This window comes from Dermacentor silvarum, chromosome 10 (assembly GCF_013339745.2).
Source record: "Dermacentor silvarum isolate Dsil-2018 chromosome 10, BIME_Dsil_1.4, whole genome shotgun sequence".
NCBI classification, from domain to species: domain Eukaryota; kingdom Metazoa; phylum Arthropoda; class Arachnida; order Ixodida; family Ixodidae; genus Dermacentor; species Dermacentor silvarum.
In genome coordinates this window covers 32,447,215-32,519,303 of record NC_051163.1, presented here as the reverse complement: position 1 = coordinate 32,519,303, position 72,089 = coordinate 32,447,215, and the positions used below count along the sequence as shown (strand labels likewise).

Below are 72,089 nucleotides of genomic sequence, written 5' to 3'. Positions count from 1 at the left end.
AAAGCCGTTGGTCACTCCCGCGTTCCTCAAGGAAACGCCATGGCGTTTCCTTGAGTGAAAGCAGCCGAGTTCGACATCGGCCCCGCGCAGCATCACTGCTCCTTTGGCATCGGAGCTGGTGTGCCACAACAGAGACCCCGTGTACATTGCATTGTGCATTGTTTTTGCATTCAATTCAAAATTGACTCTGAAGATAATGACTACGTAAAATACTCATCCGGGATGTAAAGTCACGTGCATACTTTAAATCGTCGAGAAGTCGGCGACGGCGACACGTAAGAATACGACCCTTCCTGACTTTCATGAGCGTATATATAACTGCTGGGTGCTGCCACTGTCTTGCCGAATAACTCGTACATGAAAAAGTTCGGCGGAGATTTAGCGGTAAATGCGAACGAAACCCGTTAGCATTACGCCGCGCCTCTTCGAGTTCGTCCCGGATCTGTGAGTTAAACCGCGTTGACGACATTGCAAAAGGGTTGTTCGGGAGCTCACTCGACACACGTCCGGCCTCTTTGTTCGAGGAGCGAAGTGCAATTGACGGTGGTCCCGGAGCAGACCACCGCCAATTATATATCTATATACGCGCTCTTCAAAGCTCTCCCATTCCCTCCATACCACGTGACCGACTTCACGCACATACTTTTTCCCTCAACTTTGACACTCTTAATGCTAGCGCATTAATATATTGTTAGCTCCTTATGATATTGCCACGTGTCTAGCGCGGCGATGACGACGACTTAAGACACATCGGCGCTTATGAAAAAACATAGCAAGGAGAAGAAGAAGCAGTGACTAGCGCGCGGTATTTTAAAACCGTCCGTTCTATTTGTTACTGCCTCTGCCGACAAGTGCGGTTCGTTTGTCCCTCGAGCTTTCGCCGTCGTGACAATATGACTAATGAGAAGCGAACCCCTCGGTTTGATTTCTTCTCGTTGAGATATGTATTGAATTATACGTGCCCGATGAAGGGTTCGAACCTCGGTGCCCCAGCACTGCAGCCCCCAGGAGCTCTAACCACAGATTTTCGCCGCATGTGTCACATTGCGTGGCGTGACTGCGCGAGAGCGCATGCGCTCGCATCCGAGCAGATGCGAAGGGGCTGCGTTGGGACAGCGTGTAATGTAGACGATGGCTTTTTTTAATTTATTTACAAATGCAGTCGAAGCCGGATATATCGAACTCGAAGGGGATCGCGAAATAGTTCAATATATCAATAATTCGATGTATAAAGCAAACATTTTATACAAAAAAATTTTAGGGGATTTTGCAGCTGTTCGTTATACACGATAATTCGTTATATCCGGGTTCGACTGTTCTGCGAGTCATATCTCTGGCCCAAGCAGGAGGGATATATATACAACACAGGAGGAGGTTTGTCTAACATCATGGCAACAGAACACGTTAATAGAGCATCTTAATCCGAACAAGTCAAACGTATGAAGTCTGAATCGCGAAAGCATCAAAGTATACCGTACATGGTAATCAAGCAAATTCATCAACATGTGCAAGCAAGTCGAGCGTAACAGGCAGCAAGCGATGGCCTTCGGTATGACCTTGCACTGACATTGCAATAACACTGAAACCAGTCCAGGTTTCAGCACTGTTCTATGCATTTAAACAAATCTTCGATGTGTGTAGATGCCAACAAGGTGCGTTGGATCTGCCGCATTTCTTCCTCCCGCGTTATGGTTACGGCCAATAATTATCTCGTACATGTACGGTGCGCGCCGGTAGTTCAAAACTGTTTTTACGAAAAAATTTCGACGTGACTGACTGTACACGAAGTCGAAATTTATATTCTTTCTGTACGGGGACTCACTAGAAAATACAGAAAGAATCTTCCTTCTATCTTTTTTTTTTTTTTTTTGGGGGGGGGGGGGGGTGGAGTGTACGTGCAGCACCTTGTAATATAAAATTATGTCACGGTCACATTTATTGAAAGTTCATCGTAATTCGTAATGGCAGTAGTTATACGCTTTGAGAGATGATTGGCCAAAAATGACTGCAGGCCGGCCAACACCTTTTTTTTTTTTTTTTTTTTTTTTGGGGGGGGGGGGGTATATATTGTCATTCACAGCCTCAACCATATGAACCATGTACTCAAGGCTCTGTTTCCTTTTTTTATGTATGCACAATTTGCGCTCAAATCGGCCCACACTATGTGTTACTGTTCAGCTTGCTCCGTACCGTACGTTGCTGTCCAATTCTATCAGTGCTGCATCCGTCGCGAGTTAGTTAAAGACGAAAGAAAAGGAAATAAGAAAGGACCTGCTCTTAACTTTTAAAAGGAATCGTCAGTCGACGAGTGACATGATGCGGCAAGAGTCACCCGCGTGACTTTCTCCTTGCCGGAACGCTATTCTCGAAACTGCCGAGTTCCGGCACGTTGTCACATTCCGCCATCTTGGAGTCTTGAGCCAATCAGAGAGGGTGAGCCAGAGATGACGGCTTCCAGAAGAGCGCTCCCTGGATTTTGTTGGATTGGCTTTCGGCTTCCGCCGTCTACTGCACGCAACTGGCAGAGCCGCAGCCAGGTCTCACATCTGTTTATTCTTCGTCGCAAGTGATTTTCCGTTTTCGCGTACGCATATATGTAAACGAGACTAGACGAGACGGGACCTCCTTGGACGGGACCAGACCCGACCCGACCAGACGGCGTGTCTGAGAACGAGGAGAGGGCGAAAGAAACACGCTTGGCAAGACGTCTTGTTTTTTTTTTTTTTTTTTTTTTCCAGCTGCCACTACCGCAACATTACGTTTTCTTTGTACTCTTTCTCTACCGATGCTGCGCGATGGATGTGGTCGGGTATGTCGCGTCAAGGCCCGCGTCCAAGGCAGCCGGCGTTTGCCGAGTCCTTGAACTCGCTGCATGCTTGTGGTGGATGTATAAGCGACTGTGTGTACGGTGGCTGTTGGGCATCACATGCTGGTGGGCGCTCGAGCAGCAAACACGGGTTCGCCGAGGCTGGTAGAAACTGATATGAGCAAGATACAGACTGACAGAGAGGTGAACAGACAGACAGAGACAGACATACAGGCAGACTGACACAGGCAGACAGACATAATGCATGCACACACACACACGCACGCACACGCACGCACACGCACGCACGCGCACACACACGCGCGCGCGCGCACACACACACATACACACACATACGTACACACACATACACATACATACACATACGTACACATCAGTGGCGCACCGACGGGGGGGGGGGGATTCGGGGGTTGTAACCCCCCCCCCCCCCTGAGGCCGACTTAACCCCCCATTTTGTTTAACCCTTTTCTTTCCTTACGCGTCTTACATCTTAGTAAGACGCGCAATCATCTGCACACTCGCAAAAAGCGCATTTTTTTGACAATTTCCCGTGAAGAAATCGAAATTAGTGCTGTTAAGATGGTATTGGCAAACTGTCAACCCCCCCCCCCCTGGCAGAGATCCTGGGTGCGCTACTGGTACACATACGTACACATACGTACGCATGCATGCATACATGCATACATACATACATACATACATACATACATACATACATACATACATACATACATACATACATACATACATGCATGCATGCATGCATGCATACATGCATACATGCATGCATGCATACATACATACATACATACATGCATACATGCATACATGCATACATGCATACATGCATACATGCATACATGCATACATGCATACATGCATACATGCATACATACATACATACATACATACATGCATACGGACGGACGGACGGACAGTTCCTCGTAATGGGTGATCGCAATTACTTGAGGGAAGAGTGGACAAGCGAAAATAAAATGGTTGTCTTCAGTGTGGGGGAATTCTTGCTGCCACAGTAAATGATTTCTGTGCCGAAGAAATCGCTGGCCTGACTGTTTGTCTCATTTTTGCACGCGCGCTTTGTTCAGCGCTAGCGCATCTACTGCTGTTCCTAATCATCTTAACGACTTGGAAGCATAAACATATAATGATATGCATCTTGAACGAGAAATAACTTCGAAAAATGTTTCCAACTGTTTTTTATTGTGCCTTTTTTCTTTGTGCAGGGTGTACATGGTCAGCGCCAAGCGGGCTCCCGTAGTCGTCTTCTCGGCACTCTCCTACAACCGACGGAGTCTGCGCAGCAGCGCAAAGTACGTCACATGCCCGCGCGCATGCGCTCATGGTTCTCACAGCCGCCATGTTATATGGATCGACTGCGTGTCCGTTTCCCAGCCTGGAAGATGTCCACAACTGAGTGACGCCTCAACGATAGGGTCGATACATGCATATATACCATGTGTGTTCTTTAGTTGGAGCAGACTTTTTTTTTTTTTTTTTTTTTTTTTTTTTGTGGAGTCGCATGGATCATACAGTCATTCGGCCTGTTCGGGTGGATTACCTGAAGAGGCGGGCATTGCTTGCACGGCAAATCGCAATGCCCACGTAGGCTTTTATTTATTTTATATATTTAGAACGTACTGCCAATCCCATAAGGGATCATTGCAGGAAGGGCACAAGGTTGAGCAATAAACATAATGAAGTCATAGTGAAAATGTAAAAAAATACTAAATACAAATACCGAGTCTAAATAACAAACATAAGTAGCAACATCAAAGTGAGAAATATAAAGAGGGGTTAAGTATGTTATATCTATGCATTATAGCTGTGTTTACAAAAACGTTGCAAAGAAGGTTAGCAATTCACTGCAAGAGTTTAAACCGGTTGACTAATTAACTTACAAATATTCGCTTTAGGACGCATTTTTAAATTGCGAATATAAAGCCGAGCATTAGTGAATTCGCGTCTGCGAAGCGGAATTCCTAAGACTTCAATCGCTTTCGAGATTTAGGTGCATAGAATGTGCTACGAAAGACATTGGGTGTTCCAGTTGAAAGTTGTCGCAGGTTTTGGGGACTGATATCTCTAAAATAATGCTATAATCATATAGGGTCCCTGTCAAAAAGCCCATCTAATAGACCCATTTGATGCCTGCGCACAGCTAGGTTATAAAAATACTTTCGGTTTTGCCCTATGGGACAACTCGCTTATTTTTGTGGGTGACGTAGTTAATAAATGTTGCAATAGGCCTCGAAATATATAGGACCCTCAAGCGGGCACAAGTTTTACTGTGGTGTCGAAACGTTGCTTCATACGTTACATTTACTCCCACAATACACGAGAAAGTTATCACACGTGAGCGCTCGACACACGACGCGTTTTCTTACATTTGGACGCATTGATAACGCACTCGTGAGCAAAAGTATAGAGACCACATAACCGCCTTCAAAACTGAATTTATTGGTACTAACACGCACGAACTGAAATTGACGAGCTGCACTGAAAAAGTTCGTAATGTCGCGTTTTGACTACATTATTCAATTTCAAGTAACGTGCGTATCGTATACAGGCAGCGACGAAAAATCGGTTTATCGCGAAATCCCTGGTCCGTATACAAAGAAAAGCGAGAAAGTGTCTTTCCGAGCGTGAAAGGAGCCCCCGAATACACGCAAAGTGCCTCAAGCGGCGGCCATGTCGCGCGTCAGTTTTTCGTGTATTCGCGGGCTTCTTTCACGCTCGGTAGAACACTTCTATGTAGCACGTATATTGAGCAACAGAAAGCTGTATCGGGAGTTTTTCATGTTGCTCTAAAAATTTTCTCGTCGACACTTATCATCTAATTATAATATTTGATAAGTTGATGAATTAATCGGGGCTAATTATCGAATTAGGCGAAATGCAAAAAAAAATAGTCTGAGTACTCCAAGCGATGGCAAACGTTACCTTGGTTCTGTCCAGGTACGTTACATCTGCATATATTTAACGTTTGGCTCAAGGTTCAAGCTAAATGCTTCGCGGAAGAAGTCATCTGCATGTTTTCGCCGCAAGCCTGCAGATTTTCCTCGGAGCGAGTTTTGTTTTCAGCGTCCAGACGGCGCCAGTGTCTTTGCGTGCCTTTTTTTGTAAGCCGGTGTGAAAACATCCTGCACCGACGAGGCCGCACCTAGCATATATAATGTGTCTCTGAGAACAGAGGAAGCGCCTTGGTATGTTGTTTTCGGCTGACCAGCTTCCTCCGCGATATCGTTTGCAGAGATAAACAGCCGCGAACACGATGCCGTCTTGTTTTCCTAGTCGGCGCCAAACCCGGCCCTTTTCTCGGTGGTGGCGGTTGCGCTTTTTTTTTTTTTTTGGTATTGCCCCTTTTCGCGGCGATCCCGTGTGGTGCTGCCATGATTGATCACGTGGTAACGCGTCCATTGATTGCCTCAACTGCCTCCGTCGCCTCCGTGTTTGCAATGGATGTGTATGACGCCGGTGCGACTTAGCAAGCCTCTGTTTCGGGAGATACCGTAGACGGTGATTGGGTGGGCGACACGAAGCTTAATTTGGCGGCAGTTTCAGAGAACATGCGAAATCGCTTTCGGAGCTGATTAAGCTATGTCCAAACGGCGCGAGCAGCGTATATGGTGCTTGCTCTAAAAGCGGGGCTAAATATGTATTCGAAGCTATCCAAACTTTCCGCTCATGAATTGAATCAGGATTATGGTGTTTTGGTGTTTTGGTCTTCGTTGTTTATTTCGCAAATATTTTGAAGCAGCGGCTTGTCACGTTTCTGACTCAGTAAGGTTCCTCAGTGCGGTAACTATCTGATCATTATCTGCGTAATCGCTCGTGGGAGTGCTCAGTTCCGTCATATTTGTTCTTGCTGCGTACAAGGCTTGAAACAGTAGCTGTTCTGCACATTGTAATACCTTGTAACAAATGCGTATCATCGCTAGTAACTCGCTTACTCTTGTGGACCGTCACGAAACATTCAGCTTCGACCATTCGTGCGCTATCGGTGGAGTACCGTCACTTATTGTGCGTATATAGTGCGCATATATTCAAGTGTGCGCCCGTTCACTTATTCTTGACACGTTGGCAAAGAGTGGGTGTAAGTTTCCGTGCTGGTTGGGGTAGATGTGTGTAGATACTGTGCGCGAAACCTACTATGACAGGAAGGTGCGCTACTCCCGTTTTAATTGTTTAACGAGCGGTACTCACTCTTGCCGAAGTGCCGGGGCTGAAGCCCTTTCTTTGAATGTTAGCAATACAACGCTGGCGGATGAGCGAATTTGTGTATCCTCGAGGAAAGCCGTACATCTCGAAGTGCCGGAAACATGTACGGACAGTTGCAGCAGTGGTCCGCGAACTTGGCCCCACATATTCATTACATTCCTTAACATGCCAGTCACTATTTTGCAGCCACACGTCTTCAACCCACATGACTCAAACCAGCATGAATGGAGCACAGTGCGTTAGCGAAAACTCAATTGCATTACGACAGCTGATCGCACAGAAGCAAGGTAGAAGCGGTAATGGTTTCGTATTCGTGCGCGGTCGCTGAGGAGAGCTATGGCGCGCCGCCGTAAGCGCCATCTCGCTTCTCTAGAACAAACTGCTCCGCGAAAAGGGTCAATAGGTGGTCAGAATTATTGCGCAGTTTTTCCAGAAATAACTTGTGAAATTGCGTTGTGAAAAAGAAAAAGATACTTGATCAATCTAGACTAAATGTTGCTATTGAATGTCCTTTCGACTTATCTATTTATTCATGTATTTTTTTATTTATTTAACGGCGAATCCTTTACATATATGTCTCTATACTTGCACTCAGCTCTACCTATACAGACGGAATGGCACACAACAGATGTTACGTCGTGCGACACCATAGCGATCAGCTCATCCATGTATGCGTGGAACGTTCGCGTTTCTTCGATTCTCGATGTTTGCTTCTGTCGTTCTTTTTTTCGATTAACTGCACACGCGCCCTAACCCAACATCACTTTACTAAACGCTTCTAACCTCCTTTTCTTCATATCTGTCTTTTCTTTCGTCTGTCGTCTCTGTGCCATTGTTAATCTCTGTCAGGCCCTCGCGTAATGCATCTTTTATCAGCAGTATTCGCTCTTTTTCTTGTTTTTTTACGTGTCTATGACGAAATCGAAATTGCCGCCAGCTGGCGAAGGCGTCGCGGTGCTACATCATTACGTCCAGATTGATAGATGCGTTCATCACCCCCCCCCCCCCCTCCCTCTCCACTATTCCGCTTTCTAGGGTAACGCCAAGCCAAGAAGAAAGTCGTCGGGACGAGGAGTGAGCAGATTAGATCGGCGAGCGATTAATGCGTCGATTACGGGTCCGCTCGCGCCTTAGGGTGTGACGTAATTGCGTACGCCATTAAGGGGGAGACACCGAAGGCGGCTGACGAAAAAAAAATAATAATAAGCGGGTACCATAAGGCGGGGCGGGGTCGCTGGCTGCTTCTTTCTCCAAAAGGGGAAAAGAACGAGATGCGAATAGTGTTAACTAGTTAACTGGTGCGTTCATCCGTGGCCCATTGACGCTGCATTGTCGCATCTCGTGGCAGGCCTGTGCTGGGGAGCAAAATTTTGATTCTAATGCTACGCATTATAGTCGCCATACGTCAAGGACAACGTGATTCTGTCTCTCAGAGTGTATATATATAAAGTTTATTAGGTTCATAATACAAAACATCGTGCAAATGAATGTACAGAAGGAAGTCCGAAAGCAGGAGGCTGTAGGGGGAGCTCGTAATGAAGGATGTGAATTATAAAAGCAATTACGGGATCCAAACTCGAACGAAATTTTATTTTGGCTCAATTGGTTATAAACGAGTTACTAGTATGTGTACTACTGAACCAACCTTATAACAAAGCTGCCTTGCTGATAATTGTCCCTTTTACAGTTTTTTAAACAACAGCCTCGGAGGTCATGCTGAAGAGCCGCACGTCACGTTCGGTCGTCGTCAAGGCGTGCGATGTGAAGGTGAACAAAATCGAACGTGGTGTCTCTTTTTTTTTTCTTTTTTTTTATGGCGAAGATATGTATATGTCTAGGTTCTGGCGGATCGTGTCCGCGGACAAAACGACGCGTAGAACAACAATGAGAATAAAGTGGGCCGATCCTGGCGATAGTGCAGAAAGGGTCCAAGCGCAATGGCACAAACATTTGTAGGCTGCGGGACCTGTAACGCGCCCTCGAAGTATACCCTTGTCACACGTAGGACCCAAAGAGCCAAAAACAATGCGCCGGAGCGATGGAAGCTGTTGCCCAAACGCTAGTCTATGACGGTGCGCGTCGAAACGTCAGTGATAAAACGCAATAGTCTACCAGCTAACCGGCAGCTGTGTCTCATTCTCTCTTGACATTTCCCTAGCGACGTCGTCAGTTGCCTCCTTGGACTCGGTGTGGGTATAAGACCCGTGTCGCTCGCTCCGAAGAGTCTTCGAAGAGCGCGCCTTCAAGGAGCGCCGGCGCGCTCAACAGTATGAATGGATGCGAAAGCGACGAGAAGCCAAACGCGCAGCGGCCCGACGTGCTGCGGCCGATGGTGCAAGGCGGTGTGAATCTAGTCGCCTAAACTCGCTCTCACTCGCACATACAGCATATGGCGCGCGGTGACGCAACGAAGTTATGTGTTCTGTCTTTTCAACCATTTAACATAACCATATATATATATATATATATATATATATATATATATATATATATATATATATGGTGGTTATGTTAAACGGTCGGTTTCGAAGGTCGGTGGACGACCTTTGAAACCGACCGAAACTGTTGGTTAAATAAACCTAAGATAACCGCGAAGTTGTGCTTCTGATTTTTCTAAATACGCTTGGCCCATTGAAAAATCCAGTTACTACTACTATATATATATATATATATATATATATATATATATATATATATATATATATATATATATACAGGGTGTCCCAGCTATCACGCAGCACGATTTAAAAAAAAGAGGAACAGCGTTACGCGAAGCAAACCTAGTGCGTATTGTTTCCAGTACATGCAGTGGAGTAGCCGCCAGTATTTTTTTTCGTTACTGAGATTTCATTAATTAATGGTAATTAATTATCTAACTCGAGAAGTACTGTCCTAATTATCAAAGTTTCAATGAGAAAGTTGTAGAGCAACATGAAAAACACCCGATACAGCTTTCTGTTGCTCAATACGTGCTACATAAGAGTGTTTTTCTGAGCATGAAAGAAGCCCGCAAAGAGACGCAAAATGCCTCGAGCGGCCAGTCGCGCGGCAATTCTGCGTGTATTCGCGGGCTTCTTTCACACTCGGAAAAACACATTTATGTAGCACGTATTGAGCAACAGAAAGCTGTATCGGGTGTTTTTCATGTTGCTCTACAACTTTCTCATTGAAACTTTGATAATTAGGACAGTACTTCTCGAGTTAGATAATTACCATTAATTAATGAAATCTCAGTAACGAAAAAAAAAATACTGGCGGCTACTCCACTGTACTGGAAACAATACGCACTGGGTTTTCTTCGCGTAACGCCTTTCCTCTTTTTTTAAATCGTGCTGCGTGATAGCTGGGACACCCTGTATATATATATATATAATTTAACAAAACCAACAGCTTCGCTGGCCACATAGTGGAAGGACTCTGTTTTTTTTTTGTTTTTTTTTTTTCACTTTTGCGCGGGTTTTATTGCGCGCTAAACTTATGACTACGTAAAAAAACACAGAAAAAAGTGCCATAGTTGCTCTTTCATAACCGTGGCGAATTCAGCGCGACCTGAGGCGAGGCTTCAACTCGGGCCCACCTCATTAACATACGCGTTACACGCGGAAATTATCTCGGCAGGCGAGCAAACAGAGCGTTCATTTCATCGGGACAGGGAGGGATTTGCTTCATTTAAGGGTAAAATTCACCCCCTTAAGATATTGACCACTAATTGCAGAGCTAAGGAACTGTGTATTTTTTTCTTTGAGAAAAAAGAAACAAAAGAAACCAGCAGCCGGGAGCCCGCGCTTAAGCATGGTGTTCCGGAAATTAAGGTCATCTCATTATGTACTAAATCCTCGAGACGTAGGATTAACTTACTTGCGCAATCTAATTGCGGAGCCCTGCATCCGTGCGGGGATTAACGACCGTCCGTTGGAAAGTGAGCTACGTTTCCTATCCTTCGATTAAGCCTTTTAAGTCCATTACGAGCGTACGGAGCTGGTTTATTAATGACGCAGCACTTTTTGCTGTATCGTTGTTTTCTTACTGATAGTCTCGTTCGCACAAATGCCTTTGGAGTTCCGTGCGTTTGGGAGCACGTATTTCGACGTTTCGACGTTGTTATCGAACGACTGCTATTATGAGAGTCGTTAATTGCACGTCGAATCGGTTGGCGCATTTACCAGTTATGCATACTCACCGGCATTATTATTAGCGGTCCTCGTGTTCTTCGCAGAGAGACAGGAAACGTGAGCAAGTTGGTAAAACTCAATTCGCGGTTTGCAAGGTTAGGCGTAATAATAAGGGATGCGGACTCGAGAGAACTGAAAGAAAAATTCACAAACTGTCCTTTTCGTTCCTCTTGCGGCTATGTATTTTTCTGTAGCCTATAGCCTCCTATATATATATATATATATATATATATATATATATATATATATATATATATATATATATATATATATATATATATATCCTTTCAGTTACGTTATCCCGTAGCTTATAGTTCCGTTATCCCGGCCTCTTTCCGTTACCCCTATCCACTAGAGCTTTCGCAGCTCTGGATTCGCGATTTCTTCGCTGTCATGTGACCATGACACTGCGTTCTTGAATTCCAGGTATAGTGGCGAAGATACGACAAAAAATTACTTAATTTCAATGGGATAGCGTTAAGGGCCGTGTCGCAGAAAATCCGGTATCAGCGTCGGCGTCGGCGGAGTTTCCGTGAGCGAAGATTCCCGGATATATTTAGGTATATGTATATGCCACGCCTTGCTATATGACATGCGGTATATGCGGGTTATATTGCCACACCATTCTATCACTAAAGTTTCCCGTACCTTGTCTTACATTCTTGACAAAGTTATTCCTCGGGAATTTTTGAGAATGACGGCCCACAAACAAATGTCACGAAACAGAACACCCACAGCGCATCCCTTTTATGTTAAATCTTCTCATACCGAAATACTAAAAGTGCGAAACGATAACGGAAACCTGAAAGTGACGTAATTTTATTTGGCGCGGTTGTGCACTATCTCCGGGATCGGCCCACGCAAGAGGCCACGTTTCTACCAGAATGCTCGCCTTCGTGCATATAGCGTTCGCCGCCAACATTTCCCGGTAAACATTACGATCCTGTAAGCTGTAGTTGCTGAAAAGCGTGAGAAGCTGTCGGGGATCTTTGAATGCTATCGCGTTCAACTCTGCCCAGTTCCGGACACTTATGCAACCGGCCGTACCTCAATAAAAAAATGTAATAAAATAAGAACCACCGGCGAATTAAGAGACAATCAGCACCGAATTGCATTCGATGCAGATATCTACCTCAAGTTCTTTTTTTTTTTTTTTTGGTTCTTGGTGCCTTGTGTCGGGGGAATCGATTAGCAGGCACATACCAACACAGAAGTGTTTTGTTCAACTTCTGCAACTACGTGCTTCTCGTGTAATACGCTGTCGAAATAGTTTGATGGCAGCCGAAGAGCGAGCTCGAGCAATTATATGCATGTTGTGTTCGTATGCTCATGAATGATGAGGCAACAATTCCGCGTCTTATGGCGAGTTCCTGTTTAAAAAGGATTGATTAATTCACGCTAGCTGTGACGAGGACATCAGACGCGCCGTATAGCGAAGCAATTTACTTTTCTGTCTTTCATGGCCTTTGGTTTGTGTAGTAAAAGAAAAATGCAGTTTTTCTTTCATTTTCCTTCTTTTTTTTCTTTTTTTACTTTCCGGAGCTTCGCGCACTAGTGCTCTCGAAGTTTCCCGTTAATTTGATGAAATCGGTTCCGCTGATAGCGAAAATCGATAACGCCGCAGATATTGTATTGCAGCATGTGTCGGCCCCGTTGTTAAGCGAGACGGCATTAAGGGCTTGCTTTGAGCGCCCGTTATCAACGCTGAGAGCAAGCGATTGCGTTAAGCGAAGCCCACTGCCTGCTTGACGACAGCGCGCCGGGCTTGAAATCGATTCGATGGAAACCCTGGTTCTCTCGCTCTCTCTCTTCGTGCCCGGGAAGCGCAGCTTCGCCTCGCGCACGTGCGCTCGGCGGAGAAGCCTGATTTACAGAGCGGACGAATTGGATGCCGAGGTCCGGGGGGTAGCTGTTTCCGGCGATCGGTATACAAGGGTGGTTTGTTTTTTCCCGAGCTCTCTGCGATATTCTGCGTTCGCTCGTTAGGCTTAGACATTTCCGGCCGCACTTAAAGGGAGCGCGTAACTAGTGGCAATGATAATCTAGTTGACAGTAATCACTGTGATTAAAGTAGTACCGTCCTTTGTTACGTGCGGAATATTTGTATACGGGGTGTACTTTTTCATTTTCACTAGCCGAACGTGCAAGCAACGTTGCAAAGTTTTATGTTCAGCTTGTTTTGGTCCAACTATGAGCTGACTGTGTTGGTTATTTTGGGCCTGTTTCGAGACGGCAATCCGCTTGTGTGGGTTTAACTGGTCAGTCTGGTTTGAAAGAAAGGAAACCTCTTTTTTTAGCTTAAGGTTTTATTTTGTGTTTTCCCTAATAAAAGGGGAGGTCAGTGTGATGCAATCAAAGAAATAAAGAATAACAGCCGTCGCAAGACGATACACTTAAGCGCTCCGTGCAGCATTAACAAGAAAAGAGGAAATGGATAAATAATTATGCGTCACTTTTGTTTGGTAAGATACTGCGCGTCACTTTGAAGGAACCTTCTCGTAAAACCGTTGTATCCTCTGTTTGAGTCTTCGATACTTGTCGCCTCAGTGGCGTCAGGACGTTCGCTGGGGAGCATAACTACCTTTTTTTTTCTTTTTTTTTTCAGATGCGCTTAACGAGTTTCTCTCAGTGATGAAAACGCGTTTACGGTATGATTCTAGCAAGAGACAAGAGGACAGGTGTTGCTGTACGTGATTGGCCGCGAGTATCGTGTTTATCTCATCTACATTGCAAGGCCTGATTCGGATAGTTTGACATGACGCCATGTGATACCGTTTTCAACGCCGATATGTGGCAGCCATAGCGTTTGCAACGATGATACGCGACAGCGGCATAACACGTTTGCATGACAATTTGCGATAACCATGGCGTTTGCAATGGCGATCTGTGACAACGATGGCGTTAGCAGTGGCGACCTGTGACAACGATAGCTTTCGCAAAGACAAATATGTGGCAACGATAGCATTTGCAACGTCGATTTGTGACAACGATAACGTTTGCAACGACAAATATGTTACAGCAGTAGCGTTTCCAATGACTAAAGGAAAAAAAAAATGTCCGTGCGTTTGCAGAGAGCTGAAATTATATCCGTCTGCTCATTTCAAGGGTTTCGCGGCAGTCGCATTGCAGTCTTGCGCAATTGCACGTTCTTTTGAAGCTTCTCTGTGTTTTTTTCGACACGGCCCTTCCATTTCGGCGTGTCAGATACTGAAATATAGCGTACTCGTGCGCGTTTTTATTTGTTACATATTCCTGTTTGAACAACGTGCGCGCTCCAATTATCGATCCGGCGCTCGACTCTCGCCTTGCCTTTTCCGGTTTTCTGCATTTCTGTTTAATTTCCCTTTGCTTACACAAACCTTCTTGTGTCAACTGCTTGAGGCCGGTGGTTGCTGCGCGCCCCTTCCGAAGGCGGTTGCCGGCCTGTTTTAATAAAAACAACAACAATAATAATAATAATTAATAATAATAATAATAATAATAATTATTATTATTATTATTATTATTATTATTATTATTATTATTATTATTATTATTATTATTATTATTATTATTATTATTATTATTATTATTATTATAGAGCTTTCGCAAGGGATACCTGTCGCGCGTGAGTATTCCTAGAACCTAGTTAACGAATTTAAAAGCGCGAGAGCCGATTATATTTATCTTTGAACTCGTCACTGCGCGTCTCTGAGCTAGTGACGCAAAACTATCGATAGCGCCATCGCTAGCGCACTATTATTCATAACGATCCATAGTTCCCACGATGGTGCAATATCGATATAATGTAAGATCGCGTGGCAAATACCGCCGCGTATAGACCTTGCAACACAAACTTCGCGACGCTTTCCTTGTTCCCAAATGCATGATCGATCTGAATATTAATGACGCTCAGTTATCGCTAGATTTCTAGTAATGTCACTGCTCGATATGAAACTGCAGCGCACACGCAAGAAACGAGGACATAATGAATAGCCACCAACTCGCCCAACTTTCAGTACTTTTACAAATCACCACTCAAGAATTGCAAAGCTATCGAATACCGCTTGCCGACAGCGATCATATCATAATGATATCGATAGTACTACTATTCATAGTTTTTGTTACACTATCGATAGTTTCATAGCGAAATATCGTGATGCTGCCCACAGTAATGCCGTCGATCGCTTTTTTTTTCTTCTTTTTTTTTACATTATTGATGCTCCGAAAAGAAAAATTTCGATACTATCGATAGTCAATTTACCGATAGTTTTGCACCACTAGGAGTCTGAACGCTTTAACTGTGGCTTAGTTTACCCGCCGCGGTCGTTGCACTATTGAGGACGAGGTCGCGTGCTCAACTCCCGCAGCTCGCGGTCCCATTCCACTGGGGGCGGAACGCAAATGCTTGATTCGGGCACTCGACAAAGGAGCCGACGTGGTCAGTCAAACAAATCCGGAACCTCCTATTACTATACGGCGTCTTTAGTATAGTTCGGGCGCGTTGCTTTGAGCCGCTGTATAAACGGCTTCGAAAGGTCAGGCGTGGGTTAATCGAAGTATCACCCGCCGAGGCCGGCGGCTCAGTGAGTGTGCGTGGCGTTCTGCCACTCGAGCACGACGTCGTGGGTTCGTTGGTGAAAACTACTATACGGTGTCTGTTATAGCCCCTGTGTAGCCTTAGGAGCAGCCAATCAATCAATCAATCAATCAATCAATCAATCAATCCTTAATGAACCCCATGCAGGTGGTCATAATTATTCCGGAGTGTGGGGCTACAGCGTGCCTCATAATCATATCGTGGCTTTTGGCACATAAAACCCCAGAATCTTTTTATCAATCAATCAGCATATAAATCAATAAGGACGGCCTCGTTGCTGCAGTAGAGAGTGCTGCCGTCTCGTTCGTGCGCGCCCCATCACATGTTTTTCGTCATTCGCGAATGCACGTGTGTGTGCGGAAGTGCAGAATATACATGCAACCTCATTCTTTTAGGCTTACACACAACCTATACAGACATGATAGCATCGGATTGTAATTCGAATATGCGAGAAAACGTAATTCTCTTACGCGGGAAACTTCTTAAACACAAACCCCCTTTCCAGCTGCCGGTTTTCGGGTGAGCACACCACGACAAATCCCCACCAACTAGAGGCTAGCGGCTTCGCTGTAAAACTCGCCGTACCATATACACGCAGGTTGTGTATGCCATGCGTAGCGCACGTGGCAAACACGCAGTTGATGACCCGCCAAGCAAGCGGCTCATCTTGGGGGCAGCGACCATTCTCCTTCTCTTCACAGACACGCGCGCTTGCGCTGACAACTGCCGTCAGCGCTGTCACATCCTTTTTGTGGCCGCTTCACAACGCAACAAAACGCGATGCGTCGCGCGCGATGCCGCAGCCCACGATGTTCTACAACCCTGTCGAAAGCAACCCGTGCGCAACCCCCCCCCCCCCTCCTTCCCCGATAACGTCGTCATCCTGTAATCCGACGATACGAATGTATGGCAGACCCATTGTGGTTACGTGGTGTCAGTGAATATTGGGCGCGTACGTGTGTGCGCGCGCATGCGCGCATGGTTGTGTACTACCGACCAAGAAAGTTTACGGACCACGGGATTTCAGAAAACGCTAAATATCCGAGCAGCCTTTAAAATTAGCCAGCAAAACCGCACATCACAATGTTGTTCACATATACCAGTAGAGGCTGGAAATGGGAATACCAGGCTGCATTTTGAGGCTGTGGAGGTATTCAGCTTTTTGTAAGATCCCTTGGTCAGTAAACTTTCTTGGTCGATATATAGTACATGCACTGCCTTGCATATTTTTATTCTTATCATAAGAAGTTACCTAGTTCGCACTCTGATTAGGCACGATGGCCTTACTCTGTATGAATGCACTCAAGTGGACTCCTTGTATCATGGCCTTAATGCAACACCACACAAATTGTCTTATGGGATTCGCTGAAGGAACAAGTCATAGAAAACAGTTCAGGAGACCCTGAGTCAACTGGAGTCGCAAATGCAAGACACCTTCACGACTACTCCACCAGAGTTTCTATGGAAACAGTCAGATTTTTTCACCCACTGTTTGTGTTGTTGCACAAACTTTTGGACAACTCGGAAGCATGTGTGGAATCTCAAGATGCCGAGGAATCCTGATCGTTTGTTCTTCACTCGGTTACACAGTTGTGAAATGCCGTATGCAAGAGATATGCCAGGTGATGCCTTCTTGTTACTGGGCGTGCGCTGCATGGCGTGATGTTCCACGTGCGTTGCGGCACCGTCTGCCGGCAGAGGACGCGGGAGGGAGTCCTGATTGTTTGTTTTTTGTTTCAAATCCCCACCACCCGCAGGCCCGAGACAAAGGCAGACTCCTCGCGTCGACGTCACACGTCCGGAAACCGCCAGCTGCTGCCCCTCAACGATGGAAGCGACGCGATGGACATGCTGTCGCTGCTTGGCATTCATCGACCGGAAGAAGGACAGGTAATGCAGCTGTGTCTATAAGTAAGCATCGCGTTTGCAAACATTCATGTTGCAGACATTGTACAGGCAGATGGAGTGGGGTCATATCAACACTTTGATCATTTGGAACTGTGACCAGCTCTGGTATATTGTGATGATCTAAAAGTTGATTGCTTTAGCTCACACTTGTTTTGTTAACGCTCGTATATTGCCCAGAGGTTGTATTCGCTACCCTGTCTGTTGTGATGGCACAAATGCAGTTGGCATCAAAAGGTTATGAACTATGGATTTAAAAAAAAAAAAACCTGACTATTTTGGCAGCTTGGTATTTGTACTTCTTGCCTGTACTAGTATTGGTAGTGGTACTAGTATTAGTACTATTAGTACTAATACCGCAGCTTGTACTAGTAGCCTGTAGCAGTATATTGCTGTATGGTTTTACTGGCTACGGTCACAAAAGGCTAAGGTTCGACGTTTTCTCGGATTCTGCAGTCCATAAACTTTTATGCTGAGTGTACTCTGGTAGAGAAGGGAGCGTATTCTGTGAGTGTCCACCTAGTGGACATGTCCATTTCGTCTGCTGCAGAAGTGCCGATTGGCTAAGGATGCCCGTCTGCATCTGACGTGTACTCCAGCACAGCCAATAAGTTAAATAAGTCTTTAATAGTGCTAAATAAGTCTTTAAAAAGACTGATTTAACATTCTCTGAGTGAACATGCAGGTCACAGTGTTGTGTACTATGTATATGCAGTACTTGTACATTTATAGGGAGGACGTATGTAGATACTATAAGAAAAATAGTGCTTAGGCAGTGACATCAAACCATTATGTAATGCTCGGTGTTATGTGCATAGTAACCTAAAGCAATAGCTGGACTCTGTACGATTAGGCTATCATTATAGAATAAGCTTTGTGCATATTAAAGTAGACTACCTACCTTTGCTAAGCAATTGATATGCGAAGGTGAAGCGCACGTCATACAGTTGCAACTTCAGAGTTATAAGACATAAAGCCAGTTAGTGTTGCAGAAAATATTGTAAGAATTTGTGTCGTGTAACTGAGGGATTCAGTGGACTACTAACTACCATGATGGATATTTTTTTTCAATCTAAGAACTTGATAGTCATGCTCAGCCACAGGCTCATCCAGTTGTTTCAGAGCACATGCAGTTGTGGTTAGCTACCTGGTTGATGATGGTGGCCAGCATGGTAATGGCAGTGATAGTAGTCCATCAGTTGCGTGTCCACATAACGACAGTTTAAAAAATAGGTTTGTTGGTTCATTGCGTGGTGCTTATGCAGTGGTGTATCTCTCTTCTTGAACGTCTTCAGTATCTGTCCTTCGGTCCCTACCTGGTGTCTTCACGCCAAAACCACATGTCGGCTGTTCAGTTTCGTTGGTCGAAATCTCATGACCCCGACGTCGGCCATCACGGCCACTCTCAGGTGAGCCTTCTTTTCTTGTACAAGTGACGTGTTGCCCAGGAATCCCTTAGTACGAGTGTTACTTCAAATAAGATAATTTAGTGTAAGAAAATCACACATTCTGTACCTTAAATTCGAAATTTGACCATGATTTTCACTGGAGAAAGGAAAATGATGCACTTTTAAGATTTCTCATCTTAGTAGCGTTATTGGACAGGTTTGGACAGTGTCCTTGAAGATGCTGCAACGTTTTAAAACTTTGTTCCCAGTATGCAACAGATAGAACTCGAATTGGTTCAGCAGTTGCTTAATAAGAACATTCATGCATTTCACATTTATTTGGATGGAGATATCAAACCTGAACCCAAGCTGAAGTTTCATTTACATGCATTTGATTGTACCAGTTTAGTGTATGTGCTCATAGAACCATATTTAGTCAATTATAATGTGCCCTCATATGTAACGTGTGCCACATTTTCAGAGCGATAAATGAAGAATACATTGCCCTCTATTGTAACACGAACCCTAATTTTTATATTTCAAGAATTTATAACTTTGATGGCCTTGATTTCTCACTCACAAATTTTTCATGGCAAGAGAGAGAGAGTAATTGTGATTTGTTCTAAATTGCGAAAAAAATTTATTTTATCTGAGCTGCAGTGGAGCAGGCATCACACATCATCACTATCACAACATCTATCAACACCATTTCACCTTTGATGCCATCTATGGCATTTGAAATACCGTATTTCTCAAATGCCTTGCAGATCGTGACAGGCTAATGTACTTGCAGAATGGGCACAAAATTATTAGTCTCAAAGGTGAAGCGACGTGGGGAGTGGATTGGATTACAGAAATTCCTTATGCTAATGATGACAGCTCATTTCTGTAGTTTTTGTTTCGTGCTAGAATCTAATGTGCATGCCATTTCTAAGAGCATCTTTCTGCCAAAAAAGTGTGTGTTACAATCGACTAAATATGGTATTCATATACCATATACCCTTGAGTTAACTGCCATAATTCGTAGCGTTTTTCTTTTTCTTTACACGAACTGACTGTCTAGCCACTCTGTTGGTCAACTAATGGTCAACGTATACTAATGGCACATCACAGATACCTACATATTCAATTCACTTGCTTTACATATGATGTATGTCTGCAGGGTTCATGTTGTCTCTGAGTATATAATGAAGGACCCAGATAACCCCTTCAGAAGCCAATTAATTATATGTACTGAAAATTTTGTTTCCCCTTATTAGATGTGCTTCTTCAGAATCGTGAGAAACGTATATCTGCAGAGCACGTTAGGAATTTGTCACCGAGTTTTGTCAAGTTTCCTGAGTGTAGATTCCATGCATTAACTCTCTACAGGAACATCAGATATGAGAACACCAACTAGTTCATGTCTAGCATACTTTGAAAGCATCTATGCACCCACTGCCTGATTGCCTGGTGCAAAACATTGCGAAAAAACAATTAACAAAGTGAACCCACTGCATGACGACATACTAACATCGAGAGTAAACATGTTCTACATCAGGCCTGATTGCATTATGTTAAACATTTACATCGGACAATCATGCCTGATGTGAAACATTGTGAAAAACAGTTAAACAAGTGAGCCCACTGCATGGCTACATACTGGCACCCAAGCCGTCTGCATTCCAACTCATTTTTCTAAAACATGGTGCGTTTCGCGTTTTCAAACATTTTCAATCTTGCAGCACAACTCCAATCAGAAGTGTTCCAATGTATATGTGGCACATTTTAAATATCAATATTTTCATCAGTGCAAATTGCTTTTGATGAGCTCTTTTGAAATGAAATTATGGGGTTTTACGTGCCAAAACCACGATCTGATTATGAGGCACGCCGTAGTGGGGGACTCCGGAAATTTGGACCACCTGGGGTTCTTTAACGTGCACCTAAATCTAAGTACACGGGTGTTTTTCGCATTTCGCCCCCATCGAAATGCGGCCGCCGTGGCCGGGATTCGATCCCGCGACCTCGTGCTCAGCAGCCCAACACCATAGCCACTGAGCAACCACGGCGGGGATGAGCTCTTTTGGCATGCACGATTGTGCACAGCACCTAAAGGGATACAGATACCATATTTGTCACCCTTTAGGTGCTGTGCACAATCGTGCATGGATGAGCTCTTTTGGCATGCACGATTGTGCACAGCACCTAAAGGGTGACAAATATGGTATCTGTATCCCTGACTCCAAAATTAAATTCGTTGTCACTCAGTTGTTGTTACTACTTTGTGTCTGTTCCTTTTGATGCAGTACGTGACTCGCTGCATTTCTCATGATACGGGGACGTCGGCCACCACGCCTCCCAGTGCCAGCAGCTTGGATAAAAGTGAGCATTTGTTGATTCCATTCGGTTTGCAGCATTTAGGGCCAGCTGCAGTGAACTTTTGGATCGTGTGAAAAGCCTAGTTTCAGTTAAACTTCAATATAGAATGAACATGGATATTGAAAATTATCTACTTGAGTGAAGTAATAACTTTAGAATTTGGTTGGCCATGCTTTATTTCAGCGAGTATTCTACTTCTATAACAAAACCAAAATTACAAGCTCCAAGAAATATCCGTTACCGTGAAGTGAATACCTGTTTGCTTGCAGCTCAATACATGTATTTCGGTTGCAAAAATTTCGAATACTCGGCAAAAGTAACTTGGAACGGCACTTTCTGGGTGCACATGTGTTTTGGCTAACGGCTTGGCTTGTCTTGGCTGGCCTAGCGCCACCAAGCCAACGTGCCAATCTCGTGATTACACCAGTCACGCGGTTGCATGTTAATGACGTTGCAAAGTGCGTTTTTAATCTCAGACTCGTCTTTTCTGACGGTGCAGGTTTTGAGTGGAACACCAAAGATGACGTGAGCCTTCTTCCGTGTTGTGGTACACCTGTGCCATACAGCCCAGACCTCCTGGACAACCCGGAGCTGATTGCGGGGAAGCACAGTACCATGCTCACCTTCCCTTCGTACATTGTGAGTTGGCTGGTATTATATATGCTTCTTTCAGTACAACAACCTTTTTGTGTGCCTCTGTACCAAATGTTGCTTAAATGGGAGAGCCAGGTACACGTGACTCTTTTTGCTCAATCACTTGCTCATTCACGCTCAAATTTTGCACAGATGTGGTGCATTGTGGTGGATGCCTCTTAATACCAAGTTTTGGTGACTTACTCGCCTGTGTCATCTAGAGCAGATGCGGGGCAGTGTTCTCGAGTGATCACTTTTGAGGACGCGATCACTTTCGTCAGATTTTGCATGACGACCGACCGCGACAGCGGTATACGTCGACACATCGGTGCTATGTCATGTGAAATCTTGTGAAAGTGATTGTATCCCAAAAAGCGATTGCTCGAGAATACTGCCCTAGAAGCATACATCATCTGTGGCAATGCCAGACAAAAAATTTTTTGGGGAATGGAACGGTGGCGTGTTGTCTGTCGTTGTTATGGTGAATGAATGAATAAAAGTTTGTTTTGTTATTTACAACACTTGTTGGCTTCAGCACTGTATGGTCGAATTTGTATTCCTTAAAACAGCTTAGTTTATGGGACTCGCTGTTACCAACAGACTGCGGCTGTTGTGTGTACAGCCTTATGCCAGACACGCACTGTGCCTTTGATTGCTTTAAGACTGCGACGACTACAAATGAGCACCTTTACTACTATTTTATTACCGAGTAAGGATGTACCCAGTGGTTATGATGAAACAAGGTGTGTGCCATGTTTTGTCATTAAAGTGGAACATGGTCCTAGCGCTCCACTTCTGCAAAGCCTGCACTATTGGAACTGAATGCTCAAAAGATGTATTATCGACCAAAAAAAAAAAAGTTTACGGACCAAGGGATCTGACAAAAAAGCTGAATATCTCCGCAGCCTCAGAACACAGCCTCGTATTCCCATTTCGAGCCTCTACTGGTATATGCAAACAACATTGTGATGTACGGTTTTACTGGCTACCTTTAAAGGCTGCTCGAATATTTAGCGTTTTCAGGAGATCCCGTGGTCCGTAAACTTTTTTTGGTTGTTAGTACATGTCTTTGTTGCCATACTGTTTCCCTGCAAGGTCGTCTCTTATCAGCTGTATAATCCTTGCGATTCTCATGTGAAAATTGAATTATGAATACGCGTAAATTTTTGCCTTTTAGTTATCGTGTCTTTTTAAGATGTATACCCACACCAGCCCATCTCGTTTTCTATCATGCTGTACGTGTGTCTCCGACGTCTGGAGAAAAAAAAATGCCTCGCTCGCTGAAGTTTGCAATGTGAAAACGTACAACCTTTCTTTTGCAGACTTCCATTATCGACTATGTGAAGCCGTCAGACCTGAAGAAAGAGCTGAACGACAAGTTTCGCAGCAAGTTCCCACACATCCAGCTCACCCTCAGTAAACTGAGAAGGTGAGCATGCGTTCATTACATATTCTTTTTTTTCTTCATATTTAGTGCCTCTTTTATGATGCTATCACTGTTGTGACAAACTGTGGACCTCACTAGTTGCAAACACAAGGACGAACAACAAACGTGGAGCCTCTGTGGGGTTTTGCTAGCTCCTGATTCTGAGTCAGTGTTCGTGGCAGTCGAATGGCTTACATAATCAACTGCACACGTAAACATAAATCACGCAAGGCAACATGGAAAGGATGAGTGCAATCCTGTCTCAATTGTCAGGAGCATGCGCGATCCTGTCCGAGTGCAATGTGGATATGTTGGTTGTGCTTGTCCTTTCCGCACGAAGAAAAGTGGACACGAGAAGTGCAATTCTGTCTGAGTACAATCAGGGTTTCACGCTCGTGCTGTTCGGGTTTCTTTGTGTGGTTTGTCAGCACAGCTAGTCGTGTTAACGAAAATGCGGCAGGGAACACACCAAGATGTCCTACTCAAGCAAATGGTCATTGGCACATCACTGTGAGATTCCGTATACGCAAGTGTAGGAGACATGACAACATCAGTCTATTAAGCAGGTAGTAGTCGTGCAATTTCCTGTCACAAGAAACTGTTTAACTGCCTTTCACTTTGATATTTGAATTTGTTAGTATATTTCACATTTAGTTGCTTTGTATCACTATCTCTGGCAGCTTGCATTGAAAGTCTGTTGTAATTGACATGAAAAACACAGCTTTTTATGGAGTGAGAATTAAAGTTGGCATGTTTGCCAAAAATAATTTTCTGATGAGTTTATTTTAATAGCATTGCTGGCCTTGTTGTCTTTGTTGATGAAGACGCAAAACTCCCAGTGAGCAGGCCCTGTAATCAAAGGTGGGGGTGTGCTGATTGGTCTGGTCCTGATATACCAGCGCATGATGTGCATTCTCACAAAGGCTAGGATGTGACAGAGACACCAACAATGACAAAATAAGTGTAGTGTTTCGATCACACATTTTGTGCGTCGAATTACAGTCATTGTGCCGTAGTGTTAGTTGTGGACCATTGATAGGGGTGCATAATATCAGCTGTGGTAGCCATATGAAGCCAACAGAGAATGACAACAAGGAAGGCATAAGGGGAATTGTTTGTTTAATTTAAATGTGGAAATGATAAATAAAGGGATATGAGAGTGGACGAAAAAAACATCTGGGCGCAGGTGGGATACGAATCCACGTTTTTGCATTACGTATGCGATGCCCTTACCAATTGAGCTATCACGGCGCCAGTTTCCAGTCCACTTTTCTTTACTATTCTGCCTAGTCTGGCTTCCTAACGACATGGTAACAGGACAGCTAATTTATTCTCTCTTCCAATAGTGAACAGATTTGAAAAATTATGGTGGTTGAACACTCCCTAGACAGTACTTTACAACTTCCAGCATATTGTTACGTGGACGTACAGTAGGGAAACTGTTTACAAGTTGTATTTACAAGGGGTAGAGAGCACTGGCCAACATGGGAAGCCAGCCGACATCAAACAAGGTATGTCGTCGTCCACAGATCAGTCAAGAGGCCGCCTATGGGTACGTTTCACTACATCGAAGTGTCAACATCATCTTCTTAGAATAGGACGTAGCAATGTAACCAAAGCTTGCAGTGGGGCCTGGTGAAGGGCACTTTGAAAGATTCTGTCGGCAAGTGACAGTTCTAATGTTTTTCTTTTTTTCTTTCTCCTCTATCTCTTCTTTTCATCATCCTGGGATCCCGCAGTCTGAAGCGTGAAATGTGCAAAATTGCTTGTGGAGAGGTAAGTCATTTCTTAATTGTCTCATGTGCAGTGCTTCTTATTATTAATACAGACTTGTCCACGATTCTTGTACATCTGTAAGCAAGCGGCTAGATAGCTACTATACTGAGTGTTGCACAAATATTAGTGCCAGGTACACACAACTCTACCAGCTAAACCACTCTCTTGTGTGCGCTAATTACGCACTGAGGTTAATTTTATTGTTTGCTAGCGTCAATTACCCGTCCTGTTCGTAATAAAGTAGAAGAACGTGTTAAATGCAGCGATGCCACAAAAAAAATGTTGATCTTGCAGCAATGGAATGGTGGTGCCATCTGTCATTGCTGTGGTGAAATGCACTTTTCGCTGCAGCGACGACAGATGGTACTATCATTTCGTTTCAGCACGATCGACACTTTTTGAGTGGCATTGCCGAAGACTTGGCTTTACTGTGGATGAAACAGGAAAGTAATGGCCAAACATGCAGTATTAAATGGCATCCACGGCAAAACGCTATTCTGTGTTAAATTGAAGTTGAAACTAGCCATTGGTTTAACTGGTATAGGAGCAGGGTTCTCCCCATGGTGGGCAGCGGTGGTAATGCCGTCCACCGCTCAAGTTTTCCGCCCACCGCTCTAGATGACCAGTCAAAATTTTCTATTCTTTTTTTCTGCGATCCTCGGCTGTTCCTTTTTCATATGGGGAAATATAAGAAAGAAAAGCAACTTAGCAGTTGAGAAAATCGCACTTTCATAGTGCGCCGGTAGAAAATCGGGCAGTCGGAAGGTGCAATCTCACCGCGGAGCGTGCGAGAGGAGAGATCTGACCTGAAATAGCCATAGCGCCATATTTCGCCTTGCAGAAATAAAGCAAAAAAAGTGAACGAAAAATGAAACCAAGAAAACTAGCGTCGCGATTCGTTACTGCTGCCACGTGGACAGAGGAAGTGCTCCGATTGGCTGGCACAGATTTGAATCACTGGCGTGTGTTTTGCACGCGCTTTGACAGCGGCGAGCTATGCATTTCTTTGTCCTGAAAAAGTTTGGCGATTGCGGTAGGATGCGTCGCTTGCTCGTGTCAGTTTAATTAATGCATCCAAACTGCAAAATTGGTGAACTTACAATTCCCAATGATGAAAAAGTCGCATCGCGAAAAAAATTAAAAAAAGCAGCCTTAGTTGCCCCCCCCCCCCCCCTTATGTCTCGAAATGGCCACCCCTCAAAAATTTATGAGGAGACCACTGCCATATAGCTATGTATAGCTATGTGCACTGTATGCAGCACTCACGTAGATGGTAGTATCAACGATCACAATATCCAGAGCCTTTCCCAGCAAATGTGATTTCTCAAAAGGAAAGACATTGTTAAAGTGTTTGATCAAGCGTGATGAATCGCCGACTGAACTTGACCAGCTGGTGTGCTTGATAAACGTTTTCTTGACATCAGAATGAGCTGTACTTTAGCTGCGCAAGAAGCAGGGCCAGTGTAGGGTCAGTGTAGGGCTACATTGGACCTACAACGAACAACGCTGGCCCATCATTGGCCCCACTTGCAGTGTTCATTTCTTACACCCTTCGAAGCAGTCACAGATTGTCATTACTTCTTGAAAGTAGTCTGGTGAGATAAACTACAGCGAGCCTTATTTGTTTGAAGGTCTTCCAGTGTAGCGATGTCATTACACAGGTCTGCAGGGCTTTTACAGCAGGCACGAATCTCTCCGTACGTTCTGTGAAATTCACATTTCATGTAAGAAGATGTTTAATGCTGTGTTTCGAAATGGGCAATTATTCGGGATATTGCTGTTCATCATATGGCCTCGGCAGCGAATGATAAATGGCAAAGTCCACCCTCATTGTTTTTAATTACACACGGTGCAAGCTCGGCAGTTTGCCAAGCTGCGCCACTAGCACGCAAAAGAAAGTAGCACTAGTTCTCAATAGAATGTGTGCAGTATATTGCGTAGTTTTGCTGTTCAGTGTCCTTGGTGCTTATCGAAGAAAGCTTAGCAGCAGGTTGAAAGTATTACAGAATTGTCTTCACGCATTGTTGTAGAGTGAAATGATCACAAGTGAAATAAATGTAATTTCTAGTCACTACTGCATAAAATGATCATGTGCTCCCATAGTCCTTCAGGTGAAAGACGAGTGCCAAAATGATTTCTTCTCGCAATTACACCATGAATGTACTCTGAACTTGTCGCAGTTCATGAGCCATTAATGGAGTCGGAAACAGTGTTACACTTGTGCTTGGAGTTGCACTTCAGATATTGCACCAGTGTGGTGCAGAATGCATAGAAAGCTGCAGTAACTGTTGCGTTTTGTTTGATTTCAGTGCGGCATTGACCTGTTGACAGTGGCCCAAGCTTATGTTTTCTTTGAGAAACTCATCCTTAAGGTAAGTCGAGTGTAACATGATTATGTGATCAGTTGCGAGCATCACCAAACAGGCGGTTGTCCTAGTTGAGATTAAGAATAAGACAGTGAAGTCAGGGCAGACTATGTAAAGCATAGAATAGATAACCAGTGGTCTGTTAGAGTTGGGGAATGGGTGTTAATGGAGGGAGGTGCTGTCAAGGACAGTAGAGGGGGGTAACTGGAAAATTGCTCGGAGAGGCCTTCACCCTGCAGTGGGCATAGAATAATAGGATGATGATGATGGTGGTGAGCATAAGTTAACTTCATTCTGCTGTTACTAGAAAAGTGAGGCCTGCTGACATTGCGAAGTGAGAAGCACTGGGCTTCTTTGAGCAACAGGGTGGCTTGTCTGCACATTAACTGCGCATTCTTGAACCTAGAACTAAGTCTCCTAGGGCCAAATGTTATATTTCTATGCATGGTTGTTTAGGAAATGCATAATAGTGGGCAATCTCAGTAAAATTTGTCTCGCTTTAAAGTAACATTTTCTTGAAGCTTAGCAGCCATGTCGCTTTTCTAACCATAATGGTCAAAGCATGAAATGTTCGTGTAATTTGAAACAGATAAAGCAGTATTTCTGTGTGCTAGTAGGAAGTACGAGTTTTCTATACAAATGCTCGCAATTTGACAATGCAAACCTATTTTAAATGCATGAGATATGTATGGCCAGTTAGGTAAACTACTGTCAGGCATAATGTTATTCTTATGGTAACTCAGCCAGGTCACATAACCTGGAGAACTTTATTCTCCGTATGAAGCTTCTGCAGCCATTGACCATCCATAGCAGAATGTCATCATTTATATCAAGCCTATTTGTGACACCACACATTTTAAGAGGCTTCATCACAGTACTATCTGCACAAGTGCTGGCCACCGACATTTGAATAGAAAAGAGATATTTACATTTGCTTGTACTAAAATGTTGAGAATTGGGGTTGGGTACAGAGATACAGTAATACCCTGTTAACTCGAAGTAGTAAAATCTGGAAAAAAGTTTCGAGATAAGCGGAGTTTCGAGATAGCCGAATTCACGAAAATATAAGCATAACCACCGCGTAAAGCCAACATGACGCCTTTCCAATATGGCACCAATAACCGCCGACTTCCTCACAAAAGCTCAAGTGTACCAGGAGCGGTACATTTAGTAGATCATTTTTGGCGATATTATGTGCGACCCAGAAACCGACACGTCGGTCGTATATAGGCAACAGCGAACCTCGCACATATTTGAGATTTGCTTTATTTCACCATTATGGCACATCAGTACAGAACAAAAATGTACATACATAAGCGCAAACGCAGATGCATGTTGACACCGTGTTTGAAACCGAGTCACTCTAAAAATCTCGCGAACGTACTCGGTTCACCGTAGTTTTAGACCGAGGATAACCGAGGATTGCAGGCCTGGACGGTATTTTGTAGCAATGCGTTATGCTTTATTCTATGCTAGCGTTATCATCTACCGCTCACGGCTGGCTAATCCCATTGATAACGTGAGCGGACCGTCGCTCTGACCGCTGACCAAGAGCGAAAAGCACGAAAAGGCATTAGCATCAGAAAAGGCATCACTACAATATATCAGCCCTGGTTTCACTTTTTGGCGATACCACAGCTGTGCAAAAAACTACAAAAAAAACATTTCGGTACTGTCTTTTTTTCAGAATTTTCGCAATCTGGGGCGCGATCTTGTACGCGTTCCAAAATGGAACGGATTGAGCCGCACACGATTGGTCAATTTGATTGTCACGGTTCAAATTGACCAATCGTGTGTGGCTCGATGGAACGGACCGCCTCCGTTCTATTTTGGAACGCGTACAAGATCGCGCCCCTGGTTTCGAGATATCCGGAGTTCGGCGCAGTGGTGTTTCGAGATGAGGGGTGAAAAACCCATGGAGTTGACACCGTGCCAGGGAAAAATTCGGTTTATCTTATTATTCAAGATATCAGAGTTCGAGTTAATGAGCGTTTACTGTATTCTGAACCAACTATACGGCCCATGCTTGTGGGATGTATATGCTTGGAGTTGAGAAAATGTGGTGCGCATATAAAACGAGATATAATGTTAATATTTAAATTATGATCCTCACTCCTTTATTATGTTTGTCAGCGTTCTGGAATATAGGCATTTTACATGCCTATATTTCATATTTATGATTCTGTGCTAAAGCAAGATCATGTATAGGTACAGCCAGATACTTGATATTTTCTAATATCTATCACAGTTCATATAGGTCTGTGAAAGAAGCTGACATTGAAGTTCGAGGGCTGCATAAAACCAACCAGAATCCATGCTTTAAATTGTGACGTAATTAACTGATAACATTGTACAGCTTGACTGTGCAAGCATGTGACTACAAGTTTGCTGCAACTCTTGCTTTCCCATTTCACCGTATTTCTTTTTTTTTTTCCTTTTCCACCATAGCTGCTGATTCACAAGCAAAATCGCAAGTTGTGTGCCGGAGCATGTCTGATGCTGTCGGCCAAGCTTAACGACATCAAAGGCAACGAAATGCGCACCCTCATTGAGGTAAGCCTTGGCTAGACCAACTTTGCATTCACACTAAGTGCACAGAGAAGCTTTGTAGTGCCACCTAGCATGGGTTGGGCCATAGATGGCTGTTGCCTTTGAGGTTTGTGTCGCACATTTGCGCCATCTGGGACCCCTCCTTTTATGCCACCCAATAAAAATTCACCACGTGCAGCAGGGCTTGGGACATGAAAAAGGAGACTATTCATGTCACCGAATGCAGAGGTGGTGGTCACGTAGTAATGAGTGAAATAACTTTTATTGGAGGTCCGGCGAGGACGCGAACTTGTCGCGCACCTGGCTAGTCCCACGTCGGGACCGGCAGGTCTAGCCCACCGGCCCGGTCGCGGGCACGTCGGACAGCCAGGATTTGCTTGTCTATAGCGGGGCTGCGCAGAAGCGAGTCCCAATTCTCCTTGCTGAACTTGGGGTATCTCGACCCGCACTCCCAGAGCATGTGTGCTAGAGTGGAGGTATGCTCGCAGGACGGGCAGGCGTCGTCGCGATATACGTCAGGGTAAACTTCGTGTAGAACGGCCAGACACGGATATGTGCCGGTCTGTAAAAGTCTAAGAGAAACAGCTTGCACCCTATTCAATTTGGGGTGAGGGGGTGGAAAGACCCTTCTAGACATGTAGAAGAATTTCGTAATCTCGTTGTGAGTAGTGGGAGCATCCCTGTGGCCGTAGGGGGGAGGGGTGTTGGCTCTCCTTACAGAGGAAGCGCGGTCGGTGAGGTCACGCGCAGCCTCGTGAGCAGACTCATTGAGGTTCGGGGGAGCACCCTCGACCGACCCTACGTGAGCAGGAAATTATTGAATCGAATGATGCGTGAGAGCATCCGGACTGGAAATGCTAAGACGAGCAGCTTGCTCGGCACGTGGTAATCGCAACTCAACAGTCAGCCCAGTGTTGTGGTTCAAGGCCATGCAATGACCATGTCACTGAAAGCTGTCAAATTGGCCTTTCCATTTGTGCAATTAAAAAAAAAAGTTATATGTCAGTAATCTTTTAAAATCAGCCTTGCCATTATTTGGGTTACCTCAGCTGCAGTCTCCATATATTGCTGTTCATGCTTGGATTTTCGCTTCATCTCTTTAAGAAGTGATCACATTAAGGAAATTCATTCTTTTATAATGTAGTTGAGGCTTCACACATTGCCCTGTAGTGACATTATCGCACCCAGGAAAATATTGCCTTGTTTGTTTTCAACAGAAACTCGAGTGTGGCTTCCGGCTGAATCGAAAGGACCTGCTCGATTTCGAGTTCGGCGTTCTGGTGGCCCTGGAGTTTTCCCTGCACCTGCCAACGTGGCAGATATACCCGCACTACCAGCGTCTTCTGTACGAGTCTTGAGACGAACTTACGACGGGGCACAACAGAAAGAATGAACTGTATGTCGGTGCCCGTCTTCAACCAGACCAGCAGGAGTGCCCGCCGTTCTTCACCAGAAGCTGTTGACAGCCTCATGTGGTGCAGTGGTTCCTTTCAACTGCAACAGTGTGCGAAGCACCTAACTTAATGCTAGCTTCCACGAAACACAGTGGAGAGGAACAATCTGTGGCTCACTTGAGCATGCTACCACACTCAGCACAAGGTGTTCTTAAGCTGTAGTTGTCTGCGGCTGTTGTCTGCTACTTGATGAACAGTTGTAAGGTGCAGTGCATTGAGCGAACAGAACTGTAAATGAACTTGCAACTTTTGCTGCTGTCTGTGACCTCATAGCAGCAACTGCCAAGTCGTCTGGAATGTTTCCTGTTGCGTTGTTTGGTGTCGTCTGCAACGGTGCCTGCAGCGTCGTCTGCAACATTGCCTATGGTATCTTCTGCAACGTTGCCTGGAAGGACATCCGCAACACTTGCTCCCACTGTGCGCATGTATTTGCGTGCGTCTTCTGCCCTGGTGTACGCTTGGTACCAGAAATGCAAGTCGGGTGTACCACACAAAACGGGTGTGCCGTAGCGTGCATGTTCTTTTTTCAACTTGGCTTCATTGCCAAGTGCTCTGCAGGGCCACACTAATAACTGCATACATATTCAGCTGATGTATCACCAGCTGGGCTCTTCCAAGCTGACCTGTTGCAGTCTGTATTTGTTCCTGGTCAGCTGTAAAGAAGAAAAAAAAAAGTTTTCCATTTTCTGTAGTCTAAACATACCATTTTTGTGGTAAACTATGTGCTGTGGATTGTTTGTAATATTTGCTAGAGAGGGTGCAAAGAAACACCAGCGTCTCTCATTTTCTTTTTTTTCATTTTCAGTTTTTGTTTTGGAAGAGTGAGCGCATGAGTTTATGGAGTGTTCTTAGAATGGCAAAGCAATGTTGTCATTAACAGTGAGTACTAACCTTAACCAAACGTTTATAATTGGTTTGCTGGGGAAGCAGTGTTACATATGCTACATTCTTGTGATAATTTTTGCAATGAAAACCCATGGTATGTTCTACCACTAGTCGGGCTTTAGGGTATTTCAGTTAAGTTGACCATGCTGATTATGGCGATATATCTGCCCACCAAAATAGACTGAAATCGCAAGAAAATTGGGAGACATACAAGTTAAATACCTGCTAGGACAGAGTTGTAAACATTGTGAAGAGTAACATTTGTTTAGGCTTCTTGAAGTGTACATTTTAAGGCTTCCTTTGAAAAATGCAAGAATACTTGCTAAACGCATCATTACTAGCTGAAATCCTCATTTAGGCATTGAGAACTCATTGAGAGCAAAATGGGCGTTTAATTATAATGTACAGATCTCGTCGAGAAAAATGTTCTAAAGGCTTATATTACTTTCAAGTCATGGTCAAACTTACGCTGTGTTGAAAGATTTTACATATATACAAAAGTTAAAGAGAAAAGATAAAATCAAACACATAATTCAGGTATGGTTGTGGCTTCATGCCTGACATCTTGTTTGCGAGGTGAACGGTTGTGATGGTGTCTTAGTCATGTTTCTTTGGTGCATCAAAGAGATCTGCCGAAAGCAAATAGTACCTTTTTTTTTTTACATCTTTTTTACCTTTGTTACTTTGTTACTGCAGCCTTTATTTATTTTAGAAGCAACGGTGCTTATTTTGCTGTTTTGGTCTTTGATACCACATTCTCATCTCTAATGCGGTTTTAGGCATGGATTTGGGTGACATATACTGAAAAAAATAAGAAAAAAAACTTGAGCTATGCATTAGTATCCAGTGAAAAAAACTTTTGTGTTATTGTATCTCTTAGTGGTGGTTCTATTCTTTCTGTAATGGTGATGTGAATCAGCTTTGTTTGCAATGTAAGATCATATACTTACTAAAAATTGGTCACCTATCAATCTGTACCTATATTCATTTACGTTCATGTACTACTGTATTCATGCTATCGCTTACCAGCATTAAAAGTAGCCTGTCAGAGCAGATTTCGATAAGGGAAGGAAAAGTGTATTGGTGTATGGCACTGTTAAACAAGCCTGGTGTCATTCGTAGTCTCTTTACAATTTTTCTGGCAACATTAAAGTTTGGTGTGAACACGCACGGATGACGTCAAGCTTAACCAGGAACAACATGGTACGACACAGTGTCCAGCATGACTTTGCATTATAATCATTATAATGGCACATGAGATGAGCATGAAAGATGGCTGCTTCGTTTGATGGGGAACCTATCAAACCAGTCATTAACTTGTTGGCTGCAGCTGTTAGTGTGTCAAGCTGTAAGTCAAATCAGATGTTGAAAGAATGAAAAATGCAAAGAATTGTCATGAGACATGGCCCCTGTTTTTTTTTGTTTTGTTTTTTAAGGCTTCTCCTGTACAAGCGAGATAGAATTAAGTATAAAGAGGAAAAATCAAATTAAGGTGTGGAGATCTGGTTCCACTTTGGCCTGTGTGGGCAATACTGGTTTAAGTTACTTGCAGATTCCAAGCTTCGGAGCTACTACTATATCGTCGTGTTTATCCTGTTCTGACACTTATCTAGTGGCAGCCTTTGCAGATCGCCTCATGGAAGTCTCATGTTTCTCTGTTCTTTCATGCAAGCCTTTTTTTTTTCTTCTTTCACATATAAGTTGGTTCAGCGGTTAAATCATAGCAACAACCTGCTCATTACTTCTTCATCGACAACAGCAAAAGGCATATCTTTTCTTTTCCTCTCGTTTATTGTCGTGACTGTCAACATTTGCAGACAAACTGCGTTGAACAGTATTTCATTGTATGCGTTAAATAATGATAATAGTCTATGCGAAGATTGTGAAAGTAATGGAATAGTAATGTACAAAAAAGGTGCTTGAAAGAAACAGCTTGTACATAAGAAGGTCAGTACGATATAGAAATGCTAGCAAGTACTTGTTGATGGATGTGAAGCTGGTAGCTGTGATTTCATTTTTTTTTTCTTTAGATGTTTCATTTGCATCATATTTCATTCTTTCATTTTGTGCATGCATCTTCTTAGCCATCTACTTGCCCAAACTATGTTGTGTTCATGTCATTGTTCTCACGTTCAGGCATGGTGTGTGTTGAATTTTTATGCATTGATGTTTTGTTAGAATATCTTTCGTTGAGTTAGCCTTTATTCTTCTCTTCTTTTTGAGAACACCACGACTGTTCCTTAATGTCATGCTTTTTTTATCTATCACTTATGTTTAAAATCCATGATCATTACCACCACCATAACTAATGCTATAGCAAGCACAGAAGAACGTTGTTGGTACATTACTGGTTCATACGACTTTTCTGTTTACACACTTGCTCAACAAAATTTTGAAAATGCTTAATTTGGATTTCGTGGTTTTCATTTTTCTTTTACGTATCAAATTGTACCATCATGAATCCATAAGCCCTCCATTGTGCATCTAAAAAGCAGGCATAATGTATGAACCAGGAATGCATCAGTGAAATGATATTGCACATGACTTTAATTAAGCTGATTCCTTCACAGAATCTAAAGCCAATTATTCTGGTAGCTGCATGTACTGCCTTACGTTATGCAGCTGATCTCGTGCAAAAGTGATTCCATAATGTGGTAATTGTGGAACTGAATGCTTCTGGCAGGCAATCCAGTCATTGAATCGCTTATTTGGTTGAAGAATTTCTGCACGTGCTATGGCGTTTTGTTAAGGCACTTTGACAGTGCCTGGAACATTGCACATACTTAACTGTACAGCCAGCCACAAAAGATTATGGGACAGTCCATGACAAATGTGAATTTCTGCTCTGTTGAGGTGTGGCCCTTCTAATTTAACAGACCACTGTGTGCGCTGCAAAGAGTATTACCAATTGAAGCTTTGAATTCTAGGCTGCGCCTCTAGGCTTCACGGGAATAAAACTTTTTCGCTATTACCGTGTCCCGTAAACTTTTGTGGCTGACTGTAATTCACGTGAACCTGCACAATGTGATGTACTCTAACAAGCAAGCATACATCAAATGTGTCATCTCAGCAGGAGCAGCAGGACATTGTTTGATTTCAGGACTTACAGTAGTTGCACTGTATTATGGTGGCAGGATGTCATAATTATCATGATCAGTTGACCAAGACTGTGTTGTACTTTTTTTTTATACCTTGTCATTAATAAGCAATGTAGTGTACTTAAATTGTTTAGAATTTACCAAGGGTAGGTGGTTAAAGTGTCCACTTTCTATTTATTTGTGCTGCACAATTTCAGTGCATTCGTACTAATATGCAATTATGTGCTCTTTCTCATAAAGGTCTTGCATGTTATGCAAATGATGTCAACGTGATTGCTTTGCATGCGCACCCAATGTCTGCGGCAAGTTCAGGGTGCACGGGATAGTCCCATTTTTCGTTGTAGTATTCATATGCAATGTTGAGTACACGAAATTTGATTGTAGTGCACCAGTTTCAGTTCTATTCAGCAAGTCTGGCTTTTTAAATTTGAGGTATTATTTGATTGAATCTATGCTGCGAGCCTTGCGAGAGACAACCACGAATTTGTTTTTAAGAAATGTTCACTCCTGTTGTGTGTGAATTCAAATCTGACATGCTAATGTGTGACAAGTAGTTTTTCCGTTGGACATTTGGTCTAATTGGACAGTTTAATGCGAGGCATTTGCCTTTAGCCTATGCAACATCTTGGAAGCTATTTGAATGTTCCCTTTCATATTGCGCAAGAGTGCATATGTGTTGCGTGCGTGATGATCAGCAAGTATGTTTTTCTTTACATTGTCACCTTCACCACCTACTCTTATTCAGTCAAACCTCAATTATAAGGAATGCAGTCAAACCTCGATATAACAAATCTTGATTTAATGAAATTCGCGATGTAACGAACTATTTTTATTTCCCCATATTAGTTCTATTGAATTAATGAAACCTCGATATAACGAAATTCTCGATATAACCAAGTTTTCCGCTGCAAGTACAACTTCGTTATATCGAGGTTTGACTGTACAGATATAACGAATGTATAATGAATTAGGTAGCTAAACTAAACAATTTATCTAAGTTCTTGCAAGCAGTGCAAGAGAAACAGCTTTACAAGTCGCTTGAAATTTTGACATTCAGTAGAACCTTTGGAATAGTTGGTTGACGTAATTTTTCCTCAGTTCGCCAGCTGTACTAATTATTTGTTGCTTCTGTACCTGGGAGTTCCTACTGTCATCTAGGCACTGCCACTTGCGATTTCTTCATTGTTTATACAAATTGATGAGTGTCGAGAGGAAAGGGATTCTAGAGAAGGGTAATGTGGTGCTTAATTTTTCTAAACATCGTCGACGGGAAAACATCTTCCAAGCCTCGCACTGTCTGTCAAGTTGCTCAGCATGCAACAGTTGCGTTTGAACTTGGAACGACACAGGCATGCCTTCTCTGTGTAGCACGTGTTCAGTAAAATGTATTGAAAAATTGTATTTAGATGCCCTAAAGTGTTTGACATATAGCTGTATGTTTGCCATCACTACAGAAAGCACCCAGTGATTGACAGTCACACAAATCTCCAAAGCTAGCTAGCATCAAACAAACATAAGAGTCTGTGCTTTCTACTACTAAGTCTTTTGCAATTGTAACGTGCTTCTCCTGGTTTTGTAGCTTGCAGGATAGTTTAGCAGCTAATGACCGACAAGCAGTGTCAACGAGCATTGAGATTTTCAACAACGCTGAAATGCTACAATTATAGCGATAGTTGACTAGCAGTGCCTCACTGCTGCAAGAGTGGTGGAAGCTTTGCATTTAGTCACTGGCAATGATGTGCAGTTGCAAAGAGAAGTGATGTTCATCTGAGAGTGCTTATCTTATCTGAGATGCTAATGATATTGATGCTAATTAAATCCAGCCTGTGGAACGCTCACCTCTCTACTCTCTCTGTAGCACAAAATGCTTGCTTATCTGCCGTGTCCATTTACAGCAGACAAATAAGCGTGGTAGGCATGCGTCTCTATTTCCTGTCTTAAAGCACCATCATGCCCTTCTAGCCACATGTCACTTGTGCCCAATGCAGATTAAACTGTGCCCCAAGCCTTAGGAACTGCACCGTTGTCACAGTGCTTTGAAATTAGCAGCGTTTACTGTTCTAAAGCTCATCACTTTGCTTGCATTGTGAAACTGTGCTCGCAGTCCGTTACTGCCGCCTCAAGTATGAACTTGTCATCTGCAGCCGTTACATAAGCATGTGTGCATGTGTGGACGCTTTGGTTGATCGAGAGTTGGCGCGTGATAAACATTGTTGAGAGAATGTGTTTGCAGAATGTGCATTTTTGGGGTGATCATCCCAAGCGTTGTATTTAAACAGTACCTGTAAATGTCGTCAGCTGCTTTTATCAGCTGTCTCTCCTTCTTTTGTGTGTAATACAGTCCACTTTTTGTTTGCATTTTTGTGTATTATGTGTTAGCGTATAGCATGGCTTGCTAGAATGCACGCTTAATATACCCCATTCAGCATCACCTATGAAAGGTGTGTTACAGATAGCGTTAGAGCAAGCTCGAAAGGTTGTTATGCCAGGCAATGTGAATAGTTTCACAAAAATTGGTTGGAAAACAAACAAACGAAAAAAAATACAGGAATGCATTGGCGCTGTGATGGTACCGGATTCCTCCGATATGTTGGTGCACAGAAACATGGCATGTACCTTTCCCTTCTGCCTCACTTCTGCTTTATCGATTTGAAATTAATCAACATCAATAACAACTGACACTAGATGACCACCATGCAGTCTTCAGAGATTCAAAGGAAATCTTCCCGTGCACAACGCTGGGCGGGAATTTATACAAGCAGCTTTGTTGTGTGTCTCGAATGGCCTCAAATAACATAGCTAATACGAGTTTCTCTACGACAGTGGTATGTAGCGGTAACTGCAAAGCAAATGAGCCTCAGTGGAGCAAGTCAAGTATCACTGTGCCTGGCATAGTAACATTGGGTCCGATTGTAGGTTAGAGAACATGAGCAATTTCAAGTGCCTCATGTCCTTTTTGACAAAATCCATACAGTAGAACAGACGACTGATAGCTGCGGGGGTTGTGACAGGGTAGGACACGAAGCTCAACTTCCTTAGTGCTCAGCAATGCAGCAGTTGTGGAAGTAACTGAAGCTAGCTCACAAAAAGACGTCTCATGTGCAGAGGTGTTCTTCTGTCAAGCTGTGTGCAAGAAAGGAGCAGGAAGTTGTGTGAACACATTTAGGTGGGCTCAGCACAAGTGTAGGAAGGGAAATAAAGAGCAGACGATGCAAAGAACAGACGACATGAGCATGTGTCGTCTGTTTCATTGTCATCAATGCGTCACCTGCATTGCAGAAGTACAGGAAGAAAAAAGGGGAAGTGCCGCCTAGATGGGCTTGAAAGTGTTCACCTTAGGGCTTAGCCAAGCAGAATTAAGGTGTCTCTGCACAGTCTATGCTACAATGAGGTGTAAAAGGTATAATGACGTGCAAGACTGTTAAAGGTATGCAAGGCCCATCACATTCACATTGCTTCAGACTGAATGTGAATCTATGCACATTCACCGATTCCAAACGAACTGAAACAGATAAGCAATGTTGGAGGCAGCTTCAGACTGAAACATACTTCTGGACAGATTTCACAATTTCGTACTTAAACTTCTCAACTATTACCTGTAGTATTGCCAAGGAAGTCAGTCGCATCCTTGTTAAGTGGCTGGCATTTATGTTTTAACAGCATGGACTACACTGGTGGCACACAACTCATTTTCCTAGCTGCACCAGCCACTATCTGGTGAGGTTGCAAGATGAAAATGCCTGTCTAATTAGAATTCGTATGCAGAAACCCAGGTAGACAAAATTAGTTCAGGGCCTTACATCACTGTTTTCGTTGTAGCCCAGGTGTAAATTTGGGACATTAAAATTGACCTGTCATTTTGGTGTTGATTAACCCATTCTCAAAGGATGAAGTATTTGTAAATAGTAATATGTAAATATTTTTGCAATGAGTTGGTACAGAAGAGAAACGTCCCTTGTGCTTTTCCAGGGCTGTGCAAAAGCATAAATCTTGCCCTCAACTAATGCTTGTAATGTGGGCAGGGGAAATCACGTATGGGAGCAGTCTTAATTAGGTGAAGAAGGGTTAAAGACTAAGTACAGATTCACAACACAATGTGTGGTCTTGCTTTTTGTGGTTAGGAATTCTAGTTTTAAATGAGACTGGCCGGCAGCATATTTGATGTCCCACCTACTTGGGGCGACAAAAAGAAGGTGGCCTTTTATATATTTATCAACAGAAAAGTTAAAAATGCCCTGCCCATGTGGCTACAACGCCTATCCGTGGAGGAAGCTTCACAAGCCCACCTTCAAGATTGACAACAGGGCAGTAGAAGGGGCTAGTAGTTGGTCAGTCCTCTTGCTGTGAATTATGTGCTGTGTGTGAGCATGCAAAAAAGGTTGAGGGTGTGTGTCGCTCGTGTATCTTATTGGTTTGTGTCCGTATCCTTTTTGCACAGAGCTCAGATCTGTTCCTAGCAGCATGCAAGCATGTAGCCCGCAATAATGTCTGTGCTGTCTCGGTTGATAAACACTAGTGTTATTGGAAAGTCTAAGAGCGTGTTTTGAAAAACCAGATGCCTGCATTTGGGCCGCATTTATAATGTGGAAGGCGCAGAGAGAGCTCAGATTTAATAGCATCACAAGAGCATGTAGCTGGCATTATCATACGTATAATTTGCTGATTAGCGTCAGCACAACTGGTGGGCATATAAGCATGCCCCCCCAGTGCAATGGCATTACCTGCTACAAGAACACAAACCAAAGGTCAAACACAAGCAGCAGCTTTCAGTTGAAAGTCAACTGCTTGTCTCTGAACTTTGGTTTTCATCTTTGTTCCAAGTCACAGTCAGCGCTTTGTCTAATCTTTGATTCATGTCCTTGTCACAAGTTGTGCTGTTACATTTTGGGTCACATCGAACCAACTAGACCCATCTGCTGACGTTGCTAAGTTAAAAGCACAGCACTGAAAAAAACAGTACACCCATCTTTACGCAGTGTTTATATTGTGAAGGACATATAAGTCGTAGTATTGGCTTGCATTGCAAGTGCACAAAGACAATAACGATAGGATGCTCACCTGTGGCTTGTACCTTTAGCTGCATTGCCAGAGTCCAATCTTAAGACCACGCTGATGCACGCCAAAACCACGACTCAAATGTCCTTCACAACACAGCCGCACTTTGAAAATGTCTGCTTTCTGCAGTTCACATCACATGCTGATACTCTTGCCAACTGCATTGGTGTTTACCAACAGATAATGCGCATGACAATTCCAGCCACATGCTTCCATGTTACTATTAGCTTTATCTTTATAGGCAGTGTTCATATCGAGACAACTGTGAAAACACAATATTCATTTTGTAATTGGACCTCATTAGCCTTAGCCTTTCCTGGGTGGTTCAGGTTCAATTGTGACCTCGCGCTTTCCAACTGATGGCATTGCAGTATGAAATAATTTTTTTAATTAATTACGTGCAAGCATAAGACCACAATACCAGTTTCTGCAGAAGGCCTATAATCCTGTCCCTCTGCTAGTCCTTCTAGTCTTGTAACATTCTCTATAGAAACAGTTCTATGCAATATCAACTGCATCGCAAAGGTGACGTACATTTATTTCCACCTAATGTAGAGTCAGCGCGAAAAATTTTGACTGCAGGATCCTAAAAAAAAAAGTTGTATATATTTCCACAGCCTGTCTGATCTTCAGATTTCCAGCTTCCACCATTTTATGCAAGCAATATACTGTACTGTACGGTTCTGCTGGTTGTGGTCACAAAATGCTTGAAAATTGAATGTTTGTATCGGCTCCCACAGTCCATAAACTTTTGATGCTGACTGAGCTTGTACAGCCCATATACTAAACATTGCCTACATGGCTGCAGAGACCTATGGGGGCATGTAAACTTAAACTTAAATAAAATAATTAATCAACAGTGCAAATGTAAGGCCTTGGATTCCAGTTTCTGCAGAATGCTTGTGGGAATGTCTTCTGCTAGCTGATGGGTGGGTCGTCTGGATGACGGGTAGTAGGACTGCTTGGGGGGGGCGAGGCATACCACAGTAGTAGCACTTACTGGCATTTGTGCTGGCACAAGTCTGTGAAGAATCATTTCCCTCCAGTCTATCTGTTTATCAAATTAGCATTGCCACTTGACAATTTGGAAGTGATCACTGTCACGGCATGCCGTATGCAGGCGTAAAGAACCTTGCTGTGCCAGATTCTGACCACAGCAAAAGAATTTTAAGAAGTAAGGTGAACCTGGCGCTGGCTAGATTTTTCCACAACGGATGCTGCATGCCTTTATGAATAAAAAAGGGCATTGGGAAATGAACATTAAAAGTTGCAGTGGTAATGAAACTTCAGTCACTTAAATGACACCCAGACAGCTAATAAACATGCGTGAGAAAGTGCGCTAAAAATATACTAGATAAGAACATAATTATGTCATAGTCTGTCTCATGTCTCAAGATATGAGTAGTGTTTCACACATGTAATGTTGTGGACAAACGGAATCTGAACAAGAATGCTTGCGACAGAACAGTCAGGCTGACAGACTGTATTTAACTTGGGAGGGGTGGTGTTTAGTGCACTTGACGAGAGGTTTGTGTTGTAAGCCACATCGTTTGTAGCAGAAAACGAGCTGCACCATTGTAAAAAAATATATATATTAATCACCGAAACTATCACATGTTTCGTTTGTATGTTTGAAATGTCCTATTTCTGCTTCGTCTGTCCACTATAGTACTTGCCGGAAAGCTCAGTGCAGATGACATCCTCCTCCCCCATTTGCACTCTGCGCTTTCATGCGCTTTCACTGCATTATCTCGGCATGTGTGTGTGGCAAGGACTACAGTGCCATGTGTTTCAAATAAAGTTATACAAGATTTCAAGAAATTGCCCTTGGCAATTGGCACAATTCTAATCCTCGAGCTGGAATGCTCGAAGAGGTGGACATTATTTGCAGAAGTAAAATGTGTAGCAGACTAATAAACTTATTACTTTAGGGCACATATTGCAATTTACAAATAGAAGCCAGTGATTTCTCAAGGCAGATTTACTTGGAATGAATTTTCAATTTAGCATTGATTTTCAGATAATTTTCAGATAAGTAAAGGTAGAATGCACTGCTATACTTACTTCTAACAAAATGCCTTTTTAGGTATTATAAGACAATAGTAACTGGAAGGCCAATGCATTTTGTTGCATACTTTGGGAATGCATATATTGAACGAATTCATTTCAAGTGCCTCATAAACTCACTGGCTTGCAATCTATAAATTGCAATATGTGCCATAAAGTAATTAGTCAAGTGCCTCTACAACGAAATGGACTGTATAACGAAGGAATAATTTTTTCCCGGTTCTATTGAGAGCTATGCAGTGTCCGACCTATACAATGAAGTGACCGTGTATAACGAATGATTTCAGAGGCCTCAAGCACTTCGCTATGAAGGCATTCGACTAAATAAAAAGTTGACTGGTTAAACTTTGCTAATTGTTGATTATAGATTCCAATTTCAGGCAATAATGTCTATTTCTCTGAGCAATCCAGGTTTATGATTAGAATTGTGCGTCTGCCAACAGGCGACTTCCAAGTCTGCACAACTCGTTTTGAAACGCAGGTATAGTCTCTTAACTTTTCATCCTTGGGAAGTAACAGCCTGTGTTGTGAAAGAGTGTGTTGAAGGACAGGAAGTATATTTTGTGAAGAGAATTAGAAAAGAAAATTGTACCTTTATTGTTGGGCATACATACATATATGGCAGTTACCATGTGTCGCTTTGAGAATGTGTGTATTACCTTTATGCATCGGATTTTTTCCCCCGATGCACATGTTGTTATTAACCTGTCTATTATACACGATAAAAGGCGTATTGTAAAATTGAAATGCACGACTCCTTTGTGAGCTTCTTGTCTTGCTTGACATTTTACATTCCGATTTCTTTTTCTGGTCCAGTAGATTAGATTTCAATCACGAGATGATGACAGTGCTTTTGTTATGCACAAAACACCAAAACAATGCTCAAGAATTTGCATATTCATGTAAACACTTTGGCTAGGAAAGCACTCTGAGAATACTGAAGCGATATGACACAAAAGTCCACAGTGTGTTCCATTCAGTGACAGTCAGCGAAGGAAGATGATGCCATAACTATTGGTAATAAATAAGCATAACATAATACCCGAACAGTGCTTGAAACAGTCTCAACATCTGAAAAAATGTCAATCTCGGATGTATTGCAAAAAACTTTCACAGTGATGTGGCTGTACATACATCTGGAATCATAGTGCATGAGCGACTTTCAACTGTATTTAAAGCCAAGTTGATGGTGCACTAACTTTCAACTAACGCACCATCCTTTCCTATCTATGTATAAGTCGCTTTAATTGCTGCAGTCCCATTATCAGTGTCAGACCAACTGCCCAAAAATATGTACTCCTGTATAGGAGAGTACATACACCTTGCATACCTTTCAGATACAAAGTTAATATTTGCATTTCACTCTTTACAACAGTTCGAAAAGACATCTGAATATAATAGCTGGTTATTTGAATTGTTTTGGCAAGCTTCAACCAGAACTTGCAACTTATGGTAAAAGACGAAGCTGTGATCACTTTAAGCCGAACATTTCTCAATGCTGTTAAATTTTTCACAAATGAAAAACTACCACTTTGAACACTGTACTAATGAAAATGAAGATTTTTTATATGTATTTCATTATATGCAAAATTTTTGTTACCACAAAGCTACAGGCAATTTTGTTTTCATTACCTCACATACACAAATGAGTCTCGAGACACACTGATGCTACTCGCATTGAAATCAAATGTGAAACTCCACTTGGAACTCTAGCTATTAATATGCTTGAAACATATGAGTTGTACACTTTTAAATATATACTTTTCATGGTACAAGAATGCATTATCACAAATACATGGGCTTGAGATTGCACTCATAAACTGAAATATCTTGCGATACTCTGCAGCACAGTTTAAGTATGAAGGCACTTTTTAAAAGAACACTGTGCCAAACTATACAGTCATCATAAAACAAATAGTCAATAAACAGCAAAGCAGAGCACTGGAAACACTATATGATTAACGATTGAGTAACTATCATTACGCAGATACCCAGCTGTCAACAAAACAAATTTTTTATACAAACTTTAAAAGTGCATATGAACAACATGTGTTATCATCACAACCACTCCACAGAAAGTCTGCTGCTAAATGTGATTTGTACTACATAACAAACAATATAGTAAAGAAATGCGCGAGCAGTCATAGACGCAGCTATGATGGCCACAATTAGATATAACTTGACAGACCACTAATTGAGGCGACAACTAATGTCGTTTTTGCTTCTATCCTTTCTACAAAATGTCACCTTAAGGCGTGACGAAAACAAAAGAAGCTCTTAGCCGGGAACACCAAAGCTAGCATTAAAAAGGCAGTCGTAAATACAGCTAACTTGTGAGCAATGGTTGTGGCCGAAGATTCAAACATTCAGCCGCACGCAGGCACATATTTAATCACAGCTGTGCGCTAGTACTTTATGGTAGGCATGGCATTAAAATTTGTAATGACTCCTCACACTGACACGGAATTTACCCTGTCTGGAGGATGAGACTGTTTTCAGCCAGCTTCAATTTTTGGCTGCCATCGCAGATCTAAAGTACCATGATAAAAGCAACGTTTTGAGTTCCTTACATCGGAAATTTAACAGCAGATGAATTCCACCACATCATCTTTTATGAAAGCCTCCAAAGAAGGTCGCTTCTTCTCCGAGTGGTTCCATGGAAGTAATGTGGTAGGGTTGGAAAATGTTCAAAACAAGACACAAAACATGCTTAAACACAGACAAGTCTAAACAAGCCCTCATAGCAGCGTCACAAGATTAGTTAATCATAGTCTGAGTTTGCGCTCTATTCAGAGACCGGCTCGAACATGGGAGACAACACTACATTTTTGCTAAGACAGCCTGCATGCTATGCTGACATGTGACACAATCGCACACTTCAGATAACTCTACAAACATTGACTTCAACAAGCTTGATGTCACCAACAGTTGAAGAAGCACTTATCTCAACAATCGGTCGCTGGAAAATCTGCAACAGTTTGTAAGGTCTGCTACTACTGCTTCCACGTGCACTCAAGATAAGATAAAATTGTGAAAGGCAAAGTTTGACAACTTCCAGGTCGAACAAGTGCTTTTTACACACCATCAAACTGCCCATGCTGTGCAAGTGTAAATGAATCTGCTCTAAAAATGAGCAACACGGCCTCCACAATTGAGAAAGCTGAAAATGCCCAAATGAGGAACATTTTAGGAGTACCGATGGAAGTTAAATGCCACAAGAAAATACGATGTCCCCAAAAGAAATTCTTTGGCAGTTTGATGAAATACTCCGTCGTAAGCTCTGCAAGTTGCTCCTCCTCACGACGGCCGCAACTCCATTCACAGGTTGATCCTGAATGAGCTGTTGAAAGTGGTGAACAGTAAGTAGTCAGTATGTTTCATGACACCATGAAAACTTAGAAAGTACACGTTCCAGGAATACCATGAAACTAGGACCATATCTCGGAACAGTTCCTTTTATTTTCCTTTCTTCCTGCATACCATCATTGGCTCACACGAGAACAATCAATTACTAATGATATGAAACTGATAACACACTACAAAATACAGCCCTTGTAGCCCCTCCTGTTATCTTGTATTTGCTATCTTCAAAGAGCAACTGCTGACGGCTCACCATAGATAGAAGGCTGCACTCTAAAGACAGCACGAAATAATGGATGTCGCTCTTATCTAAGCTTGGTTAGGCACTTGAGATGCTAGATAGCTTTGCATGTTCAGATACCATTAACACAAACTGCCATCATAATCAGTGTTTGACTTCTGCTATTTTCGGCCAAGTTGCTGCTTGCAGATATCCCCGCGCGCACACTTCCGGATGTTGTGAGGACAGCTACACCACAACTGCAATCTCAAGAAGCAAGGAAGAAGAAAGCCTATATAAATGTAAACTATTAACATTGGTCACGACTCGTGGTTTAACAAAGACAGCAAATGCTGTGTTTCTTGACTGTACAGTAAAGAGCAACGCTACATTAGTTTAGCCTGCTTACACATTTGTTCAAGACCTGATTTTCATTTTATTTGATGGGAAGAGGTTCGTAATTAATGAAGAAAAGTAATAGTGTATTTTGCTGAACTCCACACCTGAACAGCAATGACGGTGTGGTAATGCTATGACATATTTTGAAGTATTTCCCCATAATTAAGCCATTCTTGTCCAAAAAAAGTCCTTGAAGCTTCGTAGTTTAAGCCCCTGGCTTCTCTAGAATGCAATGCAATACTTGTCTATTGATGAAATATTAACCAGTCCCTAGCTATCGCTGTTAAAATCCCATGAATCTCATGAAGTGCTAGCATAGAAACTTCAAGCCAGACTTTTGTTCTTGTGTATTTTCTCGGTTCCCAAGATTCTATTCACAGTAAAACCGACATTTCTGGTGTTCCAGATGTGTAATTTACCAATTCTGTTGAACTTATCATCTTGTCATTAGTGTACTTTTAGGTTGCACTTACTAGTACTATACAAAACTTCCATCTAAGATCATGTGCACGGAGACACTCACTTCATGAAGTCAGGTGCTTTTGAGATGGCGTGTTCAAACTCTGCAAATGCTAGGAGCCTGTCTTCATCCAGATCGGATTCCTTGAGAATCTGAAAAAGAGGACATACCGCGCGTTCGGCCTATGGAAAAGAAGTTTCCTGGTTATGTGTCTAAAACAAGCTCTTCATGTACATTGGCATACCTGCCAAGTTATGATATTCATGTATCGCCATACCTGCCATACAAAAGTTTTCCATAAAGCTTACGAATTCTGGCTTGTTTTATGTTTTTACTAATGCTGTGTCAAGGTTTACAAAAGTTTGATTTGAACTTCCTTCCTCTCCTTCCTTGTAACAAAGCAGCTAACTTTTCTTTACCTCTTCACAAAAATAAAAATTCTTGGACGGTTTATGACAGTTTGCTTGGGACTAAATTGGTCACCTATATAAAGCTGGAAATTGTACACGCATGACAGTGTTCTTGAAAATAGTCCTACTATCTCAACCGTGCTTGTTTACGCCGGGAAAGAGAACACGGGCATAATTTTTTACTGCAGAACTTGTATTAATATAAGACATAAAATACACCACTCAGTGTTATGTCCTTATTTTATATTATCACTTCACACTTTTTTGTTTTGGCAAGTGCGAAATTGTTGCGAGTAGCAAGCTACGCTACTTTAGTATTTAGAAACGCAAGAACCTATCACACCACCAGACTATTAGGCGCAGTAATACATGTGCAGTCAACGCCTGTAGCTTCCCTTCGTTGCTGCAGAATATTGTCAGCAAGTATAGTAATAAACACCTGTTGCACAATGCAAACCATGTTTTCTGACACGGATCTTTTAAAGAGATCAAGAGCTGTAGCAATAATTGTTTAAATCACACAAAAAAAATTAAATTCTGGGGTTTTACGTGCTAAAACGACAATGTGATTAGGAGGTGCGCCATAATGGGGGGCTCCAGACTAATTTCACCATCTGGGTTTCTTTAGCATGCACCTAAACCTAAGTACACAAGTGTTTCTGCATTTTGCCCTTATCAGAATGCAGCCGCCATGGCCAGGTTGGAACCCGTGACCCCGTGTTTAGCCATGCAACACCATTGGCGCTAAGCGACAGCGGCAGGTTCAAATTACAGCCGACTCCCGTTAATTTGGCTTCGGTTAATTAGACTTTCGCTAATTTCGAACGCACTGGAAAGTCCTAGCGAGAAACCATGCATTGAGAGGTATGGAAGAAAACCTCTTTATATTTCAAACGCGAAGGCAAGCCGCATTGAAGAATTTGACCTCCAGCGGCACGGCACGCCCTAATGCACGCTGCGATTACCAAAAGCTTGAAAACACAATAAACTAAGGGAAGATGGCACCACGGTTTCAAGCTTGAAGCTGTTTCACTTTGATCTTTTAGTGGCTGACGCTCATTCTGCCTGTGAAGCCATCAGTTCCCGCTTCATGCAGTGTCCTGCCTTTGCTGCATGCTGGTCAAGATGCGCTTCAAGAACAAGAAGCAGAAAGATATTATTACGTTGTACTTCAAGCAATGAAAAAGATTTGAATTTGTTAATTTTGCCGCCGCTTGTTAATTCGACCTTTAGGATAATTCGGTCAAATCTTGCAGTCCAGCAAGGTTCGAGTTAACATGAATCGACTATACAAGGTACCATAGTGGAGACTCTGGTTTAATTTCAGTCATCCGGGGGTTCTCTAACGTGCATCTGAATCTAGGCACACGAGCATTTTTACATTTTGCCATCATTGGAATGCGGTTGCCGTGTCCGTGGAATCGAACCAGCAACTTTGGTTTCAGCAGCAGAATGCAATAGCCACTAAGCCAAGCCACTACGCCACTAAGGTGGGCGCACCAATTACTGTTGATCCACTTACATTTTCGACCAGCTGTTTGACTTCGTAGTCTGCGAACACCTGTCCGCCTCTCTGCGTCAGTCGGCCGATGACTTGCTTCAGGTCCTCAGTAGATATCATGTCATCCTCATTGAAGTCTGAAAAGTGTAGCCAAAATTAGGCTGAAGACCACGTTCGCCAGCACTTGGGTAGGCACCGCAAAAAGGAATGCAGTTTTAAGGCTGGCGATGCTGATTTACAATGGACTCCTAGTGAAGGTGATGTCACGTAGGGGTCATCGTGGCGTGTAAATAAAAGTGGGCCATTTACAGAGTTATTGTGGCGCATTGTCAAGGCAGTCGGAATGGATTAAGCATTATGAAATAGGATGTGGCACAATACGTTAGTTTTTTTTTTTTTTTTTTTTTTTTCCGTGTTTGCTCTGCACTGTCTGTTGCTCACTGTCTCTGCCAAGAACAAGTGCCAAACACAGCGTGATCGTGTAAAACCAGCGTCCAGCATAAAATTCGTTATGAATAAACAAGCACTTTTAGCAACCAAGAGATTGAAACAAATTTTTTTTTTAATTTACAAGATAGAATCAATGTACACTACAGTCAACCTTTAAAGAGAACACCTATGCAGTAACAAAGCCAACTGGAACAGTTTTTACGTTTTTCTCGGGAAGAACTGCCTGATACAATCAGCTGGACGTAGCTACGCATAAAAACAAATTTGTGGGCTATGCCTTGTCTCAGCAATAATCAATAGCAAAACAATATCTGCATGTTCTCGATCTTTAATGGTGGACTGTACTGTACATGGCCAGAATGCAACAGAGCCCTTTACTACTTTTCCACTAGTCGCGAAACTTCAGGCCAAGTTTGCTCTAGGGAGACCAGCTGCCACTAGGGGCGCCACTGCAGATGAAGAGGCTACGATTGCCGGTGTCATCGGCTTGCTTTGGCGCATTAGAATTGTTTGGATGGGTTTAGGCCTGATCGCACTAGGCCGACACTATGCCGATTTTGGTCTTTCAACTTCCTGCAACAGCTGTCTTGCGTCAACGGCCATGTTGGCAAGAGTGGAGTAGTTGACAGAGAAGTTAGATTATTTTGTTGCCACACTCCAATGACACATTCGTCCCTGCACCAACGTGGCTGTCATGTAATTTTCGCTTCTGATTTCTATACATGCTGCTCGCTTTTTTTTTGTCATTCTTTACAAGACATATAGCATATCTGCAGTAAGGGACAGTTAGAGCGCGTGCAACTTCCCGCATTTGAATACCGATTTATTCAACCAGTGAATTTGTTCACACCTGCACGTACTGCCAAAGTTAGTTGTTCACTTCAAGCACTGTATAAACCACGCAGCGCTGACACAGAACAATGGAATATTGCAAGACTTGCTGATTTTCAAATATGAGGTTAGTTCGATTCGCCTGTATCGCTGTGAACCTGTTGACAAGAATTCGGAAATTGTGCAGCTCAATTTCTTCGGTGCAGGCCCAGCGCAACACTTGAAATGAATGTCAAGGAGCAGACGCAGTGCAGGCGTTATGTTTTTTTCCGAATAATGTACACGGAGCACGGAGATTAACCATGACCGTGATCTCCGTACTCCGTGCACAGTGCACGGAGATCGACACAGCCTCAACCTCGATTTGTACGGCTGGCAAGGGCTGACAATCATGTATTTCAACTTCGGAAGCATGCTTAAACACACCCTAAAAGTACTAATAAAAAATGTCACAGTTTCGCCCTAAGGGCGAAGCAATGAATGCGATAGCAACACAGCAATGTCATACGAAGTAAGGTGAGCGGCTTTGGTAGCAACAACACACAGAACTGTTGTCGACGCCATCGGCGTTTTGCCCGCGTTCGCTCAAAATGCGTGCGGCGTTGGTGACTGTTGCCGGAGCCTCTGATATAAATAGGCACTGCGTGCCGCAGCTAAACGTCGCCTCCCTTCCCTCCCCCTCCCCCACGGCCTCTCGCTCGTTGGAAGAAGGCGCATTTGCTCTACATACATGGTGATTGTGAAGGAGAACAGAGACGCCTACTTCTGCAGCCCTTAAGCGAGCACGGCGCAGAACGCGAGTTTGTTCTCCGCCGTGCGTTCACTCCCCGTGAAAGACGCGCCCCTCGCGCCCTTTCACTCGCACATACAGCGTTCGGCGCGCGGCGACGATTTCTTCTCCAAATGACGTCATACGGAACCTCACGGCGACGGCGACGCCGACGGCAGAAATCTGCTTTTGAGTGTCCATATAAGTGCTATCGCAATAATATAGGGTGTTTCAGCTAACGTTAGCCAAGCTGTTAAAGAAAATAAAAGTACGGCCTGACAACCGAACACTGTTGGTCTCATACCTTGCACCATTACTTTTCCTTCTTTTTTTTAAAGACGAAAGCGTTTTATGCCGGGTTCCGTGATGAACTTGCGTTACGGAGGTAATGTTCGGCGGCAACGAGTAAAATATGTTTTGCTGACAGCATAGAAATGGATACAATAATTACTCGAGGAAACTCTGGCACAAGTGCCTACATGTGCCATCCATCGGGATGGCACACGTAGGCACTTGTGCTAGCATGGGAATTATGGGAAGTATAATTGCAGCAGTTCAGCCTGTCGGGGTGGCCAAATCGATGGATGGCACATGTAGGCACTTGTGCCAGCATGGGAATTATGGGAAGTATATGGGTTCACCTAAACTTCGTCTTTCTAGCTTCAAACGGCTTCGTGACTTTGTAAACTTGTAAACTTGTAACTTTGTAACTTGACTTTGTAAACTTCAACGAAGTACTGAGTAATAAATAATTAAATAAACATTATTAAAGGTTTATTATTAAAAGGTCCCACAGCAGGATCGAACCCAGGACCTGTACAGAAGCCCTGACATTGAAACCATTATGCCACGGATGCATGCATCGACACTCAGGCTTAGAACGCCCTTATCGATTTCTCGCGGGCAAGTCAGCGCATTGAGACGCCTGATGCGTTTCGATTTGGCCACCTCGACAGGCTGAACTGCTGCAATTAGTAGCAATTGTGCGTGTTTGCAGAGTATTCTGCACTTATAGAGGTATACATTGCTCTGAAATTAAGGACAGTGAAGGCAGATAAAGCGTATAATAAACAAAGCCACAGGAGCGTCTGAATCCACAAGCACGAACATCAGACAAATCCATGTACTTCTCATCGTTCCCATGGTGGCTGAACGATCGCAGCGCCAGAGTATCCCTCTAGTAATTATTGTAGGAAACTCTATGGTTGACAGGGATGGCGCCGCCACCTAGGAGCAGTGAAGCGAAGTACAGTATAGACCACTTATAATGTAACCGCTTATAGTGCAGGACCTGATATAGTAGTCTTTTCAGACTCCTGTTAATTTTCCCATAGCACTCCATGTATACGCATACCGCTTACAATGCAGCCGCGTGAGACGAAATACCGGTTATAATGCGGCTTCCGCAGGAAAATCTTGCCGACAAGGGCGGTAGCGAGCACGCTTCTCAACGAGGTGCGCCCACCGATAGGAGAGGAGATCAACGAGGGCGATGCAGAGGAGCATGAGAGGTGGAGCATGAGTCCAAGGGCGATAAAATCGTCGCCGCACACCGTATGTGCGAGTGAAAGCGCGTGGGAGCGTGCGCCTTCACGGAGAGTGAACGCACAGTGGAGAGCAAACGCGACTTACATCGCTTGAAAGGCCGTAGGGGCATGGGAGGGAGGGAGGGGGGGCGACGCTGCGCTGCGGCACCAAATGCGTATCTTGCAACCGGGCGCAAGGGGAACTGGCGACGCAATGTCCCACGCGAAAGGAGCAAAGCGGGAAGGCAGCACGGGAGGGAGGGAGGGGGGGGAGGGCGGCTTCTACTCTGCCAACAAATGCGTTCTTCTACTTTGCGCCTGTGCCGGCTGTCGGTGTTGTCGCGTGCACCGTATCTTGATAGCGATCTCCACACGGCTCTGACCTTTGTATGGGCTGTGCTTACGCCGCTCAGTTTCCGTTGAAGCGATAGACCACACGAACCTTCACTCACTGCGGCGGCCGCATTTCCCCACGCCCGCGTTTTGACAGTGGTTGTCTGCGGTCATCGAGTCTATTCATGTTTGCTTGTGCGCGTTGACACCACGCTTGTTAATTCAGTTAGTAAGCGAATGTTTCAAGTTTATGCAGCCGATAAAACTACTATCCCTACTCCTTATAGCTCTCTACTAATTTGCTATCGCAATTAATGCTTCGCCTTTCAGACGAAACTGACTTTTTTTTATATTATTACTTTGTCTGCTTTATGCGAAAATCATGGGTACTTGGACATTAACCTTTCAACGTTCGTAAATTTAAACGGATGCAAAATTCCCAGTCGCACGCTTCGATTCTCGGATACGCGCGGCTGCTTGGTCTACATGTTTTGCATACGTGCAGGGCAAAAAAATTGTTTTAGTTATAGTGCGTACCGCTTATAGTTCAGATATTCACGACTCTGGCGACTTACTGTGATGAGGAAACAACGACAAACTCGCCGGTTTCCAGGCAGACGGGAGCTTGGTACACGAAACACAGACTTTAAACTGACACGCTAACACGATACAGATGATTTACATACACATGTACGTGGCTATAGTTCGGAAGTTGTCCTTCCATATAAAGCACGTGCCTAGCACTCGCCCGTATACATCGTCATTGTGGTGCCCGTGACGGTGGTTGTGACGGTAGAGCGCTGTTGTGGCTACGTCGCTGCTGTCGCGTCGCACCTTGTCGCACCACGCCACTCCTTGTCGCGACGTGGAAGCAGGAGAAACAGCAGGCCGGTAGAGCACCAGGCCACTGCTGTACTGGCCAGTAATGCCTGACCTGCAACGCCTCGGCTGCTAAAACGGCACGCTCGGTCGGCGGACAGGTAGCTCAGGCGCCCCGGTGGCCAGCAGGAAGCACTGCCCTAGGCCGCTATCACAGCAGGCCGCTGGCGCGCAGGAAAGCCCAGCCACGAACTGGATCCCTGACCAGGTCCGCACGGTAGCAGGATACCCGGTCGCCAGTACCCGAGCCTGGAGCCGCCGTTTGCGAGCTTGCGTTCGAGGCTGCCGCTCGCTCTCACGCTCTGCGTGCTCTCGTGTCGCTTCTTCGTTCGTGGCACGTGTCGTCATCTTCCATTACCATCATCACCAATCCTCTTCTTGTAGCCACAACACAATTATCATTCGAAGCAGGTATTCTCGCCACCGCACGCCACTATCCACATCATCACACTTACGTTATAAACGGTCTACACTGTACTGCATCGTCACACTAACGAGCGCCAACAGGGGGCACTTCGGTAGTCACAGTACAGTGGAGGCTCCAACGCAGTCTAGCCTGGTGTTGGCACTTTCGGCACATGGTTTGTCTTTCGCGTCGGTTTAGCCTGTGGTGCCTCGTCACCTACGGAGTGCAGCTTCAACATGCATCAGCAGTGCTTACACGCCGCCTACTGCTTCGCTTGCGATGGCCCCAACTAAGATAACTGCTGCGCTATGTGGCAAAGAAAGGCAATGGCGCGTCAACGAGCGAATCTCGCTTTGGCCCGGCAAGAGACACACTAATGTGAAGCAGAACGCCTTTGCACATTCGTGGCGCCTAAAGTCCCTAGATTTCCTACTCTCTTTTTTTGTTTTTTAAATGCAAGAAATATCTAGGGACTTTAGTGGCGCGTGCTGCGAACTCTGCCACTCGCATTCCTGAAGCTGAGCGCATCATAACTCAACTGGCTGCCCAAGACACTACGGAGTCAGACCAAAATGCTCGTATCGTTGCCGAAGCATCTCGGCAGCTGCCGCTCTTCAACAGGACGCCGCACGCCAAGCAAACATGCAACACGGTCGCCGGCCCGCAAATCATTAACTCACGGTCTGCAGCAGACCGTGAGTTAATGAAGCAAACATGCAACAGCTTCTGTGAAGACATCTTTCACTTTTGAGTCCTACCGATTCCTGTGAAAGAAGGATCAACCATAATTCTTTTGACAGCTTGGCAAACAGCTGGGGCACTCGGTGTGTGTGTGTGTGTGTGTGTGTGTGTGTGTGTGTGTGTGTGTGTGTGTGTGTGTGTGTGTGCGTGCGTGCCTGGTGCGTGTGTGTTGCTGGAGCAATCACACTGTCATTGCGATGTTTTCTTTCGGCGGTTGATTCAAGCTTTTCTGCCCATGATAAAAGGCAAAAAGAGCACGCAAAGCTGCTACCAAAATCACACGAACGCACCGGCCAGCTGCTTTGCCGCTTGCCAAGTGCCCCCTCAACACATGTGCCCCCTCTGAACCGGAGGCGCCACCACACAGTCTAAGTTGGCAGCATATGAAGCTCTCGTATAGCGTGACAGAAGTTTCGTGACCAGTAAAAGTATCAAAGGACTCTGGTACTACCACTCAGAATATATCCAGTGCAAAGTGACAACCAGCCATGAGCATGAATGTTCTCCATTTGAATGCCACTGATTGGTCCTTTGTCTTATGAACACTTTGCGGGCAAGCGAGCGCGTTTTGATTCGGCCTTAGCAAGGAGCAGTTAGAACGCAGGCGAGAGCTTGTGCAGACAAGAAACACGTGGATAACACAGGCTTCTGAGAACGAGAGCGAGGGTGACGTGGCATCACGGCGATGCCCTCACCCCTCACGCAACACCTGGCACGCTGCCGCAGCTGCAGGTGTTCCCTTTCGCCTGCTCTGCTCCATCAAAGTGCGCTTGTGATGTGGCGTTGCAGCCAATGGGAATTTAGGTGCCGTTTCACTGCTCTGAACGCCGGCTTTTTCACTCAATTTGACGGTTTGACATAAAAAATACACATGAAATTATGTGTAAAACATAAATTATAGAACTTACAACCACAGTTGCCGTCATTCAATCTTATAGGGAGGCTATCACCACCAGCATCCTTCGCAGCTGCCACAGCAGCAACAGCGATCGGAAAACGTGACACGAGATTTGTCGATACCACTTATGTGTTCCTTTCCTATGCTAACCTCAAAAGATACACATGCAATGCAACACTGCAATTCTAAATGAGCACAGTTTTGAAGGATTGCAAGTAACGCACCGAATATCTGGAAAGCATATTCTGTCTTCACGCTCCGCGGCGCCTTGTCGCTGAAGACCGACATCATGTCCAGGAAGTCCTCGAAGGTCATGTGGCCATCGTTGCTTGATGAGAAGACCTTGCATATCCGGTCTCGGAAGGGGTTCACTCCCAGCTCTGGCATGTTGAGGATTTTGTCCATCGGCAGTTTGGCATTTCGGTCCTTGGACACCACCTCTGGCGCCAGCTGCTTGAACCTCTCGTACGCTCTGCAGAGAAAGTTAGAAAGGTGAACCGAGCTCAAATGAATGCTTCTGGCATGTGTGTTTGATTTGGCTGTTGGTAACTCCATCCTTAGTTGAGGCATGGCGTAAGATTTGATTAAACCCAATTGTGTTCCCCTGTTATGATGAACAAAAATGTACAGTACGCTTTTAAAATGAACACAGAATTCAAAACTTAGTCATCGATTGCAGCAGAGATACTATCACATAAAATCTTACAGGCTATATTTGCATGCACGAATGTGTGCCTTGCGCTTCACAGGAGACTCTCTTTTCCGATAAAGCTGAACAACTGCTGCTTCTGCCTTGTTCACTTTGCTAGCATTTTAGGTGTTCCCTTTAACAGTGTACCATACTCTCTCGAGCAAGACAAAACGGAATACCAAAACTGCTTTCAAATTGTTGTGGTGGCTAAACACACACACCTGTCATAAAGGTGTTTAATAAGGCTAAAACATTTAATGAAAAAGCTACTCGATCATTACGCAGGTTCCTAATCACACCCATTCTACCAGTCAACATTGACGTTCATATAGTCAGTGTACTCGTGAATGAGTATTAGCATGATGTAATGCACACAGTGCTGAATTCTGATGTGGGTGGAATGCAAAAATGCTTCCGTACTTAAATGTACGAGCACATATACAAGAAATCCAGGTGATCAAAATTAAAATGGAGCCCCTTGCAACCCTGGCCCCTACGTTGCTTTCTAAGACACATTAAACCCTATGAATCACTCCCATTATCCAATCAGGTCACAATTAATACACAACATTTGCACATACATGTAACCATACAGAACAATTTAATAATACAAACAAGCTGCATATAGGGTGACATATTGAGGCCCTAAATGATCATGCAAAACTTTCTCAAGTCTTTCAGTATACTGGAATGCAACATGCAGCAGAATATTTTTAAGAGGCCCACACCAGAGAAAAGCACCTCAGATTCCTCAGCTGTGTAAATGTTGATGAGATGTGTTGCTACGACTGTTTTTGTTCAAACTTCAGTGTTAAAAATTAGTGTTTGCTCATTGGTTTCGGTGACATTTCTGATTTTACATTATCCATGCGCACAAAATAGACATAGAGAAGAATTAACACTAGCTGTTTATTGTGTTGCTGTATGTTGATCATGATTACTGCACAATCATAATCTTCCCCATGCAGCGATCTACATATATATAGGGTAGCACTTACTGCATTAATTGAATCTTACCTCATAGCTTAACTTTATTTCAGTCCCTACAAAATTATTACGTATGCAGACTATTGTAGACTAGTGAATCCTAAACACTCATGGTATCTATACCCACTGAGATGCAATAAATTATTGCACAGTTCTTTAATACGGGTGTCACACGGCGCACTTTTGATCGCGATCAAGATCGACCCAGATCGAATTTCTCGGTCGTGAATGGCTCCTCTCCGATCGCAGTCGAGAATTTCGATCCGGATCGGGCTTGACCGCGATCAAAAGTGGTCGTGTGACACCGCAGAGCGAGTGTCATACACCCGACACTTCAGCTAGCTTCACTTCACTTGCATCACACAATGACAAAAAGAAATAAAAGTAATGGCTGCTACTGGTTTATTCGTGCTAAATAAGAGCAACCTTTTGTTATGCTGTCCTTTTTAGCATGAGCAATTGCAGTTTACGCAAAAGCTGTTTATTTTCCATTTTATTTTTTTGCCGACGGAATTTGTAACTTAGCTGCTGCCAATGCGTGACGTCAATATAGAGCGAAACCCGACGACGCGCGTAGCGAGATTGAAACACAATGTCACTATATACACACTCGAGGTCAAAAACGCACGCCCTCAGTCGAAAGCGCGCTGACGACATTCCATCCGTGTTCCGGGTCGCACGGCATGCATATAGTTCGTAAAAAGCAAACAAAAAAATAGCCGGCAAAAATCGCCGTCGTCCGCTTACACGATTATCTCGCTCTTGGTGAAAAAAGTCAGATCCTGCAGGAACAGAAAAAAAAGAGAGAGAACCATTATATGGAGTCGGTTAAAATAGATCTCCACGAGCGCTGCATGGTAGCGTTTCTATCCTTCATCCTACCTGATAATCGTCGAGCTCTTCCTCCGTGAAAACGCTGTGTTGCTGGCCCATGACAAAAGAAAGCCTAAACGACGGCTATTGAGCGAACCAACGCGAGAGGAAGGCACAGCGCGAGGAAGGAAGCACAAATGTAAAAACCCGTCGACGTCGAAAGGAGTGTCGTCTTCTTGGCAAGCGACCAGCGCCCGCCAGGTACTACGTCAGGAACTTTCTTGAACAGCCTCCCCGCAACGCCAGGTTGTAGAGAATGTGCCAAGTGACCCACCGAAATAAGGACCGAGAGATACATTAAGACACTCCATTTCTACGCTGCATCCATGCGCACACTAAACCAAAACAAAGCGCTCATCGCGGTGTGCGTGGCACGCGCGGTGACTCAGCAACAGGCATCCGCGCTCGCATTTCGCACGCTTCTCCTTTTGTTTGTTTTTGCTATAGTTTCTTTCGCTTTTGTCGTCGAGTGCGCCGTTCGTGACAGCTGATTGAACGATCGTGTTTGCCGCTCGTAAAGCGCTGCGCGTCTCGCCAGGGTCTCGCCGTTATATATATATATATTTTTTTTTCGACGACAGCAGCTGCGTCGGCTGCGTCACAAAGCGGCCCAGTTTCTTGCCGTGACAGCGGCAACTTGTGCGTTGCGCTCCTGCGTAGTTTGTTTAGTCACTAAATTAACGTAGCCGCGCAGTCCCAATTCAAAACCCAACCAATTTACATCGCTAAATTATTTACGAACTAGCAGATCGTTGCGTTATCTAAAGAACAATGCCTAAACTGATTTTTTTATAAAGACGTCTTTATAAACAAGATATTAGTTTACTTTTCTGCCGATAGGTAGCAGGACAATTGAAAAGTGCCACATTGTTGATCGCGTATTATGGCAATTTTTGAAGTGCATGTTTGTCGTGAGTGGAGCAACTAAAGCGTCTGATGGAAGCCGTGGTTCTTTTGTTCGCTCAGTGCGACTTGGCAGCTCGCAGTGGCACTGACATCATCAGTATTTTTTTGCGCTCACAAGAGGAGGTTTAGGTTGTGGTCTGTCGCGTTGTCTTCAGGTTGTCGGCCGTACACGCAAGAAAGGTGAAGAAACCGAGCGAGCCACCGTCGCGGCGTAAGTGCGGGTCCCTGTTCCGGTCATCGACGCCGCTGCCACGCGACCGTGCGACCGTCATGCCAGCGCTGGTGGAACGTCCCAAGATGAGCATGGCCATGTGGGCCGCGCTCAAGAACCACATCATGCGACAACGCGAGAAGAAAAAGCAGGAACAGGAGGCCGACGCTGCCACCGAGCGGGTACGACGCGAGCGGGAACTGAAGCGTCGCCAGGACGCGATGACGCTCGAGGAGATCCGCGACCAGGTGCAGCAGTCGGAGAAGAAGCTGGTCACTCTCAAGGAAGAGAAGCACCAGCTCTTCATGCAGCTCAAGAAGGTGCTGCACGAAGACGACACCCGGAAACGGGCTCTCGTGAAGGAGGCCAACGAGATGGCAGCGCTCAACCACCAGTACCTTCAGCAGCAGCACCACAACGCCGCAATGCAGCAGCACGCCGCGGCGGCAGCGGCGGCAGCAGCCGCTGCTGCGGCGAGCCCGCAACACCTCTACATCCAGGAAATGAACCGGGCGCACTCTATGTACAAGTTGGCGCAACCAATTCCGCAGAACCCTAGCGTCTTGCATCGGGCACCGCTCAAGAGACCGCTGACCCCGTCTCCTCCGCCTCCGTCGTCGCAAGCCGCGACGTCGTCGTCTTCCCAGCAAGCGACGCCGCCCCAGTCGGGCTTCTCGCCGCAGCAGCCCTACGCGTACAAGGCTCAGACGGCATACGGGGCACCCAAACTGATCCCGGCGTACGCGCCGGGCCACGGCCCCATCTACTACGCACACGTGCCCGGTCAATCGGTGCCAACGGCCATGGCACCCACAGCGCCCGTGCCCTACCCGGCGTACCCGACGCCGCAGTTCCCGCACCACCACGCCGAGTCCGCGGCGGCAGCGGCGGCCGCCGCTGCTGCAGCTGCCGTCGCCAAGCAGCAGCAGATGGTGGCCACGCACAACTTCCACCTCGCCCACCAGCAGCAGCAAGCCGCGCAACAACAGCAGCAGCAGCAGGCCGCTGCCGCTCAACAGCAGCAGCAGCAAGCCGCTGCTGCGGCGGCGGCAGCTGCCGCGGCCGGGTACCCCGGGGGACCCGTGGTTCCTCAAGCCATGGAGCCCCCGCACGGACTGCAGAAGCCTCGCTTCCACGACGAGAAGTTCTACGTGTCCCAGCCGTCCATGGTCCCCATGCGGACACTGGCCTCGTCGGTGACGCAGTCGGCTGCGCTGGCGTTGGCCAGTCCGCAGCCGAAACCCTCGTCGTACTTGACGGCCGCGCAGCAGCATCACATGGCAGCGGCCGCCGCGGCCGCTCAAAGGCACCCGGGTTATCCAGGTCAACCGACGCGGTTCTACTGAGGCACGGCGCAAGTGCCTGTTGACGTGGTGAAGTTAGCGCTTGCGGCCAGCTAATGCATGGAAGGGGTGGGTGCCCAGCTAGTGTGCACAAGGCAGAATGGCCGCCTGCATTGTGGTATTTCTGTTCAGGTAGTACACGGAGCGCCATTTTGCTGCCTCAGATGCGCACAGTCTTTGGTGTCCGTTTACAACATTTTTTTTTTTTTTGCTTGAAGTGCAAGCTTGCCGATGCGCAGCTTTAATTAAAGCTTATGTAGGCAGGCCCCCTGAAGCATAGGAGGCGAGGTTATCCTGCATAGGGGTCTGCACAGACGTTGATTCTATTTCTAGTTTGTGCTGTGTGCCAGGTTGTGCCACTTGCACAAGGACATCCTGTGCTACATTAATTAGGCACAGCCTAATTACAGCAGTACAGAAACAGTGGAGTAAATTACAACTGTAATTTAAGGAAATCTGCGACTAGCTACAGCAGCTGGAACAAAAGCCATGCAACCTGTTGGAACAGATGTTTTGACAGGATGTGTAAGACATAGATGAGGACAAATAATTTTTGTGTGCACACAATTACTTGAACCCGTGAGGGGTTCGGCCTGATTGGCTATGGTGACCGAGCTCGGTTGCTTCTCTGTCTACCTTGGCTTCCCGATCCGTGTGAATGGCATACCTCACTGCTGCCCCTCGGCCTCGGCTACTAATGGCCTCTCGTGAATAGCTTGTTAATGTGTTTCCATGTAGTTAATGCATCTTCAAGTGTGAAGGAAGTTGTACGTCGTACTCATCTACGCTGCCAAACTTGGCCTTCATACTTGTGATGCAAAGATATCGATAGTACTATCAGTATCGATAGTTGAGTCATTATCAGACTATTGAAAGTACAAAAACTATGGACAGTACCATAGGTAGCACACTATCGATAACATAAAAAATTCACACGACGTACCCCACACAAGCACTGCAACATAAACTTGGCGACGTTTCCCTGTACCCACCTGCATGAACTGAGCATGAATCGCAAAATTTTTGGTAATATCACTAGCCAAGAATTTCAAAACTACAGTTGGATAGCATGGTCAATGGTGATGCATCGTAATATTATTGATAGTACTATCGATAGTGCTGTTATCGATAGTTTTCGTTACACTATTGATAGTTTCATATAGCGAAATATCTTAATACTATCGAAAGCCTTTTGTTGCACTATCGATAGTTTCATAAAGCTGTCAATTGTTAATTTACTCATCGTTTTGCAGCACTATGTCATACACACTGTCAAGCTTGGTGAAATAAGCATGTGCATTGTGTGGCACGTTTTTGTCAAGAATCTGTGCAGAGCTGTGAAGTTGGTAATGGCTAAAAGGTCCAGGGCACGTAAAAGCTTTCATTCTGCCATTTGAGGTACATTTGGCTGCTTTTAGCTTAGCTGGTCTGGCAAGGACATTGAAGTGTGCAGCAAAGCAAAAACGCTTCAATCTTGCAAGTGTGCAAAGCGACTGTGATGGTTTGCTGTTATGCTAGGTTGTGAGACGGAAATGTGCCTCTTAACGTGCCCACTGCCCCCATGCTCATGTCGGTGTCTTATAGTAGCGCCACATTTGGTCAATTACAGTCATGGACTGAAATGGCGGGTTGGTCGCACCTGAATCTCAATTATTACTTTTTTTTAAAGGCGGTATAAGCTCGCACAGCATGGATGGAGGCAATGTTGGGAACCTCGGCGGTGAAGGTTAAGGAGCGGCTTTCAGAAGTTGATGTGTAGTTTAGTGAACTCGCTGCAGTCTTACTTTCGTACTGTGATGCACTGCCTGTTGAGAGTGGGGGATCATTTCGTGCTTGAAAGCAATCGTAATCAAGGTATCAGAGTGTCACAGTTCTGCGGCTCTCCAGTTTCGGTCGTGTTAGTTCATCAGAAACAAATCTATTATTGTGCTAACTGCTCCGGCAGTCAACCGGCAGTATATATATGTATAGGTTTTAACCATGAATGCTGCATATCGTGGGCCATTTGATTGGTCTTTTCTTACGTGCTGTTTCAGTTATGTCTCCTGTAAGGCTCATTCACGGGTGGAACAAACTTACTTTTCTCCTTTGTGTTGTCTCCAATTCAAGTGTGGCAAAACTGGTATGACAACATACCTCTCTTTGTACCTTAAGGATGCTTTACTGCTGATTTCAAGCTGAAAACTACATCTTCCCCTGCAGTTATGTTTGTTGTTTGTTATTGTGAAGTATTTCTATATATTGTTCTTACTTTTTTTTTTTCTGTACTGATGGTAGGTACTGCACAGGCTGTGCATTGTACAAACATGGATTCCGAAAGTAGTAGTGGTCCTTTTAACATTTCAGTAACATGCCTCTACAATATATTGTTAATGGTTCTTGATATTTTAGGTGAGTTCCTTATCTAGGCCAGTAATATTCCATTGCGTCTTTATAATTTTTTTTCTTTTTTTTTTTTTTTTGCGCTAGCAAGGTATGCATTGTGTGCTAGATGGCAGTTTGATGTGTTTGGCTCTTGTTTTATTCAAGATGTTTTTGAATCCTCCTTATGATGCTCTTTTAAAATTCATTGTATGTGTTTTGTACAGGGCTACAAGTGTTTCAACAAGCTGCTCTTGTAGCAGCCACCAGCAGGCAGCTTTTGCAACATTGTTTTGGGTTAAAACAAGTGCTGGCAAGTGCGCACTTTGTTTGGCTCGTGCAAGGCTGGCATTATTGTTCACAACAATCCCCGAGCAAAAGTTTCTAGTACCGCATTGAACAAGCACTCTATCATCTTACTCGATCACTCGCTCCATTCATCCTTTATGCTAAGGTGGCACCACACCTTTTCTAGTGTTCAAATTCCTTTCGCACAATGACTGCACATTTCGCTTGCTTAGCATTGTTTATTTTGCACATTTGCATGCCAAACTCAACCATTGGCAAGATGTTCAGTGAATTCTGGCCTTGCCTTGTAACTTCCGTGTTGAAGAATGTGACATGTTCACAATCCTGAAATTTCACATACAGAGAGCAAAATGGCTAGGCAAAACTCTTTCATGTATATCGCCAGCCGGACTTGCCCGGCGATCTGTTGGAGCTCTGCAAATGCGGCAGGGCTATGAGATGCGTCCCACTTGTTTCACACGGGGCAGTCTACTTTCTGATTTACATCTCTTGTCAACGCTGCTTGCTCATCAAATGAGCGTGCAAAGTGGCACCAATGTGGCGGCCACCATTTGAGCCTTGGATCAGATAGAAGCGGGCATGGATTACTTCTTTTGCTGTGTTACTGTTGGCAGCGACTTCTTTGGGTGGCAAAAATTGCTCCTGATCCAGTCACGCTCTGCGCTTTTATTGTTTTTATCGAAGGCTGACATGCCGCAGGAAATGTTTTTAGCAATGAGCGCTCTGGGACCCAAGCACATCACAAGTGATAGAACGTTACTGTGTTTAGTGTACATTACTGACGACTCCATTGTTGGTTGTTACAATGCTTGTCTGTCATTCCAACCACCACACACGCGATATGTGTGGTTTGTGCGAGGGTAGCGTAACGAGCCGTAACTGCAAACTGGTGCTAACCTGTTATATTTAGCATCCTCCACTGAAATGGGCTTTGTCCGAAAATAAATGACAAAACATAACCTTGGTACTGCCGGCCAAAAAAGAAGTGAAAAGTGATCATAATTGCAGGTAAGCTGTTGCATTGTCTCCTGTAAATTTAACAATTAGCATGGTTCGAGCAGAATGACATGACTGCTTTAGCTGTAGAATAACAGGAACTGTATACACATTTTGAAACTTATTTGGAGGAGCGCTAAACAACGGGACGAGGAAAAACAACACGAGGGCGGAGACCGCACGCACAAAATGTATGCACATTTTTTGTCGTGTAGTTCTTAAACTGACCCCTGTGTGCACATGCTCATGGGAAGAAAAAGCTTCAAAATCAGAATTGCCAAGTAATTCTGATTTTGAGACACTGATAGGGACACTAAAGCAAAACACTAAATTGGCTTACACAGATAAAGTGTTCTGTGAAAACTCTATTGTTGTTAATGTCAAAATAATGGTTTGATTATTCGAAAAGAAAATAAAGGTCAAATTTTCAGTGTTTTTTGCGCCGTATCCCCCACGCCAGGATGCCAGATGTCATGAATTTCAAGTTTTTTTTTTTTTTTTTCCAGGCTGTGTTGGCTTGGCAAAAGTTCCCAAAAGTCATTATGTTCAACCTTTGGCTCCTTTAGAAAACAAAGTAGTCTATCTTTACCACTAAAAAATTTAGTAATCTCTATAAGGTGCTGGCAAAACCGATGACATCAGGGCGAGCTGGTGTGGAAACTTTAAGGAGGCTTCGCCACCTGTATTTTGTTATTGCACTTCTTTCTGGCTTGCCAAGCATCTTATCGTGGTAAGAGCGGTGTTTTTGATATTCTAGAAGGGTAACTTACTGATACAGAAGAAATCGTTTTTCTCTTTAGTGTCCCTTTAAAATGTATCACATACATTTTAGGACACCGCTTATTGAACCCTCGCAGAAAAATTGATCAATACCCACAAAGTGTACTGGGGGAAAGCGGTAGAACTCTGACATCTAAGTGTCTGCCTGTGGTGCGATCATGTGACCATATAGTGGGCTTGACTATGGGATGACCATGTAGTGTTCCATGTTCACAAATTGTCACGGCTGTGACCAGGGGTGTGCATTGGCAGCCAACACGAGTGTACTTTGCAGCGGCACTTAAACAGGCAATGATGGGAATGGCGCTAAAAACATCTTGAAACCAAGTTATCACCGCGCATTAATGCCTTGAGTGGTTGCTACTGAGAGCTTCTATGTATGCTGCATTGATCACTTTTCATTTTTTTTTGGTTGGCTGTGTGTTGTTGACTGTATACAGTAAGCGAGCCCCTGCATTCATTTTTTTTTTACTTGCTATGCCCTCGGCGGGAAAGTTGCGCCATTGATATCCAGCAGTTGCTCATGGCACTTGTTGGACATTGTGCCAGCAGGAGCATTTAGAACTACACCCAAGAGTGTAGTTGGGCTGTGCTCGCAACTTTGCTCTCCAGTGAAGCAAGGCTGATGTGCTGGAGCTCTTTTAGAAGGTATCCTCATATTGAGAGCTGTCACTCGAATTAAAGAAACTTAGTTTTATGCACGTGTAAATTGACCGCGTCAGCAGTAGATGGCTCATCTAGGCACCCATTGCCCTGCTGCTTGCGTTACTCTGTCGTTAGGCGCTCCCAGGTTTTGTGCTAACTTATCGCATAAGTTTCACATTCTGCGATTGTGTCGGCACTTTGACGTGCCTGCTTAGCTGAAGCTAGAAGACATCTAGCGTAGGTCCAGAAACCATCTTAGCCAGACATCTAGCATAGGTCTAGAAGACATCTAGTGTAAGTCTAAAAGACATCATAGCCCTGCTCAGGTTCACCAGCAGCCTTTTGTTGTGTGACATAAGTTCTCCTACAAATTGTGAGGGGGTGCTGTCTTAGACGAAAAGCAAATGCACTGACAGTGCCAAACTTAGCACTATATATGCCCCACTTATTTGAATTGTCACACGTGGCAGGACTGCCTACAGTGCATGCCGGTGATCTCAGTACTGAACTTAGACATCGTAACAAGCGCTGATGGACGGGAACACAAAGAGGAGACAAGTCCAGTCTACTTGTCTCCTCTTTGTGTTCCCGTCCATCAGCGCTTGTTACGATGTCTAAGTTCAGCTACAACCAACTAGCCCAAATTTCTGCTTTAAATAATCTCAGTACTGTTCGCACTGCTGTAGAGGAGGCAGGGGATAAGGCTACACACGGAAGAGTGCTGTGTAGGAGTGTTAGTGGACACGCTGCAGACAGGCTTTCTGCGCTGGATGAGCTATACACTGCTGTCGTAACGAAATGTTTCGTGCATTCTTTGCGTCATAGCGCCTAGTGAAGGCCTTCGTCGTGTGCTCTGTACCTTATTCTGTAAGTGCTGTCATCAAACCCACACTCCAGTGCATTTGTGTTTGATGTGTACAGAAATGCGCTGTAACTGGTCAAGAAGAATGGAGAGGCTGTTGATGTTTGCGTTTGAAACAGCACCTCTGTTGGCCCTGTTGTAATGCCCGGTGAGCGTTGCAGCCTGTCTGCAACGTGCAAAGTCGTGTTGGGAGCCATGCAGAAGGTCTCGTGGTTGTAATGCATGCTCCTGCACAATAATAAGTTGTAAAGGGAGCACCTCGCAGTGTCAATTTTGCCGAGTTGAAACACCCAGTGAGAGTGCGATGTTATTGTACATTTGTGTCTGATAGTGTCTTGTTTCAGCTTGTTGTTGCTTCCTGTTTCTGTCGTGCTGGGTGTGTTTGCAGTCAGAGCAGCAGAATGTGCTTTGTTTAACATTTACCAAAAGTGTACAAAGTGGCTTGTCGTACGTAGAGGCCTCAACACTTTCCTCTCACTTGCTTCGAATGGCGCAACTAGCTGGCAAGATGTGCCTATTTCAAGTGGCATATCGTATGTATTCGTTGCTGCTTGCCACACTACAAAAGACCATCTGTATGTAATCGCACGTCTTGGAAGAGGCGTAGACAGCAAGGGTGTTGTGTGTTGGTGGTTTCAAAGAATATTATTATGCCATTGGGGATGCATTGTCATTGCTGGAATGTAAGGTTTCAAACATTGTGTACACGTCTTCACCCTTTCTGTGTTTCTTTCTTAGTGGTAGTTCCCACTATAAAAAAAAAAATTCCTTTTTTTTAATGTTGTGGCGGCCGCAACATCGTAGAGTAGCAGAAATGCAATTCACTTGATGAATATTGCAGTTGCAATCTCTTGTTAGTGTCTTCTTGATTTTGCATTCCGAACAGCTTTCACCAGCACCTTTGCTACAGTGTTGCAGTTTTTCTCTCTGAGGGCAAACAAATTGTTGCTAGAACTGCTGTGGCATGCACGCACAGCCAACTTTTTGTTTTGCATGCTGAATGCGCATGTTGCACCCATCTGCAATGCCGTGGTGCCCGGTGACGACACAAACCAACAGCACGTCCCTACGACTTCTTTCCTAATTATTCTTTGGGCACAGTATGCTACTGCCATCGGGGATCTCTAAAACAGAGAGGGAAAGCCCTACATATCTGAAATTCCAAAAAACATGTACATTTGTATTTCCCATGATCAAAGGCCACGTGCTGGTGTCATGATGCCTGCTGCTTTCCCACTGTACACCTGGCTTCATGGCAACTTGAGGGGAATGCTGAGAAGATTGCTGTTATGGATTTTTTCATGGAATTTCAAGGGAAAGGTTTCTTTTCATGGAATTTCAAGGGAAAGGTTTCTGTTGAGTTATGTTCAATATTAATTGACATAAATCATGCAAGCATACAAAGAGGCTCCATCTCCTCAACTTCGCTCCTGTTGTAGAATTTTGTTCTTCACTCCCTGCCTCCTTATCTCAAGGGTCAAATTTGCCATGGCAAAATAAAGAAAACAAGAAAATTTCGTGCTTTTTACCGTAGTTGCCATTCAGCCCACCATAGTCTATAACTACTGCCTTCCTTTGAAGTAGTGGTGGTGTTGTGAAACTCGTAGTGAAATTGGCCTGTTGTGTTGAACGAGCTGTACTCATTCAAAACTCTTGGCAACAAAACCGCGCAAATGAGCCTAGCTCATCCGAAACACAGAAGGGGTTGAAGGCGTCATTTTGTTTTAGCCATCTTGCATCACAATTTCTGCTACACACTCGCCTCTACGCTGTAAATGAGCAAATTGTTCCACTAGCACAATTTTTTTTTTTTGTACGTGCTCTTTTAATTTCAAAAACTGTGCTGTGCAATCATGCTGAGTAAATGCTGTTTGCAACTGTGCCCTGCATAGCCCATTGTCGAGCACGTAACTCGCGTTGGGAGCCAACCATCTGCTTTCGGTGTTGCAAGAAAGAAAACTGCGAGCGTCATCTGTCACTGTCTGTTGCTTGATAAACTGCGGTCCCTCATTCTTGTATTTTCTGCTTGCTTTTAACATGTGTGCGATGATGTTAGAACTTTCAATGACTTCGCTGCCAGTGATTCACATGTGTCTGTGTTCTTAGATTCAATCCGGCTTTGACTGTCTTGTGAGAGTTGTTGATTGGTGACCTATTGTCGGTGCCGCTTTGAAGTTAACCTGTGACACTTAGATGTAGAACCCTCGTTGGAAGTGTTGACATCCGCTGCTGTTATTCTTGGCATCTTGCTACTGTTCTTTTTTTCTTTCGTTTCGTTTTTATGAGGACTGTCAAAGCACTTCAAGAAGTTCAGTGCTAGGCGATACTCGCGGCGCTGTTGCAGAGTTATTGTAATATTCATCTTTCACATTCACTGGGCCAGCCTTGAGTTGCTTTCCAGGAAAGGCTTCTTGTCTTGGAGTCGTTGACGTAGGTCTTGCCTAATAAAGGCCTTGTTCAGTCCATTCACAACAGAATCGGTATAATGGTACAATGCAGAGTGTCTGCTTCATGCTCCGATAGCTTTTAGACAGCTCAAGTTGTGTTCTTAAGGTTTATTTACAGTGTTCTTAACTTAAGTAATCATCAAAACAGAATTAGTGTTCATTGGACGTCTTGGTACTTTTCTTTATTTAGCCATTACCAGACAATCATATCCTTCTGGCCAGTCTGCGATAGTGACCTGAGTTAGGGCTGCTTAGGACTGGTGCAAGAAGCAACGTGTCGAAGGCAGCCTCGTGAATGTGAGAGATAGACTTCTGCTTTCTTCAGAAAGCGACAAACATCTTAAGGCTGTGTCTTAAGCAAGTAAGCAGCTACGCTGCAGGCTATGTCTTCTTTCCGTCAGCAACGAGATAAGCTGTTTGTAGAGAACTTGAGAGAGTGTGTTGCCTTTTTGAACAGGATTTGACAGCACTGTATTTTTGATAGGAGGAGGTGCCTGTGCTGCCAATTTGTATTACAAGCTACTTAAACTTGAAAGGATTTCTAAGAAGATGGCACACGTGACGAATGGTAGAAGCGTCGTCGCAGCCATAAATGCTGCTGTGTCCAAACTGTGCTACTGTATATTCAGTTCCTGTATGCAGAGAATTGAAGTGGCATTCATGGAAAGAAGTGTTGCTTTGTTCGTTTGCCTACATTAAGGCAGCCACGCATACTGTTCAGATGTACTGCATGTGCCAGAACATCCTGTCAAAGCGATTTCGCATCGTCATAGGGGACCACCCAAGACGTAAGGTTTCTGGAGACCAACAGTAACAAAATCTTTGACTGCGTCAAAAGCCTAGTTTTAGATAGTGCAGACACGAAGCAGCCTTCATGCGAAATTTTACGTTTGAAATGCACGTTACGTTTAGGATGCATCACGAAAAGCTATCAAAAGTATAAATTTTTGATGCCGAAACTGAGGGAAAAAAGAACACTGCCATTACCATTTGCCAGAAATGACAATGTTCAGAACAAGCACAGTGAACAACGGCCAGCGCCTGCAGTGCGTTGATCATTTCGGAGGTCACGGTCCGGGATATGCATCATATTCACTAACCACTAGATCCCTGCATCGTCTATAAACGTTCTATTTAAAGGCTGTTAGTAAAAAAAATTAGACAACTGCTAGTCTGGCTGCTTTACCAAAGCAGTGAATACTATCTATTTATAGCTACTTCAGCCAAATTTTCTAGATCTGTCGTTTTGTTTGTCGTCTTGTTGGGGTGTCTAACACCAGAAGCTTAATTTGGACATTCAAGGACGTACATCAAATGTTTTCAACGCACTTTATTGTATGACATTGCTTTTGTTTATTTCGTCACCACTATTTATTTTGACAACAGGCTCATTTTTGCTATCGTATAATATTTCCAGGGCCACAGTGTAGGTGGGCCATTATGTAATTTTGCTGCCACCACAACTTGACAATCGGGACTCGGCATTTCATGTAAGCTGCTCGTTTCCTGCAAGTCGTTTGCATCCAAGTAATCTTTCAAGTTGTGTTAAGGAGCAGACAAATGCCAGGAGGCATGCACAGATACAACTTAATCTTTATAGCCTGGAGAGCCTGAGCGTTATCAATGGCATCTGAAAGGCTAGAACAAACTGCTTGACGAGTTTGTGTGCCGTCTTCTTAGTGATCCTGTCAGATTGAAATATGTGGCTGCTTTGACGCAAGTTCACATGCTGTTTCACAAACATTTCGTGACCGCCTATACAACCGTTGCCGGCCAACTTAAAAGAGTTTATAGACAATTATCGCCGAGCGGGCCTTTGAAACCTCTTTGTTGCATTGTAAGCACGGGCAGCACAGCTCGAGTGATATATGAAAAGGCGCGAATCAAAAAAATGCCACCGCTACCTTTCCGTCATTCCTGTGTCTCCATCGCGAAGCAGAGAAAGCTCAATCTTTTGACTCAGTGTCTGTGATTGCACCTCTGCGTTTTTTGGTTGTGCATTCCCTACCCGCTGATCGACATTGTTTCACCTTCCTCGTTTATTTGCGGACTTCGTTAACGTTGAGTTCGTACGGGACTGTTTCTTCCCGGACGCTCCGGAGCAGACATGTTCTTGGCCTGTCTTTTTATTTTTGTACAAATAAAAACGTTGCCCCATCATGTGACTTCGTTGTGGACCTTTTTGTGTGTTTGTGAACTCTCGAGTTTTCCGTGCATAACTGTTTCTTCCCCGATGACTTGAGAGCAGATGTGATTTTGGCCTGTCATTGTAGTTTTGTACTAATAACATTGCCCTGTTGCTTGACCACGTTGTGGGTCGCACTGGACAGTGCTCACTCGGAATAGTTGCCGAACGCGTGCATCTGCCACGAAAAACGTTTTGTGTGCGGTCACACACATGATAAGACAAGACCACTTTGGTCGAGCCACTTCCGCGCTGTTATCGGGACGGCTTTGTTGTATAGTCGGCTGAAAGGGCTGTCAAGTCGCGCGTCCCTTGCGCGGCGGCACTCCACAGTGTGTTTTTTTACCCACCACTTATCTGCTACCCAGGAATCACTACTGATAAGGGAGGACTACATATGTGCAGTTGCCACAGCGGTGATGGTTGGAAATGTTCCTGTCCTACAAGGCTGTGCTAGATTGTTTATCTCGTCACAGTGTAATGGGGTATCCTCTGAAAGGCTTGCTGATAAGATGCCGAGCATGGATCT

The 72,089-nt window shown here is 44.2% G+C and overlaps 3 protein-coding genes across 5 annotated transcripts in view; 2 read left to right on the top strand and 1 right to left on the bottom strand.

Annotated features, from left to right (window-relative positions):
* LOC119466039 (CDK5 and ABL1 enzyme substrate 2) overlaps positions 1–38,017 on the top strand; it is a 122,433-nt gene extending 84,416 nt beyond the window's left edge. For both annotated transcript variants that reach the window (XM_049657355.1, XM_049657356.1), the window contains exons 4-13: positions 4,072–4,158; positions 17,575–17,707; positions 19,018–19,131; positions 21,399–21,474; positions 21,971–22,110; positions 23,427–23,533; positions 25,270–25,306; positions 27,616–27,678; positions 30,121–30,225; positions 31,440–38,017. In XM_049657355.1, coding sequence (XP_049513312.1) covers positions 4,072–4,158; positions 17,575–17,707; positions 19,018–19,131; positions 21,399–21,474; positions 21,971–22,110; positions 23,427–23,533; positions 25,270–25,306; positions 27,616–27,678; positions 30,121–30,225; positions 31,440–31,580 — 1,003 coding nt within the window. In that variant the 3' untranslated portion in view covers positions 31,581–38,017. The remainder of the gene's footprint in view (positions 1–4,071; positions 4,159–17,574; positions 17,708–19,017; positions 19,132–21,398; positions 21,475–21,970; positions 22,111–23,426; positions 23,534–25,269; positions 25,307–27,615; positions 27,679–30,120; positions 30,226–31,439) is intronic.
* A 5,337-nt stretch (positions 38,018–43,354) lies between these two features.
* LOC119466045 (calcium and integrin-binding protein 1) lies at positions 43,355–58,888 on the bottom strand. 2 transcript variants are annotated; one of them, XM_037726542.2, is made up of 6 exons: positions 58,525–58,881; positions 58,390–58,424; positions 56,189–56,436; positions 49,153–49,268; positions 47,284–47,372; positions 43,355–46,121 (listed from the first exon to the last, which is right to left on the bottom strand). In XM_037726542.2, the coding sequence occupies exons 1-6, from the start codon at positions 58,573–58,575 to the stop codon at positions 46,100–46,102; spliced, it is 561 nt and encodes a 186-aa protein (XP_037582470.1). In that variant the 5' UTR covers positions 58,576–58,881; the 3' UTR covers positions 43,355–46,099. The 2 variants fall into 2 exon arrangements, with proteins under 2 accessions (XP_037582470.1, XP_049513317.1); XM_049657360.1 differs by lacking the exons at positions 43,355–46,121; positions 47,284–47,372 and adding an exon at positions 47,982–48,760 and having other exon boundaries at positions 58,525–58,888.
* Positions 58,889–59,494: 606 nt separating this feature from the next.
* On the top strand, positions 59,495–71,535 carry LOC119466042 (G protein pathway suppressor 2). The gene has a single exon (XM_049657357.1). It carries the CDS (start codon positions 59,692–59,694, stop codon positions 60,976–60,978), a length of 1,287 nt encoding a protein of 428 aa, XP_049513314.1. The 5' UTR covers positions 59,495–59,691; the 3' UTR covers positions 60,979–71,535.
* The last annotated feature ends 554 nt before the right edge of the window (positions 71,536–72,089 follow it).

Excerpts from the sequence above, each read along its gene's own strand:
- LOC119466045 (XM_037726542.2), bottom strand. The coding sequence starts at position 58,575 with ATGGGCCAGCAACACAGCGTTTTCACGGAGGAAGAGCTCGACGATTAT. Across the intron at positions 56,437-58,389 it reads ACCAAGAGCGAGATAATCGT|AGCGTACGAGAGGTTCAAGC; the intron begins GTAAGCGGACGA and ends CTTTCTCTGCAG. Across the intron at positions 46,122-47,283 it reads AAAGCACCTGACTTCATGAA|CTCATTCAGGATCAACCTGT; the intron begins GTGAGTGTCTCC and ends CACTTTCAACAG.
- LOC119466042 (XM_049657357.1), top strand. The coding sequence starts at position 59,692 with ATGCCAGCGCTGGTGGAACGTCCCAAGATGAGCATGGCCATGTGGGCC.